General features: G+C 36.3%; 1 protein-coding gene across 1 annotated transcript; it reads right to left on the reverse strand.

Moving 5' to 3' along the window:
- Positions 1-5,939: 5,939 nt before the first annotated feature.
- On the reverse strand, positions 5,940-44,921 carry LOC148948072 (uncharacterized). The gene is made up of 3 exons (XM_089096082.1): positions 44,889-44,921; positions 15,763-16,061; positions 5,940-6,023 (listed from the first exon to the last, which is right to left on the reverse strand). The coding sequence occupies exons 2-3, from the start codon at positions 16,039-16,041 to the stop codon at positions 5,940-5,942; spliced, it is 363 nt and encodes a 120-aa protein (XP_088952208.1). The 5' UTR covers positions 16,042-16,061; positions 44,889-44,921.
- Between the last annotated feature and the right edge of the window lie 27,168 nt (positions 44,922-72,089).

Consider the following 72,089-nt stretch of genomic DNA (forward strand, 5'->3'; position numbering starts at 1 on the left):
AAGGCTCATTCGAATGGAAGTTCAAAGGGCTAGTGCTCTTTTTAATAGTCGAAGATGATTTAAGGACAACTAACCCTCTCCTGCCCACCTTTTCCCCAAACACATCCAATCAAAATTTTGAGACAGCCATTTTATTAAACGTAGTTTTAAGTTCTGGAAATTAGGTCTTAGAGGATGACAACTCCCCCACAGCCCTCAGGGCAGGGGTTGTAATTTATATTCTTTAAATATAAAGAATAAAAAGGAAATTAGGGTCCATTATAATAATACCTGTGTACCTCATTTTTATAATCTTAGCCCAAATTCAAATACTTCTAGTTGTTACAGCCATAGCCACACCTGCAGAATCTTTACGAATCATGTGAAGTACTTGTCCATTTCGGGACTCATAATATGATTCACCTTGTCGACACAGCCGAGTTTCTTGACACAATCAAGCTGATTTCCAGATAGAAATTATGTTTTTGAGGAGGACACTCCCCCCACAGCCCTCAGGGCAAGGGTTGTAAGAGATACCCTGGGGGAATATAAGGTTTTTTTATAGAAAGTGTTGTCGTAGAAACTTCAAAGGGGGCTCATTCGATTGGAAATTGAAATGGCTAGTGCCCTTTTAATATTTTAAAATGATTAGAGGGCAACTAACCCCCTGTAACGCCCACCATTTCCCCAAACATGTCCAATCAAAATTTTGAGATAGCCATTTTGTTCAGCGTAGTTGATTTCCAGATAGAAAATATGTATTTGAGGAGGACAATCCCCCTCAACCCTCAGGGCAAGGGTTTTAAGCTATGCCGTGGGGGCATATAAGGTTTTTATTGAAGGCGTTACCGTAGAGACTTCAAAAAAGGCTAATTTGTTTGGAAGTTCAAAGGGCTAGTACCCTTTTTAATATTCAAAAGTGATTGGCGGGCACCCCGCGCCCGCCCCCACGCCCTTCATTCCCCCAAACACATACAATTAAAATTTTGAGATAGCCATTTTTTTCACCGTAGTTGAAAGTTCTGGAAATTATATCTTTGAGGATGGCACCCCCCCCCAGACCCCTCAGGGCAAGGGTTGTAAGTTATGCCCAGGGGGCATATAAGGTTTTTATAGAAAGTGATGCTGTAGAAACTTCAAAAAGGGCTCGTTTGATTGGAAATTGAAAGGGCTAGAGTCTTAATTAATAGTCGAAAGTGATGGAAGGGTAGCTAACCCCCTTTCACGCCCATTATTTCCCCAGACACATCTAATCAAAGTTTTGAGATAGCCATTTTGTTAAAAGCAGCTGAAACTTCTGGAAATTATGTATTTGAGGATGACAAGCCCCGCCCCCCCTCAGAACCCTTAGAGCAAGGGTCGTTATTTATGCCCTGGGGGCCTATAAGGTTTTTACAGAAAGTTCTGCCATAGAAACTTGAAAATTGGCTCACTCGATTGGAAGTTTAAATGGCTAGTGCCCTTTTATATTCAAAAGTGATTGGAAGGCAACTAACACCCTTTTCACGCCCACCATTTCCCCAGACACATCCAATCAAAATTTTGAGATTGCAATTTTGTTCAACGTAGTTGAAACTGCTGGAAATTATATCTTTGAGCAAGACACTCCCACCACAGTCTTCGGGGCAAGGGTTATAAGTTATGCCCTGGGGACATATATTGTTCTTATTGTTAGGAATGCTCGTATAGACTTCAGAAAGGGCTCATTTGATTTAAAATTGACAGTTCTAGTAAACTTTATAAGCGTCAAAAGACATTGGAGGGTAACCAGCCCCGCCCCCAATACCCTTTTTTCCCAAATGCAGCCGATAAAAATTTTGAGATAGCTATTTTGTTAAAAAATAGTTCAAAGATCATATGACAAAAACTCCGGTGTCAAAACAACCCCCCAGGGCCCGGGGGAGGCTTTGTAAGTTATGCCCTGGGGGAATATATGGTTCTTGTGGAAGGGATGCTCGTATATACTTCAAAGAGGGCTCATTTGATTGGAAATTGAAAGTCCTAGTCCACTTTTTAAGAGTCAAAAGAGATTGGAGGGCACCTAGCCCCCCCCCCCCTCCACACCCTTTTTTTGTCAAACCCAGCTAATAAGAATTTTGAGATAGATTTTTTTCAAAAATTGTTCAAAGATAATATAACGAAAACTCCGGGGTCGATACAACCCCCCCCCAGGGCCCGAGAGCAGGCGTTGTAAGTTATGCCCTGGGGGAATATAGGGTTCTTATGGAAGGGATGCTCGTAAAAACTTCAGAGGGCTCATTTGATTAGAAATTGAAAGTTCTGATTCGTTGAATCAGAGTTCTGATTTTGAAAGTCAAAAGAGACTGAAGGGCAGCTAGCCCCCCCCATGCCCTTTTTTCCCGAATGCATCGATAAAAATTTTGAGATAGCCATTAAGTTAAAATTGTTCAAAAGTCAGATACCATAAACTCAGGTGTCGACACCACCCCTCAGGGCCCGGAAGCAGGCGTTGTAAGTTATGCCATGGGGCATATATGTTTCTTATGAAAGGTATGCTTGTATAAACTTCAGAGATGGATCATTTGATTGGAAATTGAAAGTTCTAGTTCACTTTTTAAGAGACAAGAGATTTAAGGGCAACTAGCCCCCCCCCCACGCCCTTCTTTCCCCAACACTATCCGCTACAAATTCTGAGATAGCAAGTTTTTTTTTTAATTGTTCAAAAATTATATAACAACCAAACTCCGATGTCAACACAACCCCCAGGGCCCGGAGGGTAGGCGTTGTAAGTGTGTTCCTGGGGGTGTATATGGTTCTTATGAAAGGGATGCTCGTATAAACTTCAGAGAAGGCTCATTTGATTGGAAATTAAAAGTTCTAGTTCACTTTTTAAGAGTCAAAAGATATCCGAGGGCAACTACCCCCCCCCCACATACCCTTTTTTCCCAAGCCTATCCGATAAAATTTTTAAAATAGCTATTTCATTAAAAATAGTTCAAAGGTCACATAAGAAAAACTCCAGTGTCGACGCAACCCTCCTGGGCCCGGGGGCAGGCGTTTCAAGTTATGTCCTGGTGGCATATATGGTTCTAATGGAAGGGATGCTCGTGTAAACTTCATAGAGGGCCTATTTGATTGGAAATTGAAAGTCTTAGTTCAGTTTTTAAGATTCAAAAGAGATCAGAGGGCAACTGTCATCCCCCCACGACCAAATGCATCCGATAAAAATTTTGAGATAGCCATTTTGTTAAAAATAGTTGAAAGGTCAGATAAAAAAATCCGGTGTCGACATAACCACCCCGGGCCTGGGTGCAGGCGTTGCAAGTTCTGCCCTGGGGGCCTATATGGTTCTTATGGAAGGGATGCTCCTATAAACTTCAGTGAGGGATGATTTGACTGGAAATTGAAGGTTTTAGTTCAATTTTTAAGAGTCAAAAGAGATCGGAGGGTTTCTAGCCCCCCCACCCTTTTTTCCCCAAACCCATCCGATAAAAATTTTGAGATAGCTATTTTTTAAAATAGTCGGAACGTCAGATAAAAAAACCGTTGGTGTCGGCCCAACCCCCCATTGCCCGGGGGCAGGAAGAGGGCTCATTTGAATGGAAATTAAAATTTCTAGTTCATTTTCTCAGAGTAAAAAAAGATCGGAGGGCGACTAGCCCCTCCCACCCACCAAGCCTTTGGATTCGCCAGATGGATAAACCCATCCGATAAAAATTTGAGGTGACCGTTTTGTTAAAAATAGTTCAAACCTCAGATTTTAAAATTCCGGGGTCGACACAACCTCCCTTGGGCCCAGGGACAGGCGTTGTATGTTATACTCTGGGATATATATGGTTCTTATAGAAGGGATGCTCGTATAAACTTCAGAGAAGGCTTATTTGATTGAAAATAGAAAATTCTTGTTCACTTTTAAAGAGTCAAAAGGGACCGAAGAGCAATTAGCCCCCTCACAATTTTCCCCAAACCCATCTGATAAAAATTTTGAGATAGCCATTTTGTTAAAAACAGTTCAAACATCAGATAATAAAAACTCCGAGGTTGACACAAACCCATTTTTTCACTTTGATATTGTTACTTTGATACCAGTTTTGATACTTTGATTAACATTTGATTTTCTGTTTTTAAAGTTTTATTTTTAAATAAGGAATTTTTAAAAAGCTGAAACTTTTTGCAATCAAAACGAACAAAACTAATAAAAAAAAACTTTCCCAAAAATATGTTTTTCAAAGAAAAGTAAAGGACATTTTAAACTTAAGCTCAGCGTATACAAATACCTGTTAAAATTCCAAATTAAAACGACCAGAATTTACTATCAAAGAATAAACGAAACCCAAAACGAACAGAAATTAAATGAACAATCATAGAAAAAAAAAATACAACAAGCAATAATATAACCGAATAAATAGATCTTAAAGCGAGTTATACTTTGATTGAACATGAAAATCAAGCTTAAAACGAAAAAAAAAATATTTTGCTATTGAAGTACAAATCAAACTTAAAACAAATAGAAATTAATTAAACAATCAATGCAAACAAACATACAATAGATATAATGTAAATAAATAAATAAATCTTAAAACGAGTGAAACTTAAATTGAATATGCAAATTAAGTTTGAAAAGAACAAAAATCACTACAAACAAGAGTTTGGGTATCGCCTCCTTCTCTCATTGTAAAAGTATAAAACCTACTGCATCATTGGCGCTTTACTGAAAACTATATGCGGATTGAACTGTCTTGGAAAGAATAAACAACATCAAATTGATTATTTGATGTATAATGATATTAATTGCTGGAAGATCCCTCCGGTCAAGAATTTATTTAACAGTATTCTTATTTTTATTTTCAATAATGCAATAACTGGAAAAGGAAATATTTGTAATATAATTCGTTTTCAGTTAAGAATGACACAGTAGGCTTTTGGTTTTTATTTACAGTTAAGGAAGGGGGTAGTATCCAAACAGTTAAGGAAGGGGGGCAGTTTTGTAGTGAAACTATATTCGTCTTGAACAACTTTAGAAGGAACTAATAAATTGAACTGAATATTTGATGTGCAATGATATTAATTGCTGAAAACTCATCAGTTCAAAATTTTACTATAACTTTAATGTTTATTTTCAAAGTACAAAAGAAAATATTTGTAATAACATTGGTTTTCAGTAAAGCGCCAATGACGCAGTAAGTTTTAGACTTTGTGCTGATAAAACAGACAAGAAGCTCAATATCCTTGCGTTTTTTTTATCATTTACAGATATAAGTTTAGAGCTAACAAGAGAAAAAATTCTGGTATTTTCTGGGACCTCGTTTTTTTTGCTTTTTTCGGAAAGGGGGGAGTGAAGAAGATCATACCCTAAAACCAATTTTATAGCTGCATAGCTGCAAGTTTCATACTAAGAACTGCTTGACCAAGACGCCACACAAGTCAAAAAAGTTGCCATAACATGAAAAGTATATGAAGCGAGGCTTCATATACTTTTCAACTTTAACTGAAACATTAACTTTTTAACCACATCAGGGTAAAAAAGAAAGAACAAGCTGTCATGTATATTCATGACATAAACAAAAATTGGCCTTTATATCATTTACTGGTGCAAATTTTGAGCTGATTAAAAAAACGTCTTTAACTTCCATGAACTCTATTTTTGGGGAGATGGGCCTGTCCCAAACCTAACTCTATTGCTCCTTTTGTCCTGGGGCCTCACTCCTGCAAGCTGTAGATCGATCAAAAATAAGGGTGCTGTCAGGAAGTAATATCCTACCCTTTCCAAACGAAATTGTATTGTTTCTCTCAGTCCAAGCAGCGATTTTTGAAAGTTTCAAGCTAATCAAAAGGAAACACGAGTTGGCCATTTTAAAATTAAGTGTTTAAGTACAATTTGCACTTGCCGGTTAGATCACTAGAATTCTCTAGTAAAATTTAAAAAATAAAATCGGCAATGTCTTGTTATAGAACGGTGCTTCAAAAAAAAAGAAAAAAGAAATTTTTTTTATAAATTTTTAATCGAACCATACCCTGTCCAGCCCCCGTAGAATCACTTGACCGTCTAATTTGCATGGGGCCTTCTTCTGCATTTTTCTCATCTGAAATAAAAGTTCGTAACAAGCTTTATACAGATTAAAATGGTATTGAATAAATATGTAAACATATATACTAATAAAAACATAGACTGATAGAAACACTAGGAGTTATTTGAGTTTTTGCCGTTGTCATTTGTAACTATTAAAATTTTTTGGACTCTTGAGCCAAGATAAGGTTATTTTTTATTACTTTCTGAGAGAACCAAATTCATTTCATACACAAACAAACGAGTTCAAACATATAGTAAAAGAAAAATACAAAAATAGCCTAGAATTAACGACTTTTATATTTAGTTTGCCTAAGCAAAGTAGGCTCTATGTACCATTTATTTATTTGTTATTTTCTTTTTACCAAGCCGCTTCGTATGGAGAGCATTGTCGTAGAAATTTCTGAAGGGGCTCATTCGATTGAAAATTGACAGCTATATTGTCCTTTGAAAGATCTGAAAGTGATTGAAGGGCAGCCAGTCCACCTTCCACGCCCCCTTTTCCCCCAAAGACATCGAATCAAAATTTGAGATAACCATTTTTTCAACACAGTTCAAAGTTCCAATAACTATCCCTAGTTTGCGGATGACACACTCCCCTCCACAGCCCTTGGGGCCAGCCATGTAAGTTGTGCAATTCACGCATTGTTCCCATATAGTATTTGTTATTGGGAAGGTGGACCATGTTTGACCCTTGGTGTCTTAAATGGTCACTGGTAAAAGACCGAAACGCCACTATTGCTAATAGTGCTGTTTGTACTAGTACTACAACAACCACTACTGCTACTACTGAAACTAAGGCTATTAAGGTAAAACGTCATGGAATATTGAGTAAGAAGTTTAACTAAATTAAAAGACACTATGTGCATACACTTTATCAAAAGGGCGTATCGGCAATATCTTAAGAACGGATAAAAGTAGTAAGATAGAACTATCAGGGCTGGTTGAAGGGAAGTTGAACTAACCAAAAAGGCAAGTGAAAAAGACTATGTCAATTAAAAATGAAAAAGAATTAACTTTAAATAATTTTTTCCATAAAAGAAATTTTTCAAAGAAAAGAAAAGAGCTACATTATAAAAAAATGAAAAAAAACCTGAATCAAAATGTTTCAAGCGTAAAACTACTATATCTCACCATCAATAAATGAACAAAACCCAAAAACAAACAGAAATTACAATAAATGACAAATTCAAAATCAAAACGAGCAAAACTACCACAAAGAAGATCGGGGCTAACGCCCCCTGTGTGTTCTAAAGACCAAAACATAATTTGTACTTTATTGAAAACAAAGTTCATTTAAAATATTTTCTTTTTTAACTTTAATAAATCCAAATTATTATGACTTTCAGGAATGAATATCAGGATATATAGTAAACTGTCAACCCAAATTCTTTTTTTCCAGCAGTTTTTGTTATTATGGTGAATTTTTTTTTTTTTTATATCATGAGAAATAAAAAAGATAGGTGGAAATAAAGACCGTTTGTTTTTAGACTCTATAAATGGTGACATCTACAATAGAATTATCTGATGTGTTGAATTAGAAGGACTAATTTTTGTTAATATAACTCAGGGTATTTTCTCCCTTTTTAGAAAATTAAGGAACTTCCTCAGACCAGTGGCTTTTAAAGAGCGGTATATTGAGGAGGGGGCAGCCCCTTAACAAACTACAGTTTGTTTTGAGTTTTAATGTTGCTCTTTATTTTCAGTAGAAAAAATTTGAATTAATTAAATTTTGAATTTAAATACTGATCGTTTTTTAAATAATACCAGGAAATCTACCCCTCCCTCCATAGAAAATTCCCCCTCCCCCCAAGAAATTCCTTCATGGTCCTTCAAAAATTCCTTCAAATGTTTTATCCTGTTCCCGGGAGAAAATGAAATTCCCTCCGGGGCACTACCCCTGGACAATTTTTACCCATCCGGGAAATTACCCATCTTCGCTGAAAGTTCCCCCCAGAAATCTTCTTGCGGATATTTCCACCTTAAAAATAATCCTTTGCACATTTTCATTTGAAACAAGACATGTTTTTTATTCCATTTCTGATCCTTATTCAGGTCATGGCGGAATCCCTTCCCCCCTATTGAGGAAAAATTTTCCGAAAATTCTCCCCCAATGGAAAGTTTCTTCCACAGAAAGTTTCATCATGATGAATTTCTCCTGGTGATAAATCCCTCCTGGAAAATTTCTTCCATGGAAGATTTTCCTCGTAAAAATCCCCAAAAGAATACAAATTCTGCTGAAAATTTCCCCGAGACAATCCCCTCAGAACATCTCCACGTGCAAAACGGAGTCGCCAACAAGAAAGTAAGACAAATAAAACGAATTTTGTATATAAATTCTTTATAATTATCGATGTGTAAAATTCTCATGGAAAGTTCACTCAACCGTGATCTTTCTTTTGACAAAAAATGACAATTCCACATTTTTGCCAATTGGAGCTCGAAACTTGTACAGTAAGGTTGAATCTGATGGTGAAACTTTCAATAAGATTCCCTGACTTTTGGGCAATATATCCCCCTGTTTTGAAAATTAGGCAAATTTTTCCAGGCCCATAGTATTTGATGGATGACATTAAATTTAACGGACCTAATATATTTCAAATCAGCATAAAAAGCCATTTTTTATGTATATATTGTCATCAAAATTCTGTTTTTAGAGTTTCGGTTACTATTGGGCCAAGTTGCTCCTTACAGTTCGTTACCAAAAACAGTTTGATTCATTACCAAGAGTAGTATGCTATCTTTTCATACGAGACTAACACCAATATTTGGACATTAGATCTTGTCAGCACTACAGACTTTATACCCTTGGGCACTAAATCTTGTCAGACAGGTATCCAAAGCTAAGACCATACTTAGATTTGGGTCATTGACCTGCATATAGACAAGTACCAGCCGGACAGTCATTTGCGTAATTCTTTCCTAGACATGAATAACAGGGATAAATCCAAATGACATGTACATTAGTACATGATCGAATTTCAAGAATACGTTTGAACAAATTGAAATTTGTCAAGAACATTGTTGAGACAAAAAAGATTTTATGGGAACTAGTGTCACGGTTTCTTAACCCTTTCATCTATGAATTTTTAATTGTTTATTTTCATTTAAGGGCTAGAATTAAAGTATCAGAATCGAAGGATGATATTCAAGTCATGACAATTATATGAATAAATTGTTTGTCTTTGGAAAAAGTATTGCTTAGTATTGAGGATATGCATAAAGTTGGAATTAACAAAGTCATATATATTTTAGGCCACCAAGAGGCCCAATGTCACCTCCTCCAACTTTTTGCACCCCCACCCTTTTTTTACTTTTTTTTTAACTTTTTCTTAACTTTAATATTTTTTTACTTTTGTTTAACTTAGAAACTCTTTCATACAACGTTTTTTTTCATGTCTTAAAATGACAAAATAAACTTAAAACAAAAAATTTCACTTTTGATATTTTCAAAATACGAAATGAGGATGATAAAGATATGTTAATCGTGATTTTTACTATTAGAAAATTAATGTTTGCAGTAAAATTTTATTTTTAGAGTTCGATTTTTTTTGAAAAATAATGATTAGTATTAGGGTATACATAAAGTCAAAATTAATAAAGTCATATGTATTTTAAACGACGATACGGCAGCCCTATGAGGAAAAAATACACAAAAGTCATTTGAAAAGCATTGTTTAGTATTGGGGTATGCATAAAGTCAAAATTAATAACATCAAATATATTTTAAGCGATGATACGACAGCCTTATGGGTGGAAATTATACAATAAAATCTTTTGAAGAGTATTGTTTAGTATTGGGCTAGGCAAAAGATTGAAATAATCATATATATTTTAAGCGATGATACGACATCCCTATGATGGAAACGATAAAATAAACCTATTGAAGAGTGTTGTTTAGTATTGGGGTATGCATAAAGTCAAAATTAATAAAGTAGTATATATTTTAAGTGATGATAAAATAGCCCTATGAGAGAAATGGTACAATAAAGCCTGAATTGGTGACTGAGTATCAAAAAATTTATAGAAAAACACTTTTGCATGGAACACTCAGCTAGTAGGTAAGTTCCGAATGTCTTAGTTGCTGACTGCGCATCAAAAATCTAATAAAAGTTGTTTTGACTGCACTAAACTTTGGTATTTGATAAATTCTGAGTTTGTTGTACAAAACTAAAAACCCGAGTTTCTTAAATGATCAGGTATTTTGAAGAAATCGGATGTATCTTAACCGTGTATATTAATATTTGGACAAAGTAAAACCCAAGTTTTTTAAACGATCAAATATTTTTAATAAATTAGACGTATCTTAACCTTGTGTGTTCTTATTTGTCAAAACTGAAATCCAAGTTTCTTAAATGATCAAAATATTTTTAATAGATTAGATGTATCTAAACAGTGTGTGTACATATTTTGTCAAAACTGAAACCCGAGTTTATTAAATGATCAAATACTTTTAACAAATCAAATGTATCTGAATCATGTGTTCTTATCTCTCAAAACTAAAACCCAAGTTTCTTAAATGATCAAATATTTTTAATAAATTAGATGTATCTTAACCGTAAGTGTTCTTCTTTGTCAAAACTAAAACCCAAGTTTCTTAAATGATCAAATATTTTTGATAAAATAAGATGTATCTTAACCGTGTTTGTTCTTATTTGTCAAAAATTCATCTGCAACAAAAATGATTATTATATTCGTAAAGAGCATGAAAAAGGCATTGAGTGGTATGTTCACTTTATTCGTAAGTCAATAATATGAGCTGCAAAAAATTACCGAAAAAGGTACCTAGGTTAGGTTAGGCTCCGTATTTAATATATGCTATGCTTTACAAGCACCCCCCCCTACTCTGCAAATATATAGCCAAAATTTGTTCGTAAAGTATTATATTTTCATCCTATTTTCTTTTATTTCATTAGAATTAACCAAACTTGACTTCTCGCCACAGCCCAAATTTGTTTCTAAACTATTATATTTTTATCATAATCTGTTTTATTTGGTAAAATTGTACTTTAGCTACTTTTGGCTATCTTGGAAAGGTGTAAGGTTAGGAACACGAAACTTTCAGGAATGGGTCTACAGGCTAAAGTATGTCCCGGGAAAGTATTTTGAAGTACTTACCTCCACTCCTTTTAGAGCGTCCTGACCTTTGATGACCTTTACAAATCTCTGTGTTATAAAAGTGAATCTTTGCAAAATAGATATTCTGCTTAGATGAAGGGTAAAATTCTACTTTAGCTACTTTTGGCTATCTTCGAAAGGGGTTATGTTAGGAAAATTAAACTTTCAGGGATGGATCAACAGGCTAAAGTATGTCCCGGGAAGGTATTTTGAAGTACCTACTTCCGTTTCTTTGCCCTCTAGTTGGGTCTGACCTTTGATTACCCTTAGAAATCTTTGTGCTATAAAAGTATAACCTTGCAAAATAGATTTTCTGCTTAAATGAAGTACATAAAATTATTTTCAGCTTCACAACTTTGCTCAATCCCAATTTATAAGGTTTTAAACTAATGGAAAAAACATTTCCTAAATTTTGAAAATAAAACATTGATATAGCTCAAAATTTTGCTAAAAAAACAGGAAATGTATTTTCAGAACTAAAGCCAAAGAAAAAGAAACTGATAACTATGAAAATTAAGGTAAAATGTTGTTTTGTCAAAATTTCAATAGTCAATAGGTCAACCTGTCATGTACGCAAATTTCAGGACCATCGAGAGGGAAAAGGAGTGGAGGTAGGTGCTTCAAAATACCTTCCCGGGACATATTGTAGTCTGTATACTCATCCCTCAAATTTTCATTTTCCTTACCTAACCCCTTTCCAAGATAGACCAAAATAGCTAAAGTATAATTTTACCGTTTTATTCCATTATCATTAACCAAACTTCACTTATCGACTGTTTATTGGTTACTAAATAAGTACCGACTTCTATTTTCATCCCCCACTAATATGCAAATATATACCCTGAATCGGTGTATATATATAGGGGTGGTTGCCAACCGGTGATAAACAAAAATCACTAGGTTCTAAAAATAAATCACTAGATCAGCTCATAAATCACTAGATTATTGACTAGAAATCACTAGAAATCACTAGATTTACTATACTCGTTATGAGTGTACTTAACAATTGTTTTGTTTCTTTACCATGTTCTATACAGGTGCGTATGTAGTAAGGGGGTAAAATTATCTCCCTAGGTCTGGAAAAATAACTTTAGATTGATGTTTTATTGTTTCTCAAGCGAAAAATACCCTAGGAACTTTGAAAAATGACTTTTCGTATCTTTATGCAGAGAATAGAACAAAATCCTTGCTTTTCCTTAATCCTTTTCCAAAATCCTTTATAAATTTGACTTGATAGCACATTCCCATAAAGTGCGCTTTCGGTGACTTCCCCCTTTTTTGTAAATGAAAAAAGTGCCTTTTCCAATGAAATGACCAAAAAATAGTGTTTTTCAAAACCTAGGCAGGTGCAAAAAACCAAGGGGGCAAGGACTTCCCTTCACTTCAATTACTGCCATTAGAACTAGCAAACAGGCTCTATCGTTGAGTGAAGTTTGAAGGTTCAATTCAAAACAGTTGATTATTCAAGCTTAATTTTTGGTAGATTTTCAGTTGAAAAGTTTCAGTTTTAGTTAATTTTTTTACCCTTAATTTTTTTTACCAAAGTTTAAAAATTTGTTATCGGTGATGTAATCGAAATATTTACTTTTCGTTTTTTTTTTCTTGTCGATTCAAAACCCTAATTTTTTCTCCAAAAACATAGAAACTATTTTATTTTTACTCTAGTTGATCTAGTGTAATTACTGGGACACCAATGACAATTTGGAGATGACCTTTTTATATTTTCATATAAAAAGTTTGTCCCACCCTTCCCAAATTTTGAAAATTTTGATATCTCTTCATTAATAAAAAAGATCCAGAGAAAATCTTTTTCTCCCAATACGTTTTGTTTATTGGTAACGATTGTTTCATCTTTTTCTTAAGCTATAAGAGAGCCTGGGCTCCTCACTTGGATCTACGTCACTGTCAAACAACATAGTTTTCAATTATACAATCAGTCGTTTAAAAACATCATAGGCTACAAACTAAAATAAGAAACAATAAAGGCAGGTTCTCACAAAGTTTAAATTGTTGTCAGATTTTGGGTCTTGTAAATCCTATTTCCGCTTTTTTGCAGAATCCATAAGAACACGAGGAATTTCCCATTTTGAGCGATCTTTGACATATCGATTTACATGCATTAGTGAAGAGAGTTTTTCTTCGTTCAGTCTGTTTCTCAAAGGTGATTTAATGAACTTCGGGAAGGAGAACTTTCTCTCATCTGATGTGCTCGAATGTGGAAGTGCCATAAGGAACTTCATCATTTGCGTCACAACTTGGAACATAAAATCGCCCGGACCATTCTTGCACTTCCGAAGTAAATTTCAGAATAAAACAGGACCGCTGTTATTTTGTGTATGCACTCGAATTAGTTCTCCTGCATGTGGAATTAGCCGCCATTCCCTGTTCAAAGCTTCCGCTTCCAGATCTATTGTCTGTGAGAAGCGATCATACAATCCAGTAAGTGATGAGACAGAGCCAGAAACTGCAACAGTAGGGCTCAAACACTTTAGCTGATGTAAACGATCGTCTTGATCGCTGATTCGGAATCGGATCTGTTCACAAAGCATTTGGTAAAACCTAGCACATCTGTTGCAAACTCCATCAACGAATTTGGCGTCACAGTTTTTCGCAAACAATTCAAATTTTGCACCAAAATACATACTCTCATGAATTTTTTAGGTTGTTTGGGTATTTAAAAGGCAAACTTTCAAGGTCCCAAGCATCTCAATTTTTCCGTTTTCACAAAGCAACACATTATTTCTTACAGTCCTCCTTCGACCTTTTCCAAAAGAACATGTACCCAAACTTTTTCACTCTGGAACTCTTTGTTGAGGCTTTTCGCTATTGGTAAAATGTGTCCAAAGAACAAAAAATGTAGCCGCACTGTATTGCTCTTTAGAGCAGCATATAAATCATTAGCGGATGGTACACTCTCAGCCAGCATGGATTGAAAATATAATATTAAAGCTTCCCATTGCTCGAGCGAACGTTCAGTTACGTTTTCCATTGCCAGCCAATGTTTTTTACTGGGATACAGAAGGCAGTGCTCAGCAATACTAACAATCCTTTGACACTTCGCAAACTCTTTCTTTCTTTTTAGACTATAAGCAATGAAATTATATATACCACGGCTGACGCGAAGCCGATCATATTTTTCAATGGAATCCCTTTTGAGTCAAATTCATTCACTACGAGCTTTTTTAGTCCTTGAGCAGAGGCATCAGTGACAACCGGCATAAAAAAAAAAACACTCGACTAAATCTTCATCACTCACTGAGAAAAATCGCACCATTAAGACTACCAATTTGGTTGTTGTTCGGTCAATTGACTCGTCCACAATTATGGAAAACCAGGTATTTTTTAGTGTTTCTGAGAGATCATTAGCCCCATTTCTTCTAACTTGTTTCATTAAAATTGTGATTGGATGACTTTGGGGGAGGGGGCCCTTAGGGAGAGGGGGATGGCTAGTTGCCCTCCAATCTTTTTGGTCACTTAAAAAGGGTTCTGGCCAATTTAATTTCCGTTCGAATGAGCTATTATACATCTCTCTATGATGTTCTGGTCGATCCTTAGCCCTGCTAAAAAAAAAAAAAAAAAAAAAAAAAAAAAAAAAAAAAAAAAAACCGAGAGACAGATCAGTGCTACCCATGCAAAAAACGTCTTTTTCCATGTTGTTCAAGGAGGGGGTTGTAAATTCTCATAACTAGGTTTTCGACAGTGCTGATTCCAAAGGTAGACTTTTCATTTTGATTTGACGCCATTTTCGAGGCGTTTCAGACTTTTTTCGAAATCACTATAATTTTTTTTTCGCAGTAAGCTTTTACTTTTAAGACAAACCGAAATAATAGTTACCATTTCTGAGTCAGAGTCAGATGGCAATTATTTTTTACTAGGCAGTTTCAAAACGCGTTTTTTAACTTTTGGTTACAATGGGCTGCGGTTCGCTCTTTACTAGGTTGCAGCTACCGCTGTAACCATGATTTGGAACTTGCTGATGATGAAATTTATAGGAAGGAAGGACCTATACATGAGCAATATCTTTTATATGAGCTACTACAAACCTCTCTAAGATAAAGGCGATACCAAAACGCCCAATAACAATACGCCCATACCGATACGCGTGATATCGATACGTCTGATAACAATACAGCGTAGTCCTACAGGAGCTGTGATATCAGTAACTTTCAGAATACAATTAAAATTATCTTAAAACTTAGGCATAAAAATAATAAGTTTAAAGTCATTACACATCATATAAAATAATGGATTTATTTATCAGATAAAATCTTGGTCTTACCTAGTATTACTCGAAAGGAAGAACATATCAACCGTAATATGAGCTCTGAAAATCCAGTTATTTCTCTTCATAAAACGGAGGATTTTAAGTTGTGATACAAATTCTAAAGCGAGTTTGCAGTCCTAATACTAATAAGATTCCTTCACTTCGAACTTTTCTACAAAATAATCATGAAATGTCATTTTCAGATCTAAAACGACAGTCAATCATTGAACTGAGCTCATTGTGCAGAAGTGATACCGAATTAAACGAAAAAAATAAATATATTTGAAGTTTCGTCTTCGCTCTTTACTGCCCTCGGAAAAACTTTGTTTTTTTTTAAATTATATTACCTAGAAATTGTGAAGGTCGTTCTTACCTTTAGCATACATACACATGAATTCAAGTTGTTGCCATTTCTCTTTGGGTGGTAGCTCGAATTGATCACGTCGATCAAGTCCAGAAGCAATAGCTTATATACCTGATCAGAGTCACAATTTTTGGTTCTGTATTTTAATCCAGTTGCACCTGGAAAACCTTTCCTCATAGTATTTATTGACAAGTGATACTTATTTAGCCAATTGTATGTGACAGGTAATTGAAGACATTCTTCTCTTCCTTGAACCATTAAGTACAATTTGCCGTCCCATATTTCCATGCTTTTTACAAAAATTCAAACTAAAAGTATAAGTGTAAAAACGTATGTTAAAGGAATTATATTTACATTGAACGTAAGAACACATCTATCATCGGAAGCGAAATCACTTATGCTGAACACACTTTAAAAAATTCTGAAATTTATATTGTTAACAACCAACAAAAAAAAATAAAAGCCAAACAAGAGAGAACGAGAACAGAGTGACTTACCAGCACAAAGTTTAATATGACACTTATACAAACTCCTAAACATAGTAGATACGCTTGTTTAAACTGGCTCGGGACAAGGATCGTATCATCTTGTTAGAAGACAACTATGACAAATGTGATCAGTGGGAGAACACTTATCCTGGTATGATTGGAAAGAACCCTAAACGAGATTTTAGTTTATTTCCACGAGATTGGTATCGTCGTGGCTTTAAATTATTTTGGGAGGAAGCTTCAGGTCTACGATTCAACTGTTGGGGTAACAAGACAATTTGGTTTCTACGTCATCGTTGTGACGACACTGCCTATTATGACTATAAACCTAGTGATTTTTATTTGGCAGTGTTGGGACCTTTGACCCCTTTTGTTTCAGAAAAATGCCTTTTTATAAATTTAACTTAATTTATGTTGAATATCTAAACCCCCAGGAAAAGTTTTTATTACGATGTCTGAAGAATCCACTAATTAGCGTGTGGTTGAAAAAGCCAGTTGAGCGATGACTCATACAGCTTAAATTTAGAGTTTGAAAAGCTTCAAAGGATGCTGGGAGCGTGATTTGATTCGGCCATTCATCGCCTTTGGTCAGAGGTGCGCGCGCAAGCGCGCGTCCGAAAGTGTATTGATTAATTGTAAGATTTTTACCTTTAGTTCCGTTTTTGAGGTTGTTATATATGACCCTTTTTGGAAGAATACAAGTAAGGTATTTTATAGAAACTGTGTACTATTTTCCATAGCCCATGCAGGCTAGGAATAGAGCTACGAGGTACCGTCATTATTATATTGACAGGGAGGTTTGTTACCTTCAAGGAGAGAGTTAAGAGATTTTCTAGCCGTAACCCAAGGCGGGTACATTTGGCTTTAGAAAGTGGCCATTTGACCACTCGAACGCGTTATCATACCCTGGGACAGGGTATACTGTAAATAGGGTAGTACCAAACCCGATATTTGCATAACTGATGTGGTAGACACGGGCATAGCATTATAATTTGGGGCCGGGGCTTTCCCCTCCAATAAGTGGTGACACCCGTATATTATCACGCCAGTGGCGTTGTGGCCTACCAGTATAACACTACGAGCATTGGTGCCAGCGGTAGCTAGCACTACGAACATTGGTGGCAGCAAGAACAGGAATTATTAACAGCGTTGATAATAAAAGAATTCCGCATTTTCGAAGACACTAGTCGAGTTAGCCTACATAGTGATAGTAGCCTATTCTGGTTACATATAAAGAGAAAAGAAAGAAATACTGAATCAATTAATACAATTATGAATATCTATTATGGGCTATGCCTTGTGAGATCATAATTGAAAAATTTACGAATCAATATATCGCTAAACTAATTAGTATTCAAAAATATAAGGCTAAAATTTCTGCGTGTCAAAACAATTTTTCGCGAGAGACCGGAAGTTAAATGGATAAAAGAATTTTCATTTAGACTGAAGAGGTAATTTGAAGTTAAGGGAAATTTGAAATTATGTCGGACAGAGATGAGATTAACTCAAGACCGAAAAGGGCGAGTGATGCCCATAGAAAAAGAAGAGAGAGAGATAGAAAAGAGAGGGAGAAAGATATGAGACAACGTATATTAAATTTCATGGAGAAAGTAAGGAAAGACAGAGAACGAAAAGAGATAGAAAGAGAGAGAGATAGAAAAGAAAAAGAACAAAGAGAAGAGGTGGACGAAAGAAAGCACCTAGAATATAGGAAAAAATTACAGGATGAGATAGATCAAATTGAAAAAGATAGGCAAGCCAATGAAATACTTCATCAGGCCCGTATGGACAAAATTGAAAAAGATAGACGAGAAAGAGAGAAAGATAGACAAGAAAGAGAGAAAAATAGACAAGAAAGAGAGAAAGAGAGGGTAGATAGAGAACGAAAGGAACAGGCTGATAGAATAGCCAGAGAACGAAAGGAAGAGGCTGATAGAATAGTCAGAGAACGAAAAAAGGAGAATGATAAAATAGCTAGAGAGAAAGAAGAAAGATATCACCAAGAGTTTAAAATAATCATGATAGGCCTAAGAGAAGCCCGCTGGGGAATTCCAGAAAGGGAGATTTTATCACAACTAACTTCTAGGCTGTCAAATAGCCATAATAATTAATCCAAGAATCAATGGCTAGAAAAAGAAAATTACCAGACATTAAACACTTTTACTGGAAAATATGCTACTTCGTTGACAAGGCGAAGAGGTGTACCGGCCCATAAAACAAATTTGGAGGCTGTGCCACCCTGTCGAAAAAACAAAATACTTGATACGCGGGTTCAACATGTTGATAATCCACAAAAATGGGATGCGGAAATAAATAGACAGATAATATTGAAAATAAGACGCGCGAAAATGATTTTTCAGGAAAATTTGCAAATAATAGAAAACTTGAGAACACTTTTAATGAATATGAGACGCTAACAAGTACAGGCCAAAATGAAACGCTGAGTGTACCAGAAAAGAATGAGACGAAATTTATTGTACGCGCTTTTCCTCGGAAAGCTCGACACATTTTAGTAGAATATGAAAATCCAAATGTCGGAGTTCATATGACGAAATATTTGTTGCTGCGGTAAGAATAAAAAAGACTAAAAGAGAGAAGAAAGATATTTAGCGGAACTACAATAAAGAAAGGCAGTCGAAGATGGACACTGGAGTCCAATTCAGATTTCATGATGATTTATTAATGCTACTACAAAACAAGAGAAATGCTACTACAAAACTAAGAGAGAGAGAAAAGAGATATTAAACGGAGCTACAATGAAGTAATCCAGTCAAAGATGGTGGACACTGGAGTCCAAATCAGATTTAACGATGATTTATTATTTTGTGCGAATGACAAAATTGAGAAAAGTAGAGATGAAAAGAGAAGTGTACAAAAGAGCAAAAATTTGGAGATTCAGTCAGCAGTGGCGAAAAATAAAAAAAAATGTTGGATGGGCTGTGCCTTGATGACATAAATAATAGGGGGGACAAAGAGGTCCAAGAACCACTGGGAAAATTACGAAATTATGATAAGACGAAAAAACTTAGGAGGGAGGAGAAGACCCATGACATAGAATTGACTTGTCAACAAAGAGTTACGGAAAGATTGGAGATACTGAATTGTGGGTTGGATTGAAAAAAATTGGGAAGAAATCTGAGAATGGTTTTATTAACTCAAAAGAGGTTTTTTACTTTTTGAGGGGGAGGAATCCCTTGGGAAAGATCCCCTGCGGGAAGACGTGAAAGATTGCCCTTTTCCTCAATGCACAACTGGCGGACAAGTTGTGACCCCTTTACTGAAGCCTTGTCTTTCCAGTCTTCAATATTATCTTCATCCCTCATCGCCGAGCATTATTCATTCAATTATTTTAGGGAACAAGGCCCAGAAAAAAGCGATTCAAGGTTCGCTCAGATTCTTACTTCATTTTCCTGAACTCCTATCGTTTTCACAGGCCTTTGTATTTTCGGTCTTAGACTATTTGAAATTATGCCAAGGGGCAATTTACTTTTTTATTGAGATGTGGGGTTGTTTCCACAGATGGAAATTAAGAGGCTAGTGCAGCCAATTTTTCACGATGGCTGGCATCATCGAAAGTTCCAGGAACTGATTCTCTGCTCCTGTCAAATGTAAATTCGTGAGAGCAAGAAAATTTTTGTTTTTGATTGTGCTGTGCACAATGAATTTCTACGAATCTTGGTGACTTCGATTTTCGAGACCAAATGCGGATGCCATATGATATAGACCATGGTGGTTCTACAACAGAGACGTGGGGATGACGACGAATCCTGAGCCAAGCGGTGGAAATACAGGCATTGGTAGAAGAAAGAAAAGAAGATAAGTAAGTTTGGTGATGTTGAAGTTGGTGTTATTTATTTTATGTTTCTGTTTTGTGCTCTGACCCATGGCGTGATGGCGGTCATTTTTCTTAGGAGGGAGGTGTTGGGACCTTTGGCCCCTTTTGTTTCAGAAAAATGCCTTTTTATAAATTTAACTTTATTTATGTTGAATAGCTAAACCCCCAGGAAAAGTTTTTATTACGATGTCTTAAGAATCCACTAATTAGCGAGTGGTTGAAAAAGCCAGTTGAGCGATGACTAATACAGCTTAAATTTAGTTTGAAAAGCTTCAAAGGATGCTGGGAGTCTGATTTGATTCGGCCAGTCATCGCCTTTGGTCAGAGGTGCGCGCGCAAGCGCGCGTCTGAAAGTGTATTGATTAATTGTAAGATTTTTACCTTTAGTTCCGTTTTTGAGGTTGTTATGTGACCCTTTTTGGAAGAATACAAGTAAGGTATTTTATAGAAACTGTGTACTATTTTCCGTAACCCAGTTAGGGTAGGAATAGAGCTACGAGGTACCGTCATTATTATATTGACAGGGAGGTTTGTTACCTCCAAGGAGAGAGTTAAGAGATTTTCTAGCCGTACCCCAAGGCGGGTACATTTGGCTTAAGAAAGTGGCCATTTGACCACTCGACCGCGTAATCGTACCCTGGGACATTGTATACTGTAAATAGGGTAGTACCAAACCCGATATTTGCAGAACCGGTATGGTAGAGACGGGCATAGCATTATCATTTGGGGCCGGGGCTTTCCCCTCCAATAAGTGGTGACACCAGTATATTACCGCGCCAGTGGCGTTGTGGTCTACCAGTATAACACTGGTGGCAAAACACAACGAACACTGGTGCCAGCGGTAGCTTGCACTACGAACAGGCAGTTACCGAATGTGATTCACCACTTGAAAATACGGTATGTGATATTGCTTCAAATAGACAAATTGAAACACGTGAATTACACAATATTAATGCAAATAGCATCATTGACTATATAAAGAGATACAATAAGAGTGAAGTTACTTTTTACTGTAGAAAATGTGACCCTGACTTTGCAGCCAATCAAGATCAATATACAGTGAATTCAAATGATCTACCAGCATTGGCTGTTCTCGACACTTGCCTATACGCACCAGAAGAAGAAGAAGAAATCTAAAAAGGAGAATAAAGACATTATTGTGCATAGGCATCTTTTTTATTAATAAACAAATTTACATACATTTTTAAAAAACTTAACTCGTAGGCCACTAAAATCAATATTATACAGGTCTGAGATCATATTTTCCCCCATAAAGTCGTTCAGAAGTGGATTGTCCACGTAAATGTTGAGAAACTGCTTGTAAGTACGACCACGATATCTGAAAACAAATATAGTAGCGCATGAAAACCACAAATTTTAGTCGATAGATCCTGCACTCTCTTTTGATTTTGAATAATAGTTTTTCCACTGCTCTCAATATAGCTGTTGATGTGCGGAGTGTAGAATGTATAGGGTAGACCAAGAGGATCAAAAAATTCGATTCTCTTTGTTGTTTGAAAGATGCACAGCCAAAAACCTGTCTTTACACTCGATGGACTGCCATTAACAATTATAATGGTATTTTTTTCACTGTGAATTTTTCCAAGGAAGTTCGATGGTATACAATAGGATCTGTATTTGGACATGTAGGGGTCCATATTAAATGTGCTGATTATTTGACTTGTGTTCATGGTGCAAGGTCTAGTAGAACACTGCCTTCGGGAGTGATTTCCCAATAGGTTTCAAATTGATTTAACGAGATTAGGGCAATACTCTCAGGTAATGGGTCGGCAAATATATACTCTAAACTTGCGCTCCCTGTTCGTACTATACTCAGATCTTGAGTGCCAGACAAGTCTAGTACAATGATACCATGTGTTTTAGCGAACTTTTTTCGGTTATATCATTTTCAAATAGCTGTGAGTCATGATCTAGAGATCTCACTGTCAACTCAGACAGTGTCCCATAGGATTTATCAAAAGATCGGTTGTCGAGTTGGATTTCATTTACTTTACATACAAGAGATGAAAGCCCAAACATCTCAAATTTATGTGGGCTACCTGTCAACGATCCGATTGCACTAGCACGTCTTAAAAATGCCAATGCTAATTTTGGTGTAATTTTACCATTGATAAAGGATAAGTCGGTGAAGGTGCGTGAACTCGTGGCAATATGACGTTGATGGGTGATTGTATGAGGAACAAATAATTTTATATTATTTCCAATACCTCTCAGTTTTTCCATTGCAAAAGCAACAGAACTCATAACCTGCTGCTTTGGTATATGAAGTATTGCCAAGGTGAGAGAGAGAGTTACATCAGGATTGGCAGGAAGTTTCTTTCGGAAATTGAAGTTGGATGGAACAAGCGTAAATTTTATATCCACTTTAATATTTGGTGGTAGCCATTGGGGTATATTAAATATCTCACGATATATTTTTCCAACTAGATGTAATTCACTAGTTGTGTCATTTTTAAGTGCATCTGTACTTTCAGTATCTGTAATATATTCATAGCCATTAGAGAAGCCGATCAATTCCTTATATGACTTTGGTGTCAACAATATGAACTGTATATAGCTCGTATATTTTGAGTGATTGTTGCTAGTGCTCACCAGTGTTCCATTTATGTAGAAACTGATTTGTCGAAATAAATTTTATAATATACAATTTTCATAAGATATTCCCTCAGCAAAAATTGGCATTCTGTTGTCGGACTTCTTGGGTATCACATGTAATTCTATAAATGTTGAAAACATGTTCATAAAGTAGTCTTCATTGGAATAAATTTGAAAGTGGATAATATCGGAGAGTGGTTGTTGTGGATAGAATTGTTCATAGTATCATAGTTTTACCCTCAGATTCCTTCTGCGGTAGATATGCCATTGTTCAGTCTAGGAACAGAAATCCTGTTTCGATCTAACAATCTTCTCCCTTGGGCTTCTTCTTCTTCTGCTTATTGTAGATGTTTTTTCGTTCTTTTCTTTGTAAGGAGTGATGTCTTTCGTTCCTGACCTGAGTAGAGACTGATGAGTGATGCACTGTTTCTCAAGTTTTTTAAACCTTTTCCATTTTACGAGATTTCTATTGCTCACCAAGGGTTCGTGCACTGGACCTAAGATTTTCCAAGCACTTTATTTTAAATCCTCGGCAGAGCCCCAATCGTATAGTGTAAAGGATACAAAATCTATCGCAACCAGTACAATATATTTTTTAGCCAGAGGTAGTGCAGAATGAAACAGCTTAGCAAAAAAACTGCCAAGACCATAGCTAGACATTGATGAACGACCTTTGTATTAGTCCATTCAATTGCCCTGTTGTCTTGGACCAAGAGTAGCAACATAGCAGTCAATATCAGGACATACGAATACCATTTTTCAAACTTTACTCGTAGGCCACTAAAATCAATATTATACAGGTCTGAGATCATATTTTCACCCATAAAGTCGTTCAGACGTGGATTGTCCATGTAAATGTTGAGAAACGGCTTGTAAGTACAACCACGATATGTGAAAACGAAATATAGTAGCGCAAGAAAACCACAAATTTTAGTCGATAGATCCTGCATTCTCTTTCGACTTTGAATAATAGTTTTTCCACTGCTCTCAATATAGCTGTTGATGTGCGGAGTGAAGAATGTATAGGGTAGACAAAGAGGATCAAAAAATTCAATTCTCTTTGATGTTTGAAAAATGCAGAGCCAATGACCTGTCTTCACACTCGATGGACTGCTATTAATAATGATAATGGTATTGTTTGCACTTTGAATTTTTCCAAGGAAGTCCGACGGTATACATTAGGATCTGTGTTTGGACATGTAGGGGTCCATATTAAATGTGCTGATTATTTGACTTGTGTTCTTGGTGCAAGGTCTAGTAGAACACTGCCTTCGGGAGTGATTTCCCAATAGGTTTCAAATTGATTTAACGAGATTAGGGCAATACTCTCAGGTAATGGGTCGGCAAATATATACTCTAAACTTGCGCTCCCTGTTCGTACTATACTCAGATCTTGAGTGCCAGACAAGTCTAGTACAATGATGCCATGTATTTTAGCGAACATTTTTTCGGTTATATAATTTTCAAATAGCTGTGAATCATGATCTAGAGATCTCATTGTCAACTCATACAGTGTCTTATAGGATTTATCAAAAGATCGGTTGTCGATTGGGATTCCATTTACTTTACATACAAGAGATGAAAGCCCAAACATCTCAAATTTATTTGGAATACCTGTCAACGATCCTATTGCACTAGTACGTCTTACAAATGCCAATGCTAATTTTGGCGTAATTTCACCATTGATAAAGGATAAGTCGGTGAAGGTGCGTGAACTCGTGGCAATATGACGTTGATGGGTGATTGTATGAGGAACAAATAATTATATATTATTTCTAATACCTCTCAGTTTTTCCACTGCAAAAGCAACAGAACTCATAACCTGCTGCTTTTGTACATGAAGTATTGCCAAGGTGAGAGAGAGAGTTACATCAGGATTGGCAGGAAGTTCCTTTCGGAAATTGAAGTTGGATGGAACAAGCGTAAATTTTATATCCACTTTAATATTTGGTGGTAGTCATTGGGGTGTATTAAATATCTCACGATATATTTTTCCAACTAGATGTAATTCACTAGTTGTGTCATTTTTAAGTGCATCTATACTTTCAGTATCTGTAATATATTCATATCCATTAGAGAAGCCGATCAATTCCTTATATGACTTTGGTGTCAACAATATGAACTGTATATAGCTCGTATAATTTGAGTGATTGTTGCTAGTGCTCACCAGTGATCACCAGTGCTCACCAGTGCTCACCATTGAAAAAATTCTGAAGAGAACTTGAACTTTTCTTCACTTCATTGAGAAAATTTAGAATTAAAGTGAAACTTTTTATTTTCATGGAAAATATACACAATCATAATATAACTTTTCCTATCTTCTATGGAAAAATTTAGAACAGAACTTAAAATTTTCTATGCTATTTGAGAAATTAAGAACTGAAGTGGAAACTTTTTTTTCATTTTCTTTGGTAAAATTCAGAATTGAGCTAATTTTTTCTCTTCTTTGAGAAAATTCAGAAGAGAAATTGAACATTTTGCACTTCTTCGAGAAAAATCAGAATTAAAGTGTAGCTCTTTACCGTCATGGCGAATATTCACGATTAAAGTACAACTTCTTTTTATCTACTACCAAAAATTTGAACAGAACTTTAATTTTTTGATCTCTTTAAGGAAAATCGGAATTAAAATTTATAAAATTTAGAATTAAAATGAAACTTTTTATCTTCGTGGAAAATATTCACAATTATAGTATAACTTTTCCTATCTTCTAGGAAAAATTTGGAAGAGAACATTAATTTTTTCATCTCTTTGAGAAAAATCGGAATTGAAATGAAGAAAGTTTAGAATTAAAATGAAACTTTTTATGTTCGTGAAAAATATTCACAATCATAGTATGGCTTTTCCTATCTTCTATGTAAAAATTTAGAACAGAACTTAAAAATTTTTATGTCTTTGAGAAATTAAGAACTGAAGTAGAAGCTTTTTTCATTTTCTTTGGTAAATTTCAGAATTGTGCTAACATTTTCTCTTCTTTAATAAAATTCAGAAGAGAACTTGAACATTTTACACTTCTTCGAGAAAACTCAGAATTAAAGTTTAGCTCCTTATCGTCATGGCGAATATTCACGATTTAAGTATAACTTTTTTTCTATCTTCTACAAAAAATTTCGAGCAGAACTTGAAGTTTTCTTCACTTCTTTGAGAAAATATGTAATTAAAGCTGAACTTTTTCTCTTTTTGGAGGAAAAATTCAGAATCGATGTATCTAGGGTAAAATTTGGAACAGAACTTTAAATTTTTTCATCTCTTTGAGAAATATCGGAAGTGAAATTATAAAAATTTTGAATTAGAGTGAAACTTTTTATCTTCGTGGAAAATGTACACAATCATAGTATAACTTTTCCTATCTTCCACGGAAAAATTTAGAACTGAACTTTAAATTTTTATGCAATTTGAGAAATTAAGATCTGAAGTGGAACCTTTTTATTTCTTAAAAAAATAGAATTGATTTGCAAGTTCTTTGGTAATTCCGAATTGAGCTATTTTTTCACAATCAATGTATAGTTTTTTCTATCTTCTATGAAAAATTTGGAACAGTACTTTAAATTTTTTCATCTTTTTGTGATAAATCAGAACTAAAGCTGACCTTTTTTGGTAAAAAATATTCTTCGGAAAAAATAGAATTTATCTCTTACTAATTTCTTTTTCATTGAGAAAGTTCAGAAGAAAACTTGAACTTTCCCCCACTTCGTTGAGTCAATTTAGAATTAAAGTGGAACTTTTTATCTTCATGGAAAATATTCACAACTATGGTATAACTTTTTCTATTTTCTACGGGAAAATTTGGAACATAACTTTAATTTTTTATGTTTTTAAGGAATTAAGAACTGAAGTGGAAGCTTTTTATTTTCTCTGGATAAATTAGAATTGAAGTATAAGTTCTTTGGTAAAATTCAGAATTGAGCTAACTTTTCAAGATCAGAGTATAACTTTTTCTGTCTTCTATGAAAAATTTGGAACAGTACTTTTTCATCATTTTTTCATCTTTTTCATCTTTTCATCTTTTTTCATTTTTTCAGTAAATTTTTTCATCTCTTTGAGGAAAATCTGAACTGAAGCGAAAAATTTTTATTTTCTCTGGAAAAATAGAATTTGTCTGTAGCTTATTTCTCCTCTTATAAAAAATAAGAAATCACATGGAACTTTTTATCTTCGTGGTAAATCGTCACAATCATGGCATAACTTTTCCTATCTTCAACGCTAAAATTTAGAACAGAGCTTTAAATTTTTTTATGAACTTGGGAAAAATCTCAGAATTAAAGCGGAGCTCCTTATCGTCATGGTGAAATATTCACGATTTTTGTATAGCTTTTTCTATGTTTTACAAAAAATTTGGAGGATAACTTTAAATTTGTGTCTTTGGGGAAAAATCTGAACTGAAGTGGAACCTTGCTTGATGTTCTGGTGTGCAAAAAGTCGTAAAGTAAAGTTGTGGGTGAAAAGGATGAGTATCTCAACTTGTAAAATTGGTTTACATTGGATACTAAGAAAAAAACTTGCTCTAAAATAATATAACAAAGCCCTTTAAAAAGTGTTGCTTAATGTTGGGGCGTGCAAAAAGTAGTAAATTAAAGTTGTGGTGATAAGGATGAGTAATTCAACTTGTAACTTGGCCATATAAGGAAAATCAAGAAAGGATCTTTATCTAAAACGATATAATAAAGCAGTTTGAAAAGTATTGCTTGGTGTAGGGGTATTCAAAAAGCCGTGAAGTAAAGTTGTGGGTGAAAAGGATGAGTACTTCAACTTGTAAAGTTGGCTTAGGATGGATATTAAGAAAAGAACTTGTTCTGAAATAATATAATAAAGCCTTTTGAATAGTCATGCTTAGTGTTTTGGTATGCAAAAAGTCGTAAGGTAAAGTTGTGGGTGAAAAGGATGAGTACTTCAACTTGTAAAATAGGTTTAGGAGGGATATTAAGAAAAGAAATTGTTCTGAAAAGATATAATAAAGCATTTTTAAAAGTATTGCTTGGTGTTGGAGTGTTCAAAAAGCTGTAAAGTAAAGTTGTGGGTGAAAAGGATGAGTAGTTCAAGTTGTAAAATTGGTTTAGGAGGGACATTACGTAAAGAACTTGTTCTGAAAAGATATAATAAAGCCTTTTGAAAGTATTGCTTGGTGTTGGAGTATGCAAAAAGTCGTAGAGTTGTGTGTGAAAAGGATGAGTACTTCAACTTGTAAAATTGATTTAGGTGGGACATTAAGAAAATAACTTGTTCTGAAAAGATATTATAAAGCCTTTTTAAAAGTATTTCTTGGTGTTGGGGTATTAAAAAAGCTGTAAAGTAAAGTTGTGGGTGAAAAGGATGCGTACTTCAAGTTGTAAAATTAGTTTATGAGGGACATTAAGAAAAGAATAATATAATAAAGCCTTTTGAAAAGTATTGCTGGGTGTTGGGGTATGCAAAAAGTCTTAGAGTTGTGTGGGAAAAGGATGAGTACTTCAACTTGTAAAATTGATTTAGGAGGGATATTAAGAAAAGAACAAGTTCTGAAAAGCCTTTTGTAAAGTATTGCTTGATGTTGGGGTATGCAAAAAGTCGTAGAATTGTGTGTGAAAAGGATGAGTACTTCAACTTATAAAATAAGTTTAAGGGGGATATTAAGAAAAGAACTTGTTCGGAAAAATGTAGTAAAGCCTTTTTAAAAGTATTGCTTGGTATTGGGGTGTTCAAAAAGCTGTAAAGTAAAGTTGTGGGTGAAAAGGATGCCTACTTCAAGTTGTAAAATTGGTTTAGGAGTGACATTAAGAAAAGAATAATATAATAAAGCCTTTTGAAAAGTATTTCTGGGTGTTGGGGTACACAAAAAATCTTAGACTTGTGTGGGAAAAGGATGAGTAATTCAACATGTAAAATTGGTTTAAGAGTGATTTTAAGAAAGGACTTGTTCTGAAACAATATGTTAAAGCCTCTTGAAATTATTGCTTGGTGTTTAGGTATGCAAAAAGTCATAGAATTGTGGGTGAAAAGAATGAATACTTGAAGTTGTAAAATAGATGCAGGAGGGACATTAAGAAAAGAACTTGTTCTGAAAAACCTTTTGAAAAGTATTGCTTGGTGTTGGGGTATGCAAAAAGCTGTTGAGTTGTGTGTGAAAAGGATGAGTACTTCAAGTTGTAAAATTGGTTTATGACGGATACTAAGAAAAGAACTTGTTCTGATATAATATAATAAAGCCTTTTAAAAAGCATTGCTTGGTGTAGGGGTATTCAAAAAGCCATAAAGTAAAGTTGTGGGTGAAAAGGATGGATACTTCAACTTGTAAAATTGGTTTAGGAGGGAAATTAAAAACAAACTTGTTTTGAAATAATATAATAATGCCTTTTGAAAAGTATTGCTTGGTGTTGGGGTATGAAAAAAACCGTAAGGTAAAATTATGTGTGAAAAGGATGAATACTTCAACTTGTAAAATGGCTTTAAGAGGGACATTAAGAAAAGAACTTGTTATGAAAAATATAATAAAGCCTTTGAAAAGTATTGCTTGGTGTTGGGGTATTCAAAAAAGCCATAAAGCAAAGTTATGGGTGAAAAGGATGAGTACTTCAACTTGTAAAATGGGTTTAGGATGGACATTAAGAAAGCACTTTGTTATTAAATAATAAAATAAAGCCTTTTGAATAGTAATGTTTAGTGTTGTGGTATTCAAAAAGCCGTCAGGTAGCGTTATGGGTGAAAAACGTGAGAACATCAACTTTTAAAACTGATTTAGGAGGGGTATTAAGAAAAGAACTTGTTCTGAAAAGATATAATAAAGTCTTTTAAAAAGTATTGCTTGGTGTTGGGGTATTCAAAAAGCCATAATGTAAAGTTGTGATTTTAAGGATGAGTACTTCAAGTTGTAAAATTGGTTTATCAGGGACATTACGTAAAGAACTTGTTCTGAAAAAATATATTCGGGGGGAGCCAAAAAGTTGGGAGGAGGGGGGAGGGGCCCTTCTGTGTCTCAAGTGCGCAAAAAAAGTATTAAAAAATGGGGGGATGGGGGGGCTCTTTGGGGGCCCAGGGGAGGGAGGCCCTTCTGTGTCTCAAGCGCACCAAAAAAGTTAAAAAGAAATGGGAGGGGCAAAAAAGTTGGGTGAGGGCTCCTTTGGGATTTGGGTAGGTTTCACCCCAAATCATCTTCTAAAATGTCTCAAACTGTTTTGCCCAAAAAATCCCTAAAATGCCGATTAATTTTTTTCGCCCAAATAATCCCCTAAAAGTAATTCCTGCGTGTTCCTTTGTTTCGGCATCCCTGCGCTGTCACATTTGAAATTCCCAGGAAACCATTTCCCTCGTAAAATATATTCAATTTGTCTTGATCTCGTATGATATTCTGAAAAAATCTAAGGTGTTTCTAGTTACACTATTATGGCTTCGATAGAATATTAATATTTATCTCTTAGACCTAAATACCAGAGAAGCCATATTTAAAGATGTAATCCCCTCATGAGAGAATTCCCCTTCGATTATGTAAATCAATTTCTCAGAAATCTAGTCCCCTTCGTGGATCAATAAACCATGAATAAATTATGTACATACAGTAGTCATTAGGTCCCTCCTACTGTCTAGTTACCCTCCAATCACTTTCCACTATCAAAAAGGGCACTAGCTCTCTCAATTTTCAATTGAACGAGCCACTTTTGAAGTTTCAACGGCGACACTATCTATACAAACCTTATATACCCCCAGGGTATAACTTACAACCTTTACCCTGGGGGCTCTGGGGGATCTGTCATCCTCAAATACATAATTTCAAGAACTTTCAACTACGTTGAACAAAATGACTATCTCAAAACTTTGATTGTATGTGTTTGAGGAAATTGTGGGTGAGAGGGGGGTTAATTGCCCTTCAATCACTGTCGACTATTAAAAAGGGCACTAGCCTTTTCAATTCCCAATCGAATGAGCCCTTTTTGAAGTTTCTACAACATTGCTTTCTATAAAAACCTTATATGGCCCCAGGGCATAACCAACAACCCTTGCCCTAAGGACTTGGGGGGGGGGGTAGTCATCCTCAGACATAATTTCCAGAACTTAAAACTAAGTTGAAAAATGACTATCTCAAGATGTTAATTGAATGTGTTTGGGGAAATGGTGGGCGTGAGAGGGGGTTCGTTGCCCTCCAGTTATTTTCAACTATTAAAACGGGCACTAGCCATTTCAATTTCCAATCGTATGAGCCCTTTTTGAAGTTTCTACGACAACACTTTTTATAAAAACCTTATATGCCCCCAGGGCATAACTTATCCCCCTTGCCCTGAGGGCTGTGGGGGGGGGGTGGTATCATCCTCAAAGACCTAATTTTCAAAACGCTCAACTATGTTGAACAAAATGTTTATCTAAAAATTTTGATTGAGTGTGTTTGGGAAAAGGTGGACGTGAGAGGGGTGTTAGTTGCCCTCCAGAGTAGTAGGGACCTATCCAGAGGTACTACGAGAACACATGTGCTGCCATCTATAATTGAGTCTAATGCTGACAGGCTATAATTTATTCAAGGATTATTGATCCACGAAAGGGGACAGATTTCTGAGAACTTGATTGCATAACCGACTAGGACAAGAGGGGAACTAGATTTCTGAGAAGTTGATTTGCATAATCGGCGGGGAATAATTGATCCGCGAAAGGGGAATTAAGAAACATTATGGCTTCTTTAATCTTTAGGTCTGAGGGATAAATGGTCTTTAGTGACAGAGATAAATTGATATTCCGTTTTTAAATATGGCTTCTCAATAATTTTTTCGTCAGTGATAACAAGTTTTCTGTAAACAGTATCAAGCTCCCTGTCAAAGATACCAAATTTTTTTTAGAAAAAACAATTTCTTCGTTTATAATAACAAGTTTTCTGTAAGAACTAGCAAATTATCCCCGGAGCTTACAAAAGGTATTCTCGAATTTGCAGCTACATCTGTAATGAAAACAGGATTTAGCTTAAAAAAATGAATCCCATCCTGAAAGTCGAAATTTTTCGTCAGTGATAACAAGTATTTTATAAGAAGTAGCAAGTCATTTGCCAAAGGTATCAGTGTTTTCCTAGAATTAAATATTTTTTCGTCTATAAGAACAAGCTTTATGTATAAGGTAGCAAGTTTTCCTTAACACTACAAAATTTTCACTTAGAAATACTAAGATTTTCCTCAATATTAACAAACATCCACTTAAAACTATCAAATTCTTCTTAGAAGTATAATTTTTTTCCGTTCATGATAAAATGTTTTCTGTCAAAAGCAGCAAGTTTTCCTTAACAATAACAAATTTTCTCATCAAAGTAACAATTTTTTCCTTAACACTAACAGTTTTAGTTACATCTATCAAATTTTTCTTAGAAGTAACCATTTTTTGTCAGTGATAGCAAGTTTTCTGTAAAAAGTAGCAAGTTTTCTGCCAAAGATTACAAATTTTTCTTAGAAGGAATAATTTTTACGTTTATGATAACAAGTTTTCTGTCAGAAGTATCAAATTTTCCTTCACTATAACAAATTTTCTCTTCGAAGTAACAACTTTTTCCTCAATACTAACAAACTTCTACTTAAAACATCAAATATCTCTCAGAAGTAACAATTTTTTCGTCAGTGATAAAAAGTTTTCAGTAAGAAGTAGAAAGTTCCATGTCAAGGATACCAAAATTTTCTTAGAAATAATAATTTCTTCGTTTATGATAACAAGTTTTCTGTTAGAAGTAGCAATTTTTCCTTAACACTTAAAAAATTTTCTCCACATAGTAACAACTTTTACATTAATACTAACAAACTTTTTCTTAACACTATCAAATTTCTCTTAGAAGTAACGATTTTTTCGTCAGTGATAATACGTTTTCTGTAAAAAGTAGCGAGCTTTCTTCCAAACATACAAAATTTTTCATAGAAGTAACAATTTTGTGATTGTGAAAGCAACTTTTCTGACAGAAGTAACAAGTTTTTCTTAACACTAACAAATTCTCTCATCGAAGTAACAACATTCTTCCTTAATACTAACAAACTTTTAATTTACATTAAATTTCTCCTAGAAATAACAAGTATTTTCTTAACAGTAACAATTTTTGTAATAACTCCAACTTATCCGTCAAAGATAACAAATTTTATTTTAAAAGTAACAGTTTATAGTGACAGATAACATGATTTATGCTAAAAATTAGAAAGTTGTCCAGTAAGAATAACAAATTTTAATTATAAAGTTGGGTTTTATTCATTTTTTAAGGTTGATTTAGGCTAGGTTACGCATAAGCACGTAACCTAGCCTAAATTAACCTTAAAAAATTAATAAAACCCAACTTTATAAGAAAAATTTGTTATTTATTAAAAAGTTAAAAATTTGTAAATAAAAGTTAAAAAAACTTAAAAAAAAGTATAAAACAATGGGGAGAGGGGGCCCAAAAAGTTGTAGGGAGGGGTTGGGCCCTTCTGTGTCTCAAAAGCACAAAAAAAGTATTAAAAAATGGGGAGAGGGTCTTTGGGGGCCCTTTGGGGGCCCGGGGGGATGGGGGCCCTCTGGGATTGGGGTAGGGGACCTTACAACACTGTTCAAATGGAACTTGTGTATTATAACGACCACAGAGTTTCACCCCAAATCATCTTAATCATCTTCTAAAATCATATTCTAAAATGTCTCAAACTGTTTCGCCCAAATCATCTTCTAAAACGTCTCAAACTGTTTCGCTTAAATTATCTTCTAAAATGTCTCAAACTGTTTCACCCAAATAATCCCTAAACGTAATTTCTGCGTTTTCCTTTTGTTTTGGCATCCCTGCGCTGTCACATTTGAAATTCCCAGGAAAAAATTCCAGCGTTAATCTCTTCATCTCTAAGGTGTTCTTGGTTACTTTATTAAAGCTTCGATAGAATATTAATTTATCGCTAAGTCTAAAGACCTGAGAAGCCATATTTAAAAACATAATATCAATTTATCTCTGTCACTAAAGACCATTTATCTCTCAGACCTAACGATTAAAGAAGCAATAATTTTTCTTAATTCCCCTTTCGCGGATCAATAATTCCCCGCCTATTATGAAAATAAGTTTCTCAGAAATCCAGTTCCCCTCTTGTCCTAGTCGCTTATGCAATCAAGTTCTCAGAAATCTGTCCCCTTTCGTGGATCAATAATCCTTGAATAAATTATAGCCTGTCAGCGTTGGACTCAATTATTGATGGCAGAATATGTGTTCTCATAATACCTTTTGCTAGGTCCGAACTCTCCAGTCACTTTCGACTATTAAAAAGAGCACTAGTCATTTGAATTTCCGATGAATGGGCCGTTTTCAAGTTTCTACGACAAAGCTTTCAGGAAAAACCTTATGCCCCCCGAGCATAACTTATAACCCTTGTCCTGAAGACTGTGTGTGGATAGTGCTGCTCAAAGAACTTTCAACTTCGATGAAAAAAATGGCTATCTCAAAATTTTGATTGGATGTTTTTGGGGAAAAGGTGAGCTTTGAAGGGATGTTAATTGCCTTCCAATCACTTTCGATTATTAAGAAGGGCACTAGCCATTTCAATTTCCAATCGATTGAACCTTTTTTGAAGTTTATACGACAATACTTCCTATAAAAACCTTATATACCCCCAGGGCATTACTTACAACCTGAGCGGTAGGCGTGAGAGTGGTTTAGATGCTCTCCAATCACTTTCGACTACTAAAAAGGGCACTAGCCCTTTGAATTTCCAATGGAATGATTCCTTTTTCAAGTTTCTATGACAAAGCTTCCAAAAACAACCTTATAGACCCCCACGGCATAACTTACAACCTTAGCGCTGAGGGCTCTGGCGGGAGTATCATCCTCAAAGACCTAATTTTCCGAACTTTCAACTACGTTGAACAAAATGGCTATCTGAAAATTTTTATTGGATATGTTTGGGGAGACGGTGGGCATGAGAGGGGGGTTAGTTACCCTTCAATTACTTTTGACTATTAAAAAGGACACTAGGCCTCTCAATTTCCAATTTAATGAGCCCCTTTTGAAGTTTCTACCAAACGCTATCTATAAAACCCTTATAGCCTTTGCCCTGGGGGCTGTGGGGGGTTTTCCTTCCTCAAATACATATTTTGCAGAACTTTCAACTACGTTGAAATAAATGGATATCTAAAAATTTTGATTGTATGTGTTTGGGGAAATGGTGGGCGTGAGAGGGGGTTAGTTGCCTCCCAATCATTTTCAACTACTAAAAAGGGCATTAGCCATTTCAATTTCCAATCAAATGAGTTTCTATGTTTCTACGATAACGCTTTCTATAAAAAAAACCTTATATGCGCCCAGGGCATAACTTACAACCCTTGCCCTAAGGAGGGGGGTATCCTTAAAGACCTAATTTCAAAAGCTTTCAACTACGTTGAACAAAATGGTTGTCTAAAAATTTTGATTGGATGTGTTTGAGGAAAAGGTGGGCGTGAGAGGGGGGTTAGTTGCCCTCCAATCACTTTCGATTATTAAAAAGGGAACTTTAATGTTCAAATTTCCAATCGAATAAGCCCTTTGTCAAGTTTCTACGACAAAGCTTTCAATAAAAACTTTATTTGCCCCCAGGGCATACTTATAACCCTTGCCCTGAAGGCTTTAAGGGGAGTGTCCTGCTCAAAGATGTAATTTCCAGAACTTTCAAATGCGTTTAACAAAATGGCTATCTCAAAATTTTGATTGGATGGGTTAGGGGAAAAGGTGGGCGTGAAGGGGGTTGGATGCTCTGCAATCACTTTCGACTAATAAAAAGGGCTAGCCCTTTGAATTTCCAATCGAATGATTCCTTTTTCAAGTTTCTACGACAAAGCTTTCAATAAAAACCTTATATATCCCTAAGACATAACTTACAACCTTAGCCCTGAGGGCTCTGGCGGGAGTATTATCCTCAAAGACCTAATTTCCAGAACTTTTAACTACGTTGAACCAAATGGCTATCTGAAAATTGTATTGGAAATGTTTGGGGACATGGTGGGCGTCAGAAGGGGGTTAGTTACTCTTCAATCACTTCTGACTATTAAAAAGGACACTAGTCCTCTCAATTTCCAATTGAATGAGCCCTTTTGAAGTTTCTACGACAACACTATCTATAAAAAACTTACAACCTTTGCCCTGAGGGCTGTGGGGGGTTGTCATCCTCAAAGACTTAATTTACAGAATTTTCTACTACTTTGAAAAAAATTGCTATATCAAAATTTTGATGGGATGTATTTGGGGAAAAGGTGGGCGTGAGTGGGGGGTTAGTTACCCTCCAATCATTTTCAACTATTAAAAAGGACACTAGCCCTATGAACTTCCAATAGAATGAGCCCTTTTTGAAGTTTCTACGACAAAGCTTTCTATAGAAACCTTATATACCCCTGGGCATAACTTATAACCCTTTCCCTGAGGTCTGTGGGGGTAGTGTCCTCCTCAAAAACATAATGTCTATCTGGAAATCAACTACATTGAACAAAATGGCTATCTCAAAATTTTTATTGGATTTGGTTGGGGAAATGGTGGGCGTGAGAGGGGGGTTAGTTACACTCCAATCACTTTCGACTTTAAAAAGGGAACTAGCCCTCTCAATTTCCACTTGAATGAGCCCCTTTTGAAGCTTCAACGACAACGCTATCTATACAAACCTTATATGCCCCTAGGGTATAACTTACAACCTTTGCCCTTGGGGCTCTGGGTGGTTTGTCATCCTCAAAAACATAATTTTAAGAACTTTTAACTACGTTAAAAAAAATAGCTATCTCAAAATTTTAATTGTATGTGTTTGGGGAAATGGTGGGCATGAAAGGGGGTTAGTTGCCCTCCAGTCATTTTCAACTACTAAAAAGGGCACTAGCCATTTCAATTTCCAATCATATGAGTGTCTTTGTTTCTACGATAACGCTTTCTATAAAAACCTTATATGCCCCCAGGGCATAACTTACAACCCTTGCCCTAAGGGGGGGGGGTATCCTTAAAGACCTATTTTCAAAAGCTTTCAACTACGTTGAACAAAATAGTTGTCTAAAAATTTTGATTGGATGTGTTTGAGGAAAAGGTGGGCGTGAGAGGGGGGTTAGTTGCCCCCCAATCAATTTCGATTATTAAAAAGGGAACTTTAATGTTCAAATTTCCAATCGAATGAGCCCTTTTTCAAGTTTGTATGACAAAGCTTTCAATAAAAACTTTATTTGCTCCCAAGGCATAACTTATAACCATTGCCCTGAAGACTATGAGGGGAGTGTCCTGCTCAAAGATATAATTTCCAGAACTTTCAACCGCGTTGAACACAATGGCTATCTCAAAATTTTTATTGAATGTGTTTGGGGAATTGATGGATGTGGAAGAGGTGTTAGTTGCCTTCCAATCACTTTCGACTATTAAAAAGGGCACTAGCCATTTCAATTTCCAATCGAATGAGCCCTTTTTGAAGTTTCTATGACAACACTTTCTATGAAGACTTTATATACCCCCAGGGCATAACTTAAAACCTTTGCCCTGAGGGCTGTGGGGGTTGTCATCCTCAAAGACCTAATTTTCAGAACTTTTAAATATCTCGAGCAAAATGACTATTTCAAATTTTGATTGGATGTGTTTGGGAAATCGTGGGCGTGACAAGGGGGTTAGTTGCCCTTCAATCACTTTTAACTATTAATAAGGGCACTAGTCCTTTCAATTTCCAATCGAATGAGCCCTTTTTGAAGTTTCTACAACATCGCTTTCTATAAAAACCTTAGATGTCCCCAGGGCATAACTTACAACCCTTGCCCTGAGGGCTGTGGGGAGTTTGTCATCCTCAAAGACCTAATTTCCAAAACTTTCAACTAACTTTAACAAAATGGCTCTCTCAGAATTTTGATTGGATGTGTTTGGGGAAAAGGTGGGCGTGAGAGGGGGGTTAGTTGCCCTCCAATACTTTTGAATATTAAAAACGGCACTAGCAATTCTAATTTCCAATCGAACGAGCCCTTTTCGAAGTTTCTACGAGAACTCCTTCGATACGAAGTGCGCTGGTCTAAAAAAAAACAATAATAAATAATACATTGTGCCAACATCGTTCTTTACTTAGGCAGTGCTATTGCGCTACCTATGATTTTCATTTATAAGTTAGTCAAATATTATTTTTTAATGAAAGGTTCTCACCGGAACGAATACTGAGAAATCAGACATACCAACCCTTAGGGTCTACTGAGAGAATTCCTTGACAGCTGGATATCAGATAAACTGAAGGCAACCCTGAGAAATACGGGAAAAAAACTACGGCAATTAGCATCGTACCAACAGATGACTCTAAAAGAGGTCCAGATGCTCTCCAAGAGGGGATTAGATGTTCTCCAATCACTTTCGACTATTAAAAAGGGCATTAGCCCTTTGAATTTCAAATCTCTGGGGGGTTTGTCATCCTCAAATACATATATTGCAGAACTTTCAGCTACGTTGACCAAAATTGTCATCTCTAAACTTTGAAGAAATTTGTTTGGGGAAGTGGTGGCGTGAGAGGGGGGTTAGTTACTCTCCATTCACTTTCGACTATTAAAAAGGGCACTAGCCCTTTCAATTTCCAATCAAATGAGCTCTTTTTGAAGTTGAAGTTTAAGTTGCTCTGGGGGCTGTGGGGGGAGTGTCCTTCACAAAAACATAATTTCTATAGAGAAATCAACTACATTCAACAAAATGGCTGTCTCTAAACTTTGATTGAATGTGTTTGGGGAAATTGTGGGCGTGAGAGGGGGATTAGTTTCTCTCCATTCACTTTCGAGTATTAAAAAGGGCACTAGTCCTTTCAATTTCCAATCAAATGAGCCCTTTTTGAAGTTGAAGTTTAAGTTGCTCTGGGGGCTGTGGGGGGAGTGTCCTTCACAAAAACATAATTTCTATAGAGAAATCAACTACATTCAACAAAATGGCTGTCTCTAAACTTTGATTGAATGTATTTGGGGAAATTTTGGGCGTGAGAGGGGGATTAGTTTCTCTCCATTCACTTTCGAGTATTAAAAAGGGCACTAGCCCTTTCAATTTCCAATCAAATGAGCCCTTTTTGAAGTTTTTACAACAACACTTTCTATAAAATCTTATCCCAGGGCAAAACTTACAACCCTTGCCCTGAAGGGTCTGAGGGGTTATCATCCTCGAAGACCTAATTTCCAGAACTTTCAACTACGTTGAACTTTCAGCTATCTCAAAATTTTGATTGGATGTGTCTGGGAAATGGTGGGCGTGAGAAGGGGGTTAGTTGCCCTTCAATCACTTTCGACTATTAAAAAGGGCACTAGTCCTTTCAATTTCCAATCGAATGAGCCCTTTATGAAGTTTCTACAACATCGCTTTCTATGAAAAACCTTAGATGCCCCCAGAGTATAACTGACAACCCTTGCCCTGAGGGCTGGGGAATTTGTCAACCTCAAAGACCTAATTTCCAAAACTTTCAACTACTTTTGACAAAATGGCTATCTCAAAATTTTGATTTGATGTGATTGGGGAAAAGTTGGGCGTGAGAGGGGGGTTAGTTGCCCTCCAATCACTTTCGACTATTAAAAACGGCACTAGCCATTCTAATTTCCAATCGAACGAGCCCTTTTCGAAATTTCTACGAGAACTCCTTTGATACGAAGTGCGCTGGTCTAAAAAAAAATAACAATAAATAATACATTGTGCCAACATCGTTCTTTACTTAGGCAGCGCTATTGCGCTACCTATGATTTTCATTTATAATTTAGTCAAATATGATTTTTGAATGAAAGATTCTCACCGGAACGAATACTGAGAAATCACATACCGACCCTTAAGTCTACTGAGAGAATTCCTTGACAGCAGGATATCAGATAATTGAAGGCAACCCTGAGAAATACGGGAAAAAAACTACGGCAATTAGCATCGTACCAACAGATGAGTCTAAAAGAGGTCCAGATGCTCTCCAAGAGGGGATTAGATGTTCTCCAATCACTTTCGACTATTAAAAAGGGCATTAGCCCTTTGAATTTCAAATCTCTGGGGGGTTCGCCATCCTCAAATACATATATTGCAGAACTTTCAGCTACGTTGACCAAAATTGTCATCTCTAAACTTTGAAGAAATTTGTTTGGGGAAGGGGTGGCATGAGAGGGGGGTTAGTTTCTCTCCATTCACTTTCGACTATTAAAAAGGGCACTAGTCCTTTCAATTTCCAATCAAATGAGCTCTTTTTGAAGTTGAAGTTTAAGTTGCTCTGGGGGCTGTGGGGGGAGTGTCCTTCACAAAAACATAATTTCTATAGAGAAATCAACTACATTCAACAAAATGGCTGTCTCTAAACTTTGATTGAATGTGTTTGGGGAAATTGTGGGCGTGAGAGGGGGATTAGTTTCTCTCCATTCACTTTCGAGTATTAAAAAGGGCACTAGCCCTTTCAATTTCATATCAAATGAGCCCTTTTTGAAGTTTCTACGACAAAACTTTCTATAAAATCTTAGCCCAGGGCAAAACTTACAACCCTTGCCCTGAGGGGTCTGAGGGGGTTATCATCCTCGAAGACCTAATTTCCAGAACTTTCAACTACGTTGAACAAAATACATATCTCTAAAATTTTGATTATATGTGCTTAGTGAAATAGTGGGCGTAAGAGGGGGGTTAATTGTCCTTCAATCACTTTTGACTATTAAAAGGGCACTAGCCCTTTCAATTTCGAATTGAATGAGCTCTTTTTAAAGTTTCTATAAAAACCTATAAAATCTAATAGGCCCCCGGGCAGAACTGGCAGCCCTTTCCCTGAGGGCTGTGAAGGGGGGGGGTTGTCATCCTCAAAAACATAATTATTTCCAGAACTTTCAACTATGTTGAAAAAAATGGTTATCTCAAAATTTTGATTGGATGTGTCTGGGGAAATAGTGAGCGTGAAAGGGGGGTTAGTTGCCTTTCAGTCACTTTTAACTATTGAAAAGGGCACTAGTCCTTTCAATTTCCAATCGAATAAGCCCTTTTTGAAGGTCCTACAACAACGCTTTCTATAAAAATCATATATGCCCCCAGGGCATTACTGACAACTCTTACCCTAAGGTCTCTGGGGGGGTTGTCATCCTCAAGGCCCTAATTTCCAAAACTTTCAACTACCTTGAACAAAATGGCTGTCTCAGAATTTTGATTGGATGTGTTTGGGAAAAAGGTGGCCGTGAGAAGAGGGTTAGTTGCCCTCCAATCACTTTTGAATATTAAAAAGGGCACCAGCCATTCTAATTTCCAATCGAAAGAGCCCTATTCGAAGTTTATATGACAACTCCTTCGATACGAAGTGCGCCGGTCTAAAAAAAAAAAAAATAATAATAATAAATAATACATTGTGCCAACATCGTTCTTTACTTAGGCAGCGCTATTGCGCTGCCTATGATTTTCTTTTCTGAGAAATACTGGAAAAAAACTACGGCAATTAGCATCGTACCAACAGATGACTCTAAAAGAGGTCCAGATGCTCTCCAAGAGGGGATTAGATGTTCTCCAATCACTTTCGACTATTAAAAAGGGCATTAGCCCTTTTAATTTCAAATTTCTTGGGGGTTTGCCATCCTCAAATACATATATTGCAGAACTTTCAACTACGTTGAACAAAATTGCCATCTCTAAGCTTTGAAGAAATTTGTTTGGGGAGGTGGTGGCGTGAGAGGGGGGTTAGTTTCTCTCCATTCACTTTCGACTATTAAAAAGGGCACTAGCCCTTTCAATTTCCAATCAAGTGAGCCCTTTTTGAAGTTGAAGTTGAAGTTGCCCTGGAAGCTGTGGGGGGAATGTCCTCCACAAAAACATAATTTCTATATAGAAATCAACTACATTCAACAAAATGGTTGTCTCTAAACTTTTATTGAATGTGTTTGGGGAAATGGTGGGCGTGAGAGGGGGATTAGTTTCTCTCCATTCACTTTCGACTGTTAAAATGGGCACTAGTCCTTTCAATTTCCAATCAAATGAGCCCTTTATGAAGTTTCTACGACAAAACTTTCTATAAAGTCTTATCCCAGGGCAAAACTTACAACCCTTGCCCTGAGGGCTCTGAGGGGGTTTTCATCCTCAAAGACCTAATTTCCAGAACTTTTAACTACGTTGAACAAAATACATGTCCCAAAATTTTGATTATATTTGCTTAGGGAAATAGTGGGCGTGAGAGGGGGGTTAGTTGTCCTTCAATCACTTTCGACTATTAAAAAGGGCATTAGTCCTTTCAATTTACAATCGAATGAACTCTTTTTGAAGTTTCTATAAAACCTATAAAGCCTAATAGACCCCTGGACAGAACTGACAGCCCTTGCCCTGAGGGCTGTGAAGGGGGGGGGGGGGGTTGTCATCCTCAAAAACATAATTGTTTCCAGAACTTTCAACTACGTTGAAAAAAAAATGGTTATCTCAAAATTTTGATTGTATGTTTTTGGGGATATGGTGGGCATGAGAGGGGGTTAGTTGCCCTCCAATCATTTTCAACTATTAAAAGGGCACTAGCCATTTCAATTTCCAATCGAATGGGCACTTTTTGAAGTTTCTACTACAAAGCTTTCTATAAGAACCTTATATGCCCCCAGGACATAACTTGCAACCCTTACCCTGAGGGCTGTGGGGGGGGGGGTGTTGTCATCCTTAAAGACCTAATTTCAAAAACTTTCAACTAGGTTGAAAAAAATGAGTGTCTCAAAATTTTGATTGGATGTATTTGGGGAGACAGTGGGCGTGAGAGGGGGGTTAGTTGCCCTCCAATCATTTCCGACTATTAAAAAGGTCACTAGACCTTTGAATTTCCAATCGAATAAGCCCTTTTTCAAGTTTCTACGACAAACCTTTGAATAAAAGCCTTATTTGCCCCCAGGGTATAACTTACAACCCTTGCCCTGAGGGCTCTGGAGGGGGGGGGGGGGGTTGTCATCCTCAAAGACCTAATTTCCAGCACTTTCAACTAGCTTGAACAAAATGGATATCTCAAAATTTTGATTGGATGTGTTTGGGGAAAAGGTGGGAGTGAAAGGGGGGTTAGTTGCCATCCAATCAATTTCGACTATTAAAAAGGGCACTAACCATTCTAACTTCAAATCGAATGAGCCCTTTTCGAAGTTTCTACGACTCTTTCGATACGAAGTGCCCGGGTCTAAAAAAAAATAATAATAAATAATACATTGTGCCAACATCGTTGTTTACTTAGGCAGTGCTACTGCGCTGCCTATGATTTTCATTTTAAGTTAGTCGAATATGATGTTTGAATGAAAGGTTCTCACCGGAACGAATACTGAGAAATCAGACATACTGAGAGAATATAGTGCCACGGCTACTATCATCCACGAAAACGACGAGGGCGTCCTCATCCTGAGAAGACAGTTGATTTTTTTGAACACTAAAGATTCATAATGACATAGCCGATAGCAAACTGAATGTTTCTTAACCGTCACCATAAGGTCATTACCATAAATCAAAAACAGAAACGGTCTAAGAGCAGAACCTTGATGAACAACAAACTCAACTTTAGACGAAGAACGGAAAAGGGAATCTACAGATAATTAATAATATATAATATAATAATTATAATAATAATAAATAATAATATAGTAATAAAATAATAATAATAATGATTAATAATAATAATAAATAATATAATAATAATAATAATAGTAATAAAAGGGAATCTACAGATATAGTTCAACCTGACAAATAAGAATCAAAACAAGCATGAATCCGGATAGCAATGGGAATCAAACCAGAGTCAAATGCGACTTAAAGAAAATATAAAAGAGTTACAAATAAAAGGGTAAATATTGAGCAGTTCATATTGTTGACCTACAAATAAAGTAAACATACCACTCGATGCCTTTTTTTATAATCTTCCCAAATATAATAATGAATTTTACCGCAAATGAATTTTACCCCAGCCCCTACACATACCAATTCAGGGTATATATTTGCACATTTGGGGGATGGGGGTTTAAGGTACTGTTCTATTAACTAGGCAACACGCGAGACAGCCACACGAGAAAAGCAAAGATCAAATAGGCGTTACCCGGTAATTCCTATGAGACGCTGAAAAAAACAAGGGGTTTCTCACTCCGGGAACTATATTTAAACTTTAGTTTTTTGGGGGTTTAGAAGGAGATAAGATATGTAGGTTAGGTTAGGTCACGTATTTACAATTTGCTATGCTTTACCCTCCCCCCCCCTAATGTGCAAATATATAGCCAAAATTTTTTTCTAAAGTATTATATTTTCATCATATTTTGTTTTATTGCATTAGCATTAACCAAACTACATTTCTCGCGTGTTGCCTAGCTAATAGAACAGTACCAAAATTTATTTCTGATGCAAAAGAGAGTTAAGTTAAAAACCGAGAAAAATCCCATTTTCAAAAGAAAAGTTTTATAAGCTTTGTCAATATAGAGATAATTGAAGGGAGAATGAAGTTAAGCACCTTAGTTGGAATACAGTCAGGGCTATACGACAAGGAGCCGTTCAAGCTATTAACAATCCTGACTAGTTCAATATCAGAAGCAGGATACACCGTTGACTTGAGACAAGGGTCACAATTTGGATGTTACAGTGAAAACCTGACTGAAGAAACATTAGTTTTCCTAATATTGGCAATTTTTTTTATTAATACAGGCTTTGCGGCTCCATCACAGGTAATTATATGCCGCTAGTCCTGGTAAATACGATGCAAATGGTTCTTGAACAAAAGGTTCACCCTCAACAATCAAAACATCAACTACAAGACTTGAAGGGACTGAAGGAGCCCAAAAAGAAGAACAAAGTGCGGAATTAATCATCTGCCAAGTTTTTCGATATCCTTCCAGCATTCCAAGAATTCGTGCAGTGATTGTTTACATATAAAGGTAACGCACTAACATAATGTAAAAGTAGAGCCGTTAGATACCTTATTTTATCCTCTTTTTAATACCATTGTTATTTTTCTTACAATGCATCTCTCTAACCCTTATGGTCCAGACATAGCCCTAGATTCACAGCCTATGCCAATAAAAATATATGCCGAGGCATATATTGATTTATACCTGTCAAAACTGTTTATTTATATGCAAAGAAAAGTGACCATAGCCTTTCTAAAAAAGTCTAAAATAAGGCATCTTTAGAAATAGCATTTCTAGCACTTTTATGGAAAAACATTTTTACTTAAACACAAATATATCTAAACAATCTTAAAGAAAACAGCGTATATGCCTAGTCACATACTTCAGCCACCAGGCTGTTTTTTCACATTTTTCTATAAACCCTCCCAAAAACATCTATGTGAAGGGAAGGGTATGCAGGCCCATTAAATATTATAATAAATTCTCACCAAGTCCAAACAAAGTTCAAAGCAAACGTCCGCTCTCCGATTCTCACACTCGACTAAATCAAATCTTACCTAAACAAGTGAAGTTCGTCTTCGTATGGGTCTGATTTATGACGAAATGCATTTGAAAAGCTAAGTAAGCGTCTTCTTTTCTTTCTACATAAAACATAATCAAAGCAAAAGTGAATAGGGTTTGGTAGGAAGAATTTCATCCAGATAAAGTATGACAAACCAACATTTTATTATTTTTCAATGAAATATTTAATATATTTTTCAATGAAAATACCGGAAAAGGGTATCTTCAATAAAGGGTACCAAAAATGGGTGGTACTCTTGCATTATGTGGGCCTAAAATAAGGCATCTTTAGAAAAAGCATTTCTAACACTTTAATGGAAAAACATTTTTAATTAAACACAAATATATCTAAACAATCTTAAAGAAAACAGCGTACATGCCTAGTCACATACTTCAGCCACCAGGCTGTTTTTTCACATTTTCCTATATATCCTCCCAAAAACATCTATTGGAAAGCAAAGGGCATGCAGGCCTATTAAATATTATAATAAATTCTCACCCAGACCCAAATCCAAACGAAGTTCAAATCAAACGTCCGCTCTCCGATTCTCACACCAGGGTTGCCAAAACTTTTAGGGACAAAAGTGTCCAGGTCAGCCAAAAATGGATACTTTTAGTGTCCCTCTAGAAAACTAGCCATTATACGGGGTTGCCACTATGAATTTTCAAAACCTTTGAAAAAGTGCCAATAAACCTGTGAAATTCGTCCTTCTTTGTTCTGGTACCTCGCGGTCTCTTACCTGCATGAGTTCTGCAGGTATTTCCAGCTTTGACTTTAACGCTACCAATAAATTAAGTTTAGTGCTAGTTCAATCTGAAAAGATGGCATAAAAAAATCGTCATGAGAATGTCAACACAGCAACATTTTATATTGATTATCGACACCGCTACCTATCTTAGTCGAAAAGGAAAGAACCAATCATAGAGATTCATTTTCACTTCGGCATTTTCATAAGTTATGCGAAAAAGATGCGAGTCGTTGATCTTCGGTAGCTATTAAAGATTTTTGGGTGCGACATGGTCCGAACGGCTGTAGCAACGAAATGTCTATTTTGACCAACATGGTTTTAAAATTAAACAAAAGACGTCAATCTCCTTAACAACTCAGTCAACTGGTTGGTCAAGTGGTTAAAATGGTTCAACAACTCCTCTATCTTGCCGTTTTCTGAACATTTAGAAGAACCCTGAGCAAAAATGACGCTTTCGAAAACTTAAAAAGTGAGAAGACAAGACCAATTGAAATAAATTCGCTTGAGTTATACTCGATAGAAACTGGTGACCAACGTTTGACAAAAAATCACAACTGAAAGCATAGAATATAAAACAGAAACGTTCGCTAGTGGCTATAAATAAAATTGAGCCGCAACACAGCATTTCTGCGAAACTCCTTTCTTTCTATGAAAGCAGTGTAATACTCGGCCCTCCAAAGGTAAAAGTACGTATCTACACTTTTCATTATTTCGATAAATCACGGCTCAAAGTTTGAGTACTTTTGAGAGCTTCAAATACGGTTTACGGTGAAACTGGACACTGGCTAATTCTGGAAATTAGTTAAATAGGTAAACAAATATGGGGATTTCATATTTTTAAGTAAAATTTTCTATTATTACTGCCCCGAAGCCTGAAACAGTAGATACGTACTATTACCATTGGACCGTTACTCATATAAAGAGGCGCTCTCAAAAGGTAAAAGTGCGTATATGACATATACGTACTTTTACCTTTGACTCGAGACTCGAATTCGAATGAAGTCCCAAAGGTAAAAGTCTGTATAAAACATAAAACGCACTTTTACTCTGCCCAACACCCCGTATCTATGACGTATACCGAAGGTAAAACCACGTATGAAGCATGTACAACAAGTCATTTTTTTATTCAAATAATTAGAAGTTAAAAAATAAAAAAAATAAAAAGAAATCACTGAAATACTGCAGGCAGCTAAAAAACACAGCCGTGCTTCAGCAAATCGACAGAAGCTGTTGATGAAGGCATAGTGCGCCAAAATGTACGGCGATTCTCATTCATAAAAGGTACAAGTTTTTCTAAGATGGCCTTTTTCTTTTCTGGCTTTACCCCCCTTGCGCCAAGAATCGGATCTGGCAAAGGATACTTTGCCTCTTTGATTGTACTAACCAGCTTTTTTGGCACAAAACTTAGACTCTTTTCTTCACCCTCAGGGCTAGTTTTATAGAACAGTTCTGTTTTTCCCTTCTTAAAACAGACCTCACTGAACTCATCAATGGTCACGCCCAAGTTCTTCATGACGATGCCAGGAGCTTTTAAGCTTTTCCACTGGCAAAAGTCTTCTATGTCCATTTTCACGGCTTTCGTGAATTTTCTACTTTTTTCTAAGGTGTCGCACAAATCCTCAAAGTCAAGAACATCCCTTTTTCGAATTCGAGACTCAATCGATCCGTGTATGGAGTCAGCCCCCATGTGCGTATGGCCTTTCACTAGATACTTGATACGAATCGTTTCAGGTCCTCCTTCACTGTTGACTATCAGTACAAATTCACTAAAAATTGTCCAATTTTTTTTCTGGGCACAGCAATTGTCAGTATAAAAAATGAAGTGCAAGATATCCCTATTCATCTTTAAGACCTTGTGGAAGGCACTACCTATATCAGGTGCATCATGTCCTTGTCGAGATTCGTTCCAAACAACGCAAAGGTTCTGGTTTTGTTGGGTGGCCTTAACGGGGGCAAACGTGTCATTAAAACACACGAGTCTTGATAGAAAAAAGGCCTCCTTTCTGCTGTGCATGATGGGAAGCAATAACACTTTTTGTAGGTCCACGGTGAACAACATGGTAGTTGAATCTTTTTCGTATTTCTGCTTATCTTCAGAAAATGCTTTTGAAACCTGTTCAACAAGATCTATGTGCTTTCTGTACAGTTCAGTCTCTTTCTCGGTTGCCTCACCATTTGTACCAGGAGTTCTCGCAGCCCCTACTTTCTCTTTTAATAGTGTGCAAATGTCACAGCTGTCACTTTGGGGCATGCACAATGATACTTTCATACCATTAAGAATCTTCCTATATGTCTCATCACAGATTTTATTTGCTGGATATTTTTCATTAAAGTCTTCTGCCATAAATTTGTAGCTCAAATCACGAGAAAGGTACCGAACATTTGGAGCGTGAGCTCGACGATAGTGTGGAATTGCTGGCTGAAAGCTTTCAATGTGCTGCATCACAAGGCTTCGATCAACTTTGTTTGGTGGCCCTGCCACTTTATGGCCCCTTCCGTCCTTGAGCTCATTCCCCAGAGCATCCCTTTCAATTTTTGACTTGATTGTAAAAATCACTCTGTCATTCTTGCCTAATCCTAGACAACCAAGGAATGTAGACTTGCAAACTGGCAAGTTTTCAACTTTTGGGGTAAGTGTGGGGTCGTCATTCGAATTTCTGGGAAGGCTGTACCTAACTGTAGTTTTTTTCTACACGCAGCTTCTGGGGCAATAGTCCTTCTTTTAACTGGTAGGAATGTCAGCAAAGAAGCGAGCCACATTTGTCTTGATTTATATTCTTTGCTCCAACATGTGTCATAAATTTTCCTGAATTCTACACTGGAAAACTTCAAACATGAGTTTGTACATTTGTTAGATTTACAGCCAGGTTCGTCAGGAAATGGATACTTCTTAACATCTCTTTCAAATTTATCTTTTTCTGAGCGAACTCGTTTTGGAGTAAGGTCAACAATAGACCTTCCTTCTCCTCCACCATTTCCTTCACGTCTATTTTCTCTATCTTGTCCCACAGACCTTGCTGCTACAGCGTCAATTACACACATGACATGGTCTGAGGAATCAGGTTCACAAACAGCATTGTTGCTTTCATTAGATGGTTGATTGTCCAAATTTAGCTGGTCATCTTGGGTCTCATAAGCTGCTGCATCCGAAGCCGAATCTTCCAAGGGCAGGAAAGGATCGGTAGGAAAATGGATCAGATTGTACTCTGGATGATCTGATGTAAGATCAGTACTGACCGAAAGAGGAACTAAATCTGTAAAGAGCTTTCTCCTCTTCTTCAAAGTTGTCTGCCTTTCATCATCAGAAGACCCAAATGTCCCTTCAACGTCCTCCCAGTCAATATCAGACTCATCACTATCACCTCTACTTAAATCTTCTTTTTCGAATTCGTCATCAGCAAAGTGTTTTAACTGTGCCTTAGATTGAGCTTCTCCATCAGTGGTGTCCCGTGATCGAGAATGTCCAGAAAAATTGGGTGATATGTCTGGGGTTTGATTTATCTGTATGATTTCTGGGGGGGGAACAGGAACTAGCTCCTCGTTGCTCTTCACTGGAAGATGGCAAGTCGGTATTTGAAGTTGATGCCTCATTTGTACTTGCTTGACATGCCAATGTCCTGAAAAATTGGAATTCTAAGAACTTGTTATCAACCTTGATTATCTCAGATGAAAGAGGGGGTTCTAGGGCTATTTTGATAAATTTTTTTTTGTTTCTAAGGTAAGCAATATTTAGAGGCCCTCAATTTTTTCTCAATGTTGTAATAGTTGACCAAACTAATCCCTGATTATCTCAGGTGACAGAGAAGGTTCTAGGGGTTATTTTGATGCATCCCTTGTTTTTTATTTTATTTCAAAGGTAAGTCATGTTTGTAGGCAATACTAAAAAAATGGCTTTAGGTGGTTGGTTGGTAATTTGGTATGACGCTGCTCTACTGTACTAATTCGACAGCTACATAGCTAGCTGTGTAAACTGGTTGTAGCGGGTCTGTTGTACCTACCTGGTAGTACAGATGGGGTTTTACCAGAGGGTTTAGGCCTACTTGGAGAAAAGGTTCCAAAATAGCATGAAGCAAAATTTTCTTACCTTAAATCTCTTTCCTTTTGTATAACCAACGCTCTCTGTAAATTTAGAAAGCCTCTTGACATTCTATGCCAGTACTCTTTCATAGCTCAGAGTTGCTGGTTGTTCAGCTCTGCTCTGGTAAACAAACAATGATGATTGTGCTGAATCATGACATATACGTACTTTGACCTTTGGTTTCCTTTCTCATTTTAATGTGCCGGCCAAAGGCAAAAGTACGTACCAAGGGTGAAAGTACGTATCTACACAGATACTTACTTTTACATTTGGATGCGCCCAGAAATTTTTCAGATACGTACTTTATCCATATGCTATTTCCGTTAATATTTGGACTTGAGCCTTCTTACATATACCATTCGATTCAGCACATTTTTTTTAGTATGGTGGTGGCATTAAGTCGAGAAGTGAAAAATTGTGCATATACGTACTTTTACCTTTGGAGGGCCGTACTAGCCATATGCACACGGCTACGCGCCACATGGATTTACGCGGAACGTGCCAGCAGGGAATGGCCATTCAATTCTTCTTTCCAGCCTTCTCAAATGTCCAAAAAGTGTCCTTTTTTTCAAAAAGCTGCCTTTTTTGACCCAATAGTGTCCCGGTGTCCCTCAGAGTGAAAAAGTGTCCAAAAGGCACTAAAAGTGTCCATTTGGCATCCCAGTCTCACACTCGACTAAAGCAAATCCTACCTAACCAAGTGAAGTTCGTATGGGTCTGATTTATGACGAAATGCAATTGAAAAGCTAAGCAACTAACCAAGCGTCTTCTTTTCTTTCTACATAAAAAATAATCAAAGTAAAAGCGAAAAGGGTTTGGTAGGAAAAGTTTCATCTAGGTAAAGTATGACAAACCAATATCTTATTATTTTTCAACGAAATATTTAATATTATTATCAATGAAAATACCGGAAAAGGGTATCTTCAATAAAAAGTACCAAAAAAAGTGTGGTACTCTTGCATTATATGGGCCTTTACTAGGAAACAAGTCACGAAAAACCAATTTTGACGGGTTAATTCAAGACACAGCTATACAGTAATGGAATGCATAGCTTGGTTTTCGTTGCGTATACGATATTTAAACTGTTTTTTTTTTTATTTAGGGGTGGGGAAAAGGTACCTAGATTAGGTTAGGTAAGGTTACGTATTTAATATATGCAATGCTTTACCCCCCACCCCCATTGTATTATAAACCCAATATTCACGGAGGCGGTTTTAGGGGGAGAAAGAGGTCGCAGTTGCCCAAGGAGCAGAAATGATTAGGGTGCAAAAATTCAAATAAACAGTCTAACGGTTATAATTAATTAATTAATCATTTTCTAATTTTCGACGTTTTATTTATATTAAAATTAAGTTTAGACCGCTTCTAGAAAAGTTTTGTGAATAAATGGCGATCAGGATTTTGCACTGGGCTCAAGAGAGGCATGAACCGCCACTGAGCACCTATTAAAAATAAGTTAAAAAAATAATTTAAGGCAACATTAAAAGGGAGGGGCTGGTAAGCAATAGTGACGGTAAAAACGGCAATGATTATATTTAGAAACAAATTTAATGGGAATCAAAGGGTATTAGTCTTACAGTGTTATGCTAGCATTTTGCCCATTTTAAACCCAAATGATTACTGCAATTACTTGAATCTTTAAATTAAGTTTGAAGCTTTGGAGGGGCAAATAAATAACAGCTCCGCTGTGCCGATGAGGTAAAGGTCGGACCAACAGAGGCCGAGCTTTGCTGGTTCCCCCAACCTTAATTCTGTAACTACCCCACTAATGGATACATTTGCACATTTTATCCCGCAAGACATAAACTAGTCTTACAATTAACAAGCAATAATTTGTAAATTGATCAATACAATAAGAAAAACTTTAATGCTACGCTTTGAGTTTTAGGGTCTAGGAGTTTAACCCTACCCATTAGAAGATATTCCCCCCTCCCCGTAAAAATACCCTCCTTGAAAATTCTCCACTAGATAATTCCCCCAATAATCCCCCTGGATAATTACGGATGTTCAGTAGAAGAGAAATTTAAACTTCTATTCACCTGTTTAAGTCAGAGGCAATCCTATAGAGTTACCTATAGTAAGGAGTCATAAGGGTTCAATATATTAGTATTTAAAATGAAAACTAAATATTTTCGGCTAAATATCGGCTAAATACCAAAAATTCTTATAGTTAGACTACATGTTATTTAATATATTTAAAGAAAAACTAAAGCAAAACCATATGCCACTTAAAAGTACTCCGTATTGACAAACCTGGGGTTCATGATGTACGCCTAGTGTCTTTTCCATTGATTATGCAAATCAATTTCTCAGAAATCTAGTTCCCCTCTTGTCCTAGTCGCTTATGCAATCAAGTTCTCAGAAATCTGTCTGATGGCAGCAGATGTGTTCTCGTAGTACCTTCTGCTAGGTCCCTACTCTCCAGTCACTTTCGACTATTAAAAAGAGCACTAGTCATTTGAATTTCCGATGAATGAGCCGTTTTCAAGTTTCTACGACAAAGCTTTCAATAAAAACCTTAGGCCCTATATATCCCTAGGACATAACTTACAACCTTAGCCCTGAGGGCTCTGGCGGGAGTATTATCCTCAAGACCCAATTTCCAGAACTTTTAACTACGTTGAACAAAATGGCTATCTGAAAATTGTACTGGAAATGTTAGGGGAAATGGTGGGCGTGAGAAGGGGGTTAGTTACCCTTCAATCACTTCTGACTATTAAAAAGGACACTAGTCCTCTCAATTTCCAATTGAATGAGCCCTTTTGAAGTTTCTACGGCAATGCTATCTATAAAAACCTTACAGCCTTTGCCCTGAGGGTTGTGGGGGGTTGTCATCCTCAAAGACCTAATTTTCAGAACTTTCAACTACATTGAACAAAATGGCTATCTCAAAATTTTGATTGGATGTATTTGAGGAAAAGGTGGGCGTGAGAAGGGGTTAGTTGCCCTCCAATCACTTTCAACTATTAAAAAGGACACTAGCCTTATGAACTTCCAATAGAATGAGCCCTTTTTGAAGTTTCTACAACAAAGCTTTCTATAGAAACCTTAAATACCCCTGGGCATAACTTACAACCCTATCCTTGAGGGCTGTGGGGGGAGTATCCTCCTCAAAAACATAATTTCTATCTGGAAATCAACTACATTGAACAAAATGGCAATCTCAAAATTTTGATTGGATTTGTTTGGGGAAATGGTGAGCGTGAGAGGGGGGTTAGTTACACTCCAATCACTTTCGACTATTAAAAAGGGCACTAGCCCTCTCAATTTCCAATTGAATGAGCCCCTTTTGAAGTTTCAACATCAACGCTATCTATACAAACCTTATATGCACCTAGGGTATAACTTACAACCTTTGCCCTTGGGGCTCTGGGTGGTTTGTCATCCTCAAAAACATAATTTTAAGAACTTTTAACTACGTTAAAAAAATAGCTATCTCAAAATTTTGATTGTATGTGTTTGGGGAAATGGTGGGCTGAAAGGGGTTTAGTTGGCCTCCAGTCATTTTCAACTACTAAAAAGGGCACTAGCCATTTCAATTTCCAATCAAATGAGTGTCTTTGTTTCTACGATAAAGCTTTCTATAAAAACCTTATATGCCCCCAGGGCATAACTTACAACCCTTGCCCTAAGGGGGGGGGGTATCCTTAAAGACCTAATTTCAAAAGCTTTCAACTACGTTGAACAAAATAGTTGTCTAAAAATTTTGATTGGATGTGTTTGAGGAAAAGGTGGGCGTGAGAGGGGGGTTAGTTGCCCCCCAATCACTTTCGATTATTAAAAAGGGAACTTTAATGTTCAAATTTCCAATCGAATAAGCCCCTTGTCAAGTTTCTACGACAAAGCTTTCAATAAAAACCTTATTTGCCCCCAAGGCATAACTTATAACCATTGCCCTGAAGACTATGAGGGGAGTGTCCTGCTCAAAGATATAATTTCCAGAACTTTCAACTGCGTTTAACAAAATGGCTATCTCAAAATTTTGATTGGATGTGTTTGGGAATTGGTGGATGTGGAAGGGGTGTTAGTGGCCTTCCAATCAGTTTCGACTATTAAAAAGGGCACTAGCCATTTCAATTTCCAATTGAATGAGCCCTTTTTGAAGTTTCTATGACAACACTTTCTATGAAGATTTTATATACCCCCAGGGAATAACTTACAACCCTTGCCCTGGGGGGTGTGGGGGTTGTCATCCTCAAAGACCTAATTTTCAGAACTTTCAAAAACCTTGAACAAAATGGTTAGCTCAAAATTTTGATTGGATGTGTTTGGGGAAATGGTGGGCTTAAGAAGGGGGTTAGTTGCCCTTCAATTACTTTTTACTATTAAAAAGAGCACTAGCCCTTTAAGTTACCAATCGAATCAGCCCTTTTTGAAGTTTCTACAACATGGCTTTCTATAAAACCTTATATGCCCCCTGGGCATTACTGACAACGCTTGCCCTGAGGGCTGTGGGGAGGTTGTCATCCTCAAAGACCTAATTTCCAAAACTTTCAACTAACTTGAACAAAATGGCTCTCAGAATTTTGATTGGATGTGTTTGGGGAAAAGGTGGGCGTGAGAGGGGGGTTAGTTGCCCTCCAATATTTTTGAATATTAAAAACGGCACTAGCCATTCTAATTTCCAATCGAACGAGCCCTTTTCGAAGTTTCAACGAGAACTCCTTCGATACGAAGTGCGCTGGTCTAAAAAAAAAATAATAATAAATAATACATTGTGCCAACATCGTTCTTTACTTAGGCAGCGCTATTGCGCTACCTATGATTTTCATTTAAAAGTTAGTCAAATATGATTTTTGAATGAAAGGTTCTCACCGGAACGAATACTGAGAAATCACTTACCGACCCTTAAGTCTACTGAGAGAATACCTTGACAGCTGGATATCAGATAACTGAAGGCAACCCTGAGAAATACGGGAATAAAACTACGGCAATTAGCATCGTACCAACAGATGAGTCTAAAAGAGGTCCAGATGCTCTCCAAGAGGGGATTAGATGTTATTCAATCACTTTCGACTATTAAAAAGGGCACTAGCCCTTTGAATTTCAAATCTCTGGGGGGTTTGTCATCCTCAAATACATATATTGCAGAACTTTCAGCTACGTTGACCAAAATTGTCATCTCTAAACTTTGAAGAAATTTGTTTGGGGAAGGGGTGGCGTGAGAGGGGGGTTAGTTTCTCTCCATTCACTTTCGACTATTAAAAAGGGCACTAGTCCTTTCAATTTCAAATCTCTGGGGGGTTTGCCATCCTCAAATACATATATTGCAGAACTTTCAGCTACGTTGACCAAAATTGTCATCTCTAAACTTTGAAGAAATTTGTTTGGGGAAGTGGTGGCGTGAGAGGGGGGTTAGTTACTCTCCATTCACTTTCAACTATTAAAAAGGGCACTAGCCCTTTCAATTTCCAATCAAATGAGCTCTTTTTGAAGTTGAAGTTGCTCTGGGGGCTGTGGGGGGAGTGTCCTCCACAAAAACATAATTTCTATAGAGAAATCAACTACATTCAACAAAATGGCTGTCTCTAAATTTTGATTGAATGTGTTTGGGGAAATGGTGGACGTGAGAGGGGGGTTAGTTGCTTTCCATTCACTTTCGACTATTGAAAAGGGCACTAGCCTTTTCAATTTCCAATCAAATAAGCCCTTTTTGAAGTTTATACGACAAAACTTTCTATAAAATCTTATCCCAGGGCAAAACGTACAACCCTTGCCCGGAGGGCTCTAAGGGGGTTATCATCCTCGAAGACCTAATTTCCAGAACTTTCAACTACGTTGAACAAAATACATATCTCTAAAATTTTGATTATATGTGCTTAGTGAAATAGTGGGCGTAAGAGGGGGGTTAATTGTCCTTCAATCACTTTCGACTATTAAAAGGGCACTAGCCCTTTCAATTTCCAATTGAATGAACTCTTTTTGAAGTTTCTATAAAAACCTATAAAACCTAATAGGCCCCAGGGCAGAACTGGCAGCCCTTTCCCTGAGGGCTGTGACGGGGGGGGGGGTTGTCATCCTCAAAAACATTATTATTTCCAGAACTTTCAACTACGTTGAAAAAAATGGCTATCTCAAAATTTTGATTGTATTTATTTGGGGAAATCGCGGGCGTGAGAGGAGGGTTAGTTGCCCTTCAATCACTTTTAACTATTAAAAAGGGCACTAGTCCTTTCAATTTCCAATCGAATCCTTTTTGAAGTTTCTACAACATCGCTTTCTATAAAAACCTTATATGTCCCCAGGGCATAACTTATAACCCTTGCCCTGAGGGCTGTGGGGAGGTTGTCATCCTCAAGGCCCTAATTTCCAAAACTTTCAACTACCTTGAACAAAATGGCTGTCTCAGAATTTTGATTGGATGTGTTTGGGAAAAAGGTGGCCGTGAGAAGAGGGTTAGTTGCCCTCCAATCACTTTTGAATATTAAAAAGGGCACCAGCCATTCTAATTTCCAATCGAAAGAGCCCTTTACGAAGTTTCTACGGCAACTCCTTCGATACGAAGTGCGCCGGTCTAAAAAAAAAAAAATAATAATAATAAATAATACATTGTGCCAACATCGTTCTTTACTTAGGCAGCGCTATTGCGCTGCCTATGATTTTCATTTATAAGTTAGTCAAATATGATTTTTGAATGAAAGGTTCTCACCGGAACGAATACTGAGAAATCAGACATACCGACCCTTAGGTCTACTGAGAGAATTCCTTGACAGCTGGATATCAGATAAACTGAAGGCAACCCAGAGAAATACGGAGAAAAAAAATTCAAGTAATTGAATTTACTTTTTCAAGTTTCCACGACAAAGCTTTCAATAAAAACCTTATTTGCCCCCAGGTTATAACTTACAACCCTTGCCCTGAGGGCTGTGGGGGGGGGGGGTTGTCATCCTCAAAGACTTAATTTCCAATCGAACGAGCCCTTTTCGAAGTTTCAACGAGAACTCCTTCGATACGAAGTGCGCTGGTCTAAAAAAATAATAATAAATAATACATTGTGCCAACATCGTTCTTTACTTAGGCAGCGCTATTGCGCTACCTATGATTTTCATTTAAAAGTTAGTCAAATATGATTTTTGAATGAAAGGTTCTCACCGGAACGAATACTGAGAAATCACTTACCGACCCATAAGTCTACTGAGAGAATACCTTGACAGCTGGATATCAGATAACTGAAGGCAACCCTGAGAAATACGGGAATAAAACTACGGCAATTAGCATCGTACCAACAGATGAGTCTAAAAGAGGTCCAGATGCTCTCCAAGAGGGGATTAGATGTTATTCAATCACTTTCGACTATTAAAAAGGGCATTAGCCCTTTGAATTTCAAATCTCTGGGGGTTTGCCATCCTCAAATACATATATTGCAGAACTTTCAGCTACGTTGACCAAAATTGTCATCTCTAAACTTTGAAGAAATTTGTTGGGGGAAGTGGTGGCGAGAGAGGGGGGTTAGTTTCTCTCCATTCACTTTCGACTATTAAAAAGGGCACTAGTCCTTTCAATTTCCAATCAAATGAGCTCTTTTTGAAGTTGAAGTTGCTCTGGGGGCTGTGGGGGGAGTGTCCTTCACAAAAACATAATTTCTGTAGAGAAATCAACTACATTCAACAAAATGGCTGTCTCTAAACTTTGATTGAATGTGTTGGGGGAAATTGTGGGCGTGAGAGGGGGGTTAGCTGCTTTCCATTCACTTTCGACTATTAAAAAGGGCACTAGCCCTTTCAGTTTCCAATCAAATGAGCCCTTTTTGAAGTTTCTACGACAAAACTTTCTATAAAATCTTATCCCAGGGCAAAACGTACAACCCTTGCCCGGAGGGCTCTAAGGGGGTTATCATCCTCGAAGACCTAATTTCCAGAACTTTCAACTACGTTGAACAAAATACATATCTCAAAATTTTGATTATATGTGCTTAGTGAAATAGTGGGCGTGGGAGGGGTGTTAGTTTTCCTCCAATCACTTTTGACTATTAAAAGGGCACTAGCCCTTTCAATTTCGAATTGAATGAGCTCTTTTTAAAGTTTCTATAACAACCTATAAAATCTAATAGGCCCTAGGGCAGAACTGGCAGCCCTTTCCCTGAGGGCTGTGAAGGGGGGGGGCTGTCATCCTCAAAAACATAATTATTTCCAGAACTTTCAACTATGTTGAAAAAAAATGGTTATCTCAAAATTTTGATTGTATGTGTTTGGGGAAATCGCGGGCGTGAGAGGAGGGTTAGTTGCCCTTCAATCACTTTTAACTATTAAAAAGGGCACTAGTCCTTTCAATTTCCAATCGAATCCTTTTTGAAGTTTCTACAACATCGCTTTCTATAAAAACCTTATTTGTCCCCAGGGCATAACTTATAACCCTTGCCCTGAGGGCTGTGGGGAGGTTGTCATCCTCAAGGCCCTAATTTCCAAAACTTTCAACTACCTTGAACAAAATGGCTGTCTCAGAATTTTGATTGGATGTGTTTGGGAAAAAGGTGGCCGTGAGAGGAGGGTTAGTTGCCCTCCAATCACTTTTGAATATTAAAAAGGGCACTAGCCATTCCAATTTCCAATCGAAAGAGCCCTTTTCGAAGTTTCTACGACAACTCCTTCGATACGAAGTGCGCTGTTCTAAAAAAAAAAATATATAATACATTGTGCCAACATCGTCCTTTAGTTAGGCAGCGCTATTGCGCTGCCTATGATTTTCATTTATAAGTTAGTCAAATATGATTTTTGAATGAAAGGTTCTCACCGGAACGAATACTGAGAAATCAGACATACCGACCCTTAGGTCTACTGAGAGAATTCCTTGACAGCTGGATATCAGATAAACTGAAGGCAACCCAGAGAAATACGGAGAAAAAAAAATTCAAGTAATTGAATTTACTTTTTCAAGTTTCCACGACAAAGCTTTCAATAAAAACCTTATTTGCCCCCAGGTTATAACTTACAACCCTTGCCCCGAGGGCTGTGGGGGGGGGGGTTGTCATCCTCAAAGACTTAATTTCCAGAACTTTCAACTAGCTTGAACAAAATGGCTATCTCAAAATTTTGATTGTATGTGTTTGGGGAAAAGGTGGGCGTGAGAGGGGGGGTTAGTTGCTCTCCAATTACTTTCGACTATTTAAAAGGGCACCAGCCATTTTAATTTCCAATCGAATGAGCCCTTTTTCAAGTTTCCACCAAAACACTTTCTATAAAACCTTATATGCCCCCTGGGCATAACTTACAACCCTTGCCCTGAGGGCTGGAGGGGGGGGGGGAGTGTCCTCCTCAAAAACATGATTTCTATTTGTAAATCAACTAAGTTGAACAAAATGGATATCTCAAAATTTTGATTGGATGTGTTTGGGGAAATGGTGGGCGTGGAAGGGGTGTTAGTTGCCTTCTAATCATTTTCGACTATTAAAAAGGGCACAAGCCATTCTAACTTCAAATCGAATGAGCCCTTTTCGAAGTTTCTACGACTCCTTCGATACGAAGTGCCCGGGTCTAAAAAAAAATAATAATAAATAATACATTGTGCCAACATCGTTGTTTACTTAGGCAGTGCTATTGCGCTGCCTATGATTTTCATTTTAAGTTAGTCGAATATGATGTTTGAATTAAAGGTTCTCACCGGAACGAATACTGAGAAATCAGATATACCGACTCTTAGGTCTACTGAGAGAATATAGTGCCAGGGCTACTATCATCCACGAAAACGACGAGGGCGTCCTCATCCTGAGAAGACAGTTGATTTTCTGAACATTAAAGATTCATAATGACATAGCCGATAGCAAACTGAAAGTTTCTGTTTCTTAACCGTCACTATAAGGTCATTACCATAAATCAATAACAGATACGGTCCAAGAACAGAACCTAGAGGAACAACAAACTCAACTTTAGACGAAGAACGGAAAAGGGAATTTACATATATAGTTCAACCTGACAAATAAGAATCAAAACAAGCATGAATCTAGATAGCAATGGGAATCAAACCAGAGTCAAATGCGACTTAAAGAAAATATAAAAGAGTTACAAATAAAAGGGTAAATATTGAGCAGTTCATATTGTTGACCTACAAATAAAGTAAACATACCACTCGATGCCTTTTTTTATAATCTTCCCAAATATAATAATCAGTTTTACCGCAAATGAATTTTACCCCAGCCCCTACACATACCAATTCAGGGTATATATTTGCACATTTGGGGAGGGGGGGGGGATTAAGGTACTGTTCTATTAACTAGGCAACACGCGAGACAGCCACACGAGAAAAGCAAAGATCAAATAGGCATTACCCGATAATTCTTATGAGACGCTGAAAAAACAAGGGGTTTCTCACTCCGGGAACTATATTTAAACTTTAGTTTTTTGGGGGTTTAGAAGAAGAAAAGATAAGTGGGTCACGTATTTACAATTTGCTATGCTTTACCCCCACCCCCCCCCTAATGTGCAAATATTATTTTACTATTATATTTTCATCATATTTTGTTTTATTGCATTAGCATTAACCAAACTACACTTCTCGCGTATTGCCTAGCTAATAGAACAGTACCAAAATTTATTTCTGATGCAAAAGAGAGTTAAGTTAAAAACCGAGAAAAATCCCATTTTCAAGATGAAAGTTTTATAAGCTTTGTCAATCCAGAGATAATTGGAGGGAGAATGAAGTTACGCACCTTAGTTGGAATAAAGTCAGGGCTATAAGACAAGGAGCCGTTCAAGCTATTAACAATCCTGACTAATTCAATATCAGATGCAGGATACACCGTTGACTTGAGACAAGGGTCACAATTTGGTTGTGAAGGCGAAAACCTGACTGAAGAAACATTAGTTTTCCTAATATTGGCAATTTTTTTATTAATACAGGCTTTGCGGCTCCATCACAGGTAATTATATGCCGCTAGTCCTGGTAAATACGATGTAAATGCTTCTTGAACAAACGGTTCACCCTCAACAATCACAGCATCAACTACAAGACTTGGAGGGACTGAAGGAGCACAAAAAGAAGACCAAAGTGCGGAATTAATCATCTGCCAAGTTTTTCGATATCCTTCCAGCATTCCAAGAATTCGTGCAGTGATTGTTTACATATAAAGGTAAGGCACTAATATAATATAAAAGTAGATCCGTTAGATACCTTATTTTATCCTCTTTTTAATACCATTGTTATTTTTCTTACAATGCATCTCCCTAACCCTTATGGTCCAGATATAGCCCTAGATTTTCAGCCTATGCCAACAAAAATATATGCCGAGGCATATATTGATTTATACCTGTCAAAACTGTTTATTTATATGCAATGAAAAGTGATAGCCTTTCTAAAAAAGTCTAAAATAAGGCATCTTTAGAAATAGCATTTCTAGCACTTTTATGGAAAAACATTTTTACTTAAACACAAATATATCTAAACAATCTTAAAGAAAACAGCGTACATGCCTAGTCACATACTTCAGCCACCAGGCTGTTTTTTCACATTTTCCTATATATCCTCCCAAAAAAATCTATTGGAAAGAAAGGGCATGCAGGCCTATTAAATATTATAATAAATTCTCACCCAGACCCAAATCCAAACGAAGTTCTAATCAAACGTCCTCCCTCCGATTCTCACACTCGACTAAATCAAATCCTACCTAACCAAGTGAAGTTCGTATGGGTCTGATTTATGACGAAATGCAATTGAAAAGCTAAGCAACTAAGCAAGCGTCTTCTTTTCTTTCTACATAAAAAATAATCGAAGTAAAAGCGAAAAGGGTTTGGTAGGAAAAGTTTCATCTAGGTAAAGTATGACAAACCAATATCTTATTATTTTTCAACGAAATATTTAATATTAATATCAATGAAAATACCGGAAAAGGGTATCTTCAATAAAACGTACCAAAAAAAGTGTGGTACTCTTGCATTATATGGGCCTTTACTAGGAAACAAGTCACGAAAAACTAATTTCGACGGGTTAATTCAAGACACGGCTATACAGCAATGGAATGCATAGCGTGGTTTTCATTGCGTATACGATATTTAAACTTTTTTTTTTTTGGATTTAGGGGTGGGGAAAAGGTACCTAGATTAGGTTAGGTAAGGTTACGTATTTAATATATGCAATGCTTTACCCCCCACCCCCATTGTATTATAAACACAAAATTCACGGAGGCAGTTTTAGGGGGAGAAAGAGGTGGCAGTTGCCCAAGGAGCAGAAATGATTAGGGTGCAAAAATTCAAATAAATAGTCTAACGGTTATAATTAATTAATTAATCATTTTCTAATTTCCGAAGTTTTATTTATATTAAAATTAAGTTTAGGCCGCTTCTAGAAAAGTTGTGAATAAATGGCGATCAGGATTTTGCACTGGGCTCAAGAGAGGCATGAACCGCCACTGAGTACCTATGAAAAATAAGTTAAAAAGATAATTTAAGGCAACATTAAAAGGGAGGGGCTAGTAAGCAATAGTGACGATAAAAACGGCAATGATTATATTTAGAAACAAATTTAAATGGGAATCAAAGGGTATTAGTCTTACAGTATTATGCTAGCATTTTGCCCATTTAAAACCCAAATGATTACTGCAATTACTTGAATCTTTAAATTAAGTTTGAAGTTTTGGAGGGGCAAATAAATAACAGCTCCGCTGTGCCGATGAGGTAAAGGTCGGACCAACAGAGGCCGAGCTTTGCTGGTTCCCTCATCCTTAATTCTGTAACTACCCCACTAATAGATACATTTGCACATTTTATCCCGCAAGACTTAACACAATAAACTAGTCTTACAATTAACAAGTAATAATTTGTAAATTGATCAATACAATAAGAAAAACTTTAATGCTACGCTTTGAGTTTCAGGGTCTAGGAGTTTACCCCTACCCATTAGAAGATATTCCCCCCTCCCCGTGAAAAATACCCTCCTTGAAAATTCTCCACTAGATAATTCCCCCAATAATCCCCCTGGATAATTACGGATGTTCAGTAGAAGAGAAATTTAAACTTCTATTCACCTGTTTAAGTCAGAAGCAATCCTATAGAGTTACCTATAGTAAGGAGTCATAAGGGTTCAATATATTAGTATTTAAAATGAAAAACTAAATATTTTCGGCTAAATATCGGCTAAATACCAAAAATTCTTATAGTTAGACTACATGTTCTTTAATATATTTAAAGAAAAACTAAAGCAAAACCATATGCCACTTAAAGGTACTTCATATTGACAAACCTGGGGTTCATGATGTACGCCTAGTGGACGATACCCAATAGTTTTTCAAACTATACATATATTAAATTTGAATAAATACAATTAATAAAAATAAAGATGAGGATTAACAGCAACACTACCCATACTCGCTTGCGCTAGTTACAAGTAACTTTTGACTAGTTTTAAAGAATAAAAGAAACAGCCGATACCTCTATAAAAAAAAAAAAAAAAAAAAAAAAAAAAAAAAAAAAAAAAAAAAAAAAAACGCCTGGACCCCAACCTCATAGTTGGTGTCGAAAACAGTTTTTTTAATGTAATATACGGTTATGATCACTTTGTAATTTTTGAAATTTTGTTAATAAAGTTGAGGGAGCAGCTGATAAAATAAACTAAAAATAAATAAACAATAATAATTAAAATAATGAAATTAAAAGAATTATTAATAATTAGAAAATTTCAATAACAAATTAAAAAATAAATTATTAATTAATTATTAGGCTAAATTAAAAATAATTTTGTTATTAACTGATAATTTTGTTTCAATTTGGCCTGAACATTCTGTGGCAGATACAGGAAGGAGGCACTGATAAAGGTTTTGCCCCTGGCTTAAGAGAGGCCAGTCGCCATTAGTTCTGGTCTGACCTCGAGTTCAGCATCACAAATAGGGGTGAAGTGGGAAAGGGGTGCCCTTCTATAAACAAAATCAATTTTTAGATTCTTTTTGAAAATCCCTTTTTTCAGTTTTTGTTGAAAAAAAAAACAAAAAAACTATCTTATAAATTTGTAGTGACTGAGTACATCTACAGGGAGCATGCTGCAAAAAACGTAGATCCATTAGATTCTTCATTTCATACTGTTTCTAATACCATGATGATACTATGCACCCTATGCACTATGCAACTATGCAGTAGTGATGCCTCATTGGTTTTAACGACAAACATAGCCGCTAATCTTTTCTTGCTTAATTGTTTAAGATCAAAACGAAAAAATAGTAAAAAAGAGGAGAACACGAGGATTATACAAGCCAGTGAGAAATGTGGACTAAAATGCAAATATTTCGGTCAAGACCTCCGCTTGACCGTCCTCAGTGGACGATAATAACATAAAAAATACAAATTAAAATCCAAGGATACTATACAAAATTTCAAACCTTAAAACAAAGCACAACTAAAATTTGACGACCCTTTCCTTATAACGGTGAAAGGGTAACTGAATAAAAAAATGCAGTACTGAATGGGAATTCGATTTTTTAATTTATACAGAGTATTTTTAAAAGCTAAATGCTTTCCAGGTAAAACATCATCACAGATTAGGTTAGGTTGCAAAATAGAATTTTTTTAAGTAAAAGCGATCAGAATTAATTAATTCATTAAAAATTGGGCTTAAATAGGTTTCTCCAGTCTCTATTGAGAGCTACCTTTCGGTGAATGTACTTTTTTATCTCAACTGCCTCCCTGAAAACTTGGATGAGACCTTAAACAGGGGCAATAATGGAGGTGTTCTCGAATAAAACAAAATGGTGCGGGTTGTCATACACATGTTGAGCCAAGGCGGAATCAAAGGCCCCAGGCCTTTGGCGTAGCTCCATAGCCTTGTCGATTGAGGACCGGTGTTCCAACAATCTCTACCCCAATTGCTTTTGGGTTCTCCCGACAAACAAACAGCCGCAAGAACATAAAACCCTATAACATTACTGCCCAAAATAGGGCTTGTTTTAACTTTGCCGCTCCTTACTTTCAGTTAAAAAAAACTTGTTTTTTTTAGTTAATTTCTGAACGTTTTTGAATTAATGCAGCTTTGATTTTGGCTCACCGTACATGAATAATTTAAAAAGAAATTCACATATTAATTTTCCTTTTTTGGCTAAATGGCTTTCTCAAAATTTTGTTCTGACGTAATTTACGAATTAACTTACGTAACGAATTTCTATATTCGTATGTTTTTATTATGTATATTAGGGAGTTCGCCCCCTAGTCAATACCTCGCTCTTTACGCTAAAGTTCGAATTTTGCTCGAATCACAAACCCCTGAATCACAAAGGCCGGTTAATTAGAATAGATAGCTCTTTTGAAAGTACTAAAAAAACTTTAGCGTAAAGAGCGAGGCATTGACTGGGGGGGGGGCAAACCCCCTCATAGAGGTAATAATTTCTGTTCGTTTTAAGTTTTAATGTTGCTTCTTAATTTCAGTTGAAAAAAACTTGTTTTTTTTATTTAATTTCTGATCGTTTTTTTAAAAATGCTAGAAATATGACGCCCCCTTCATAGAAATGTCCCTTCCCCCAAGAAAATATCTTCCACGGAAAGGTCCTCCTCCGTAACCCCTACTCTGAACCGGCCCCCCACAATACAAAAATTCCTCCTGAAAACGCCTCTATACTTCCCAATATCCAATACTGTATGTAAACAATTGGCAAAGTTTATAACTTGCAGCCCTTCCCCTGGGAACAATGGGGGATTAAGTCATCCTCAAAGATATATTAATTAGACTTTCGACTATACTGAAAAAATTGCTATCTCAAAATTTTGATTGGGTAGATTTGGGAAAAAATGAGCGTGGGAGGGGGCCAAGTTTCCCTCCAATTTTTTTGGTCACTTAAAAAGGGCACTAGAACTTTTAATTTCCGTTCGAATGAGCCCTGTCACGATATTCTAGGACTACTGGGTCGATACGATCACCCAAGGGAAAATAAAAAAAAAAAAAAAATAAATAAACACGCATCCGTGATCTTTCTTCTGGCAAAAAATACAAAATTCCACATTTTTGCATATGGGAGCTTGAAACCTCTTTAGTAGGGTTCTCTGATACGCTGAATCTGATGGTGTGATTTTGATTCAAGTTCTATAAATTTTAGAGGGTGTTTCCTCCTTTTTTAAAAAATAATGCAAATTTTCTCAGGCGGGTAACTTTTGATGGGTAAAACTAAACATAATGAAACTTATGTATTTCAAATAAGCATAAAAATCTAATTCTTCTGATGCATCTATTGGTATCAAAATTCTATTTTTTAGAGTTTCGGTTACTGTTGAGCCGGGTCGCTCCTTACTTACAGTTTGTTAGCACGAACTGTTTGAACATTCAGTACACATTTTGGACATATTAAATAACCTTGATATAAAAAAGACACAATTTTGGCCAGTTTTGATGCCATTTCGATGTATACTTCATGTGATATAAAAAATGTGAATTTGCTCTTCAAAAGAAACTATAAGATAATATTGACCGGATGTATTACAAAACATTAGGTATTGAAACCATTATGCGACAAGTTCGCCTTTGCAATAGATATTCCTTACATTTTCGGTACAATAATCAGTTTTTCACCCAAATAAATGGCCTCCCAATGGGTACTAGCCTTTCACCTTTTTTGACCAATTTTTACATGGAATTTATTGAAACATCCGCTTTCAATACTTTTCCTCTGAAACACCGGTCCTGAGGCCGGTTTGTCGATGTTGTTATACTCTTGTGGAATCACGGAGAGATAGAACATAACATTTTTTTGTCTCATCTTAACAGTTTGGAATCCAACCTTCAGTTCACCTTGGAACTGGAAGATAATCATAAACTGCCTTTTTTAGACGTCTTAATCTAAAATAAATCTCTCAGCCTTGAATATTCGATTTATAGAAAACCTACACAATTGATTGTGTAGAGGCAGATTGTTTGAGGAACTTGGTCAGTCTTAATGATTGTATCCACTACAGACTGGGGCAATCCCAAGTTCAAGCTGTTTCAGCTGATTCTTCTGAGCTACAGATCCTACTTAGCATGGTTAATCTTTCAGAAGTTCTTAAATTGTGGCTTAAAAACAGTAGCTATAGGATATATAAGACTATCAATCTCTATATATGTTCAGTTGCCTGAAAAGTTCCCATTTCTGGCAAATAGTTCCACTGAGAACGCTGATGATATATGCCCCCAGGGCAGAACCGACAACCCTTGCCCTGAAGGCTGTGCGGAGGGAGGTCGTCATCCTCTAAAACATAATTATTGCCAGAACGTTCAACTACGTTGAAAAAAATGGCTCTCTCAAAATTTTGATTGGATGTGTTTGAGGAAATAGAGGGCGTGAGAGGGGGTTAGATGGCCTCCAATCATTTTCGACTATTAAAAAGGGCACTAGCCATTTCAATTTCCAATCGAATGAGCCCTTTTTAAATTTTCTACAACAACGCTTTCTATAAAAACCTTATATGCTCCCAGGGCATAACTTATAACTCTTGTCTTGAGGGCTGCGGGAGGGTTGTCATCCTCAAAGACCTAATTTCCAGAATTTTCAACTACGTTGAATAAAATGGCTATCTCAAAATTTTGATTGTATGTGTTTGGGGGAAAGGTGGGCGTGAGAGGGGGGTTAGTTGCCCTTCAATAACTTTCGACAATTAAAAAGGGCAATAGCCCATTGAATTTCCTATTGAATGAGCCCTTTTTTAAGTTTCTACGACAAAGATTTCTATAAAAACCTTATATGCCCCCTGGGCATAACTTACAACCCTTGCCCTGAGGGCTCTGGGGGGAGTGTCCTCCTCAAAAACAAAATTTCTATCTGGAAATCAACTACATTGAACCAAATGGCTATCTCAAAATTTCGATTGGATGTGTTTGGGGAAATGGTGGGCGTTAAAGGGGTCTTAGTTGCCAGTAGATATCTATGTTCCATTTCTACCGGCCCTATAGGAACCACTGAAGCGTATCAAGTTGAATGAACATTATCTAGGTCATCCTCTAGGGTACTGTTGAGGTTGAACGAACTTTATCTAGGTCATTCTCTATTGAGGTTGACCGAACTTTACCTAGGTCATTCTCTATTGAGGTTGAACTAACTTTGTCTAGGTCATTCTCTATTGAGGTTGAATAAACTATATCAAGGCTATTCCCTAAGCTACTCTTATGAACTCTTGCATAATCTTGCATATAGGTTCTATTTCTATAGAGGCCATAGGAATCACTGTCCTATTCTATAGAGGCCTTCTACGTTAGGTTCATTTAGCTTCACTTAGCGTGGCGCGCCACGCTAAGTGAACCCAAATGAACCTAACGTGAATGCAGTTATTTGAAAAATAAGGGTGATATTGTAAGTTGGCTGCAGGTGCCCGGGTGAAGAAAAAATTAGTTGTGCTGCCATCTATACCTTAATTGAAATAGATGGTAGCACTTGCTTTAGAAAAAATAGAACCTAGCTTTTTGCATCTCTCACTAGTTATCTGATTTATCCGATAAAAGCGTTGAAAATTAATTTATTCACCCTGATACTTAGATTTTGTCAATTTTATCCGATGTATCTGACATAGGATGCTGAAAAAAAGTTATTCACTCTAACATTTAGATTTTGTTAATTGTATTCTATGTATGTGACAAAAGATGTTGATAGAAAAAAATTATCCACTCTGACACTTAGATTTTGTCAATTTTATCTCATCTATCCAAGAATAGGATGTTGATATAGAATTTAATCACTTAGATACTTAGATTTTGTCAATTTTATCCGAGATACCTGACAAAAGATGTTGATTATACATTTATTCACTCTGGTACATAGATTATGCATTTAAAGGATATTGATAAAGCATTTATTTACGCTGATACTTAGATTTTGTCAATTTTATCCCATGTATGCCAGAAAGAGATGTTTATATAGAATTTAATCACTCTGATACTTAGATTTTGTCAATTTTATCCGACATATCCGACAAAGGATGTTGATGATGAATCTATTCACTCTGATACTTATATTATGTCAATTTTATCCGAGATATCCGACAAATGATGTTGATAAAGCATTTATTCAATCCGATACTTAGATTTTGTCAATTTTATCCGATGTATTTGAGAAACGGATGTTGATATAGAATTTAATCAATTTAATACTTAGATTTTGTCAATTTTATCTGACATATACAACAAAGGATGCTGAAGCTGCAGGTGCCCAGGAGTTTTTGTGTGTGTGTAAGTTTTTTGTGTGTGTTTGGGTAATTTTTTTTTTGTGTTTCTGTTTTTGTGTGTCTGTAATTTTGTGTGTGTGTGTTTGTTTTTGTGTGTTTTTTAGTTTTTTTTTTGTGTGTGTGTGTGTGTGTGTGTGTGTGTGTGTGTAAGTTTTTGTTTTTGTGTAAATTTTTGTGTGTGTGTAAGTTTTTGTGTGTGTGTGTAAGTTTTTATGCGTGTGTGTAAGTTTTATGTGTTTGTGTATGTTTTTGTGTGTGTTTAAGTTTTTGTTTGTTTGTAAGTTTTTTGATGTATGAAAGCTTATTTTTGTGTGTAAGTTTTTGTGTGTGTGTGTAAGTTTTTTTTTGTGTTTAAGTTTGTGTTCGTTAGTATGTTTTTGTGGGTGTGTATGTTTTTGAGTTATGGTGTAAGTTTTTTTGTGTGTGTGTATGTTTTTTTGTGTCTTTATAGGTTTTTGTGTGTGTGTAAGTTTTTTGTGTGTGTGTGTGTATGTTTTTGTGTGTGTGTATTAGTTTGTAAGCGTGTAAGTTTGTTTGTGTGTGTTATTTTTCTTTTGTGTTTTAGTTTTTGTGTGTGTAAGTTTTTGTGTGTGTGTAAGTTTTTGTGTGTGTGTGTAAGTTTTGTGTGTGTAAGTTTTTGTGTGTGTGTGTAATTTTTTGTGTGTGTGTGTGTAAATTTTTATGTTTTTTTTAGTTTTTTTGTGTGTGTAAGTTTAGTGTGTTGTTTTTTGTTTTTGTGTGTGTGTTTGTTTTTGTGTGTTTATGTTTTTTTGTGTGTGTATTAGTTTTTGTGTGTGTAAGTTTAGGTTTGTTTTTTTTTTGTTTTGTGTGTGTGTATTTTATTGTTTGTGTGTTATTTTTTTTGTGCGTTTAAGTTTTTTTGTGTGTGCTATATTGTTTGTGTGTGTCTTAGTTTTTTTTGTGTGTGTAAATTTTTGTATGTGTGTAAGTTTTTGTGTGTGTGTGTGTAAGTTTTTGTGTCTGTGTGTAAGTTTTTATGTGTGTGTAAGTTTTTGTGTGTGTAAGTTTTTGTGTGTGTGTAAGTTTTTTGTGTATGTGTGTGTAAGTTTTTTTTGTGTGTGTGTGTATGTTTTTGTGTGTGTAAGTTTTTTTGTGTGTTTAAGTTTTTTTTTGTTTGTTTAATCTTGTTTTTTTTTTTTAATTTGTGTGTGTTTATGTTATTATGTTTGTTTTATTTTTTATGTTTGTGTAAGTTTTTTTTTGTGTGTGTGTAAGTTTTTGTGTGTGTGTCTAAGTTTTGTGTGTGCGTGTGTGTAAGTTTTTTGTGCGTGTGTAAGTTTTTTTGTGTTTGTAAGTTTTTATGTGTGTGTAAGTGTAAATTTCTGTGTGTGTGTAAGTTTTTGTGTGTGTGTAAGTTTTTTTTTTGTGTGTGTAAGTTTTTGTGTGTGTGTAAGTTTTTGTGTGTGTGTGTGTTTGTTTTTGTGTGTGTGTGTGTGTGTGTGTGTGTGTGTAAGTTTTTATGTGTGTGCTCTAAACTCTTAACTAAAATTAGACTAAACTAGAACTTCAACAAAAACTCTAAAGTGAGACTTTAAGCTATGACTCTAAACTCTTAACTATAACTAAACTTCAACTCTAACTAAAACTCTAAGCTAAGACTCTAGGCTAAAAGTCTAAGCTAAGACTCCAGGCTAAAACTCTAAACTCTTAGCTATTACTAAACTAAACTTCAACTCTAACTAAAACTCTAAGCTAAGACTCTAAGCTAAACCTCTAAACTCTTAACTAAAACTAAACTAAACTTCAACTCTAACTAAAACTCTAAGTTAAGACCACAGTTTATAGACATTAAGCTTATCGCAGATCATTTCTGGTCATCGTGAACAAAAAGCTCCTCCCACTTCTTTCTGCCTTAGCTTGTTTAGCCTGTTTATGAATATACCAGTAAGCTTATCGCAGATAATTTCTGGTCATCGTGAACAAAAAGCTCCTCCCACTTCTTTCTGCCTTAGCTTGTTTAGCCTGTTTCTTTCCACTCGCACCCCTGTCCGGGTTTTTATAATGGGAGAGATAGAAAATGATCATACTGCTATATTCTGTCTACTGTGGTTAAGACTCTAAGCTAAAAACTCTAAACTCTTAAGTAAAACTAAACTAAACCAGAACTCTAACAAAACTCTAAACTATGTCTCTAAGCTAAAACTCTAAACTCTAAACTAAAACTAAAGTAAACTTCAACTCTAACTAAAACTCTAAGCTAAGACTCTAAGCTGAAAACTCTAACCTCTTAACTATAACTAAACTAAACTTCAACTCAATCTAAAACTCTAATCTAAGACTCTAAGGTAAAACTCTAAACTCTTAATAAAACTAAACTAAACTAGAACTTCAACAAAAACTCTAAGCTAAGACTCCAAGCCAGAACTATGTTTTTATTTTTTAGTTTTTACTTATTTTCACTTGATTTGGGAAAATTGGCTCCAACTTTACCCCCCAGGCTTTTGACGAAATTAAGCTACTGGCAGCGAATGAGGCTATTTCTTGTTTTGTTGGATTGAAAAGGGACAAAACTGAATTACAATATCAATATGATCAAGAATTGTTTACAAGTCAGGTTGGCTGAGTGGTTCAGGCACTAGACTTAAGATCTGGTCCCCACACGGGGTCGTGGGTTCGAATCCCACACCAGACAATTTTTTTTATGTACTTTTTTTTCTTTCATCATGTCGTGTGATTTCACTAACTAACTTCTTTAAAAGGATTTATGCAGAACCTAAATTTTTATGGCCTTTAATAGATTAAATAAAAAAACTAGTTTTTTAACTGAAAGTAAGGAGCGACGGGGGCTCGGGGGGCTCTTTGGGGCCCAGGGGCACTTGGGGGCCCTTTGAGGGTCCGAGAGGGCCGGGGGCCATTTGGGGGGGGGGGTGGTCGGAGCCCTAGCTAACTTAACCTGAAAGTTTGATTTCAGAGAAATTATTTAACCATTTAGGGTTAGCTTACCATTATAGAGATGAGCATTTATGGTTTTCTTACATGCTGAACCTGAAAGTGTGTTCCCTGACATACTTGATCAGAAAGTGTAATTTCATAAAATTTTTTTAACCTTTTATGGTTAACTTGCCTTTTTAGGGATGACTATATAGGGTTCTCCAACATCCTGAACTTGAAAGTGTGTTCCCTGGCATGTTGAATCTGAAAGTCTAATTTTCATGGCGATGGACTATTCTAAAGAATAGAAACTTCTCA

Source organism: Artemia sp. Qi Xiang Cuo, chromosome 10, assembly GCF_049724085.1.
Source record: "Artemia sp. Qi Xiang Cuo chromosome 10, ASM4972408v1, whole genome shotgun sequence".
NCBI lineage: Eukaryota > Metazoa > Arthropoda > Branchiopoda > Anostraca > Artemiidae > Artemia > Artemia sp. Qi Xiang Cuo.

Excerpts from the sequence above, each read along its gene's own strand:
- LOC148948072 (XM_089096082.1), bottom strand. The coding sequence starts at position 16,041 with ATGGAAATATGGGACGGCAAATTGTACTTAATGGTTCAAGGAAGAGAA. Across the intron at positions 6,024-15,762 it reads CATGTGTATGTATGCTAAAG|ATGAGAAAAATGCAGAAGAA; the intron begins GTAAGAACGACC and ends CTTTTATTTCAG.